This window comes from Carcharhinus amblyrhynchos, chromosome 9, assembly GCF_965287045.1.
Source record: "Carcharhinus amblyrhynchos chromosome 9, sCarAmb.v2.hapA, whole genome shotgun sequence".
NCBI lineage: Eukaryota > Metazoa > Chordata > Chondrichthyes > Carcharhiniformes > Carcharhinidae > Carcharhinus > Carcharhinus amblyrhynchos.
In genome coordinates, this window is record NC_137332.1 from 111,493,314 (window position 1) to 111,554,261 (window position 60,948).

A 60,948-nucleotide genomic window follows, 5' to 3' on the forward strand; every position below is an offset into this window, starting at 1 on the left:
TCTAGAGGCGATTTTACCACCGTGTTGCACCCATTTAGCGCAGTTGGTGCCAGTTTTCATGGCCGGTGCCATTTTACCGGATCTGAAGCATGCTCAGCCTCTCACCGGAACTGAGTGAGAGACAGCTTAATATATTTATATCTATTTAAAAGGCAATGGATAGAGAATCTGGTGAACTGGTGCGGCAACAACGATCTCGCCCTCAATGTCAACAAAACGAAGGGGATTGTCATCGACTTCAGGAAGCGTAAAGGAGAATATATCCCTGTCTACGTCAATGGGGATGAAGTAGAAATTGGGAATAATGTTGGTAAAACAACTTATGCACAGTGGATGGCGAATTTCCGATGGAGCTTTATTTTGAGACAACACGATACCAGTGTCACGGCAACACGATTCTCATAAACATCGGCAACATTGTTTTTCAGACAGCATTTTCCACAAATAGCAGGGCTGGTGAATGCCTGAGGAGGTTATTCAGACCCCCTGAGGCCTTTAGTTCACACATTTTACAGCAGAAGATTGCAGAAAAACTCTCCCTCCTCTCTGCCCCCGTAAACATTGCGTTTTCTATCACTAAAACAGGACCGTGTCGCCAGGAACAATGGGCTACAATTTACCCGAATTGGGGCTCACAGAATCCCCACGGTGCAGAAGGGAGCCATTCGGCCCATCGAGTCTGCACTGACCACAATCCCACCCAAACCCTATTTCCCCAACCTCACATATTTACCCTGCTAACCCCCTTGACACGAAGGGTCAATTTAGCGTAGCCAAAACACTTAACCCACACATCTTTGGAGTGTGGGACAAAACCAGAGCAGGCGGAGGAAACCCACACAGACACGGTGAGAATGTGCAAACCCCTCACAGACAGTGACCCAAGCCAGGAATCGAACCTGTGTCCCTGCTGCTGTGAGGCAGCAGTGCTAACCACTGTGCCGTCGCTTTATGGATGATTCAATAATGAGGCTATTTTTCCATAACACTGGTGTGGGAAGTGGGGTATGGAGACAGGGAAAGTGCTCTGGATTCACCGGTTCAATTTGTTACTACGTCCAAGCTCTAAGCCGGAAAAGTCACTGTTCACCTTTTCACAGTAGGTTTTGCAGAGTGTCCCTCACGGCTCGCCACTCCTCCAGTACGGTCTGGTGTCCGGGGTCAGCTTGCTGGGTTCTCACTGCGGCTTTGTACCGATTCTCCCTCCGTCTCACCACAGCGTTGGCCAGTTTCAGTAACTGGCTGAGTTTGCAGCGGAACTTCCCGTCCGAGACGAACTCCCGCACCCTCTGTAAAGTCTCCACGTAGCCGATGCGCTCGTTCCACACGCTCTACGTGTCGTATCCATCCGCCCGGGGATTCTGAGCTCGCTGCGCCTCCCTCTCCCAGCGTGGCAGGATTCCCCCAAGTCCCGGGATCTGATCCAACCCCGAGAAGAAGATTTGGAAGAATTCCCTCTCGTCGTTATCCCTGCTGGAGGTCACCTGGATGGTCAGCATTGGCCTCTGATTCCCGGCGAAAATGTTGATGATCAGACTGAGTAACCCTCCCATGGTGCTGTCTCACACTCCAACCCCTTCAGTAAACAGCAGAGTCTCCACGTTCCTGAGGCAGGAAGCAGCAGATGGTTTCTCTTTCCTCCAGGGACACGGTTTCAAGACACTCCCCCTTTCCAATTTGTCAGTGGCTGTCTCACCATTCCTTCTGAAGTCAGGGGATGTAGGAGGCCATTCAGCCCAGCCTGTGTGGTGCTGGTCACCTCAATGTGCAAAGGGTGCGGGGAGTGCAATTGCAATGAACATAAGAACATAAGAAATAGGAGCAGGAGTAGGCCATCTGGCCCTTCGAGCCTGCCCCGCCATTCAATAAGATCATGGCTGATCTGTCGTGGCTCAGTTCCACCTTCCCGCCCTCTCCCCATAACCCTTAATCCCCTCGCTTATCAAAAACCCATCAACCCGCGTCTTAAAAATATTTAGCGAGGCAGCATCCACCACTTCAACGGGCAGAGAATTCCAGAGATTCACCACCCTTTGAGTGAAGAAATTCTTCCTCAACTCTGTTCTAAACTGCCCCCCCTTTATCTTGAGGCTGTGCCCCCTAGTCCTACTGTCCTTTCTGAGTGGGAAGAGTCTCTCCACCTCTATCCTATCCATCCCATTCATCATTTTATACGTCTCAATGAGAACTCCCCTCATTCTTCTAAACTCTAACAAGTACAAGCCTAGTTTATTCAGCCTCTCCTCATAGCTCAACCCCTTCAACTCCAGCATCAGCCTAGTAAACCTCCTCTGCACTCCCTCCAGGGCCAAAATATCCTTGCGTAAGTACGGCGCCCAAAACTGCACACAGTACTCCAGCTGCGGCCTCACCAATGCCCTATACAGCCGCAGCAAGACCTCCCTACTTTTATATTCAATCCCCCTCGCTATGAAGGCCAGCATCCCATTCGCCTTCCTGGCCACCTGCTGCTCCTGCAGGCTGGGTTTTTGCGACTCATGCACAAGGACCCCGAGGTCCCTCTGCACCGTCGCCTGCTGCAGTTTTTCTCCACGTAAGAACATAAGAACATAAGAAATAGGAGCAGGAGTAGGCCATCTGGCCCTTCGAGCCTGCCCCGCCATTCAATAAGATCATGGCTGATCTGTCGTGGCTCAGTTCCACTTTCCCGCCCTCTCCCCATAACCCTTAATCCCCTCTCTTATCAAAAACCCATCAACCCGCTTCTTAAAAATATTTAGCGAGGCAGCCTCCACCACTTCAACGGGCAGAGAATTCCAGAGATTCACCACCCTTTGAGTGAAGAAGTTCCTCCTCAACTCCGTTCTGAACTGCCCCCCCTTTATCTTGAGGCTGTGCCCCCTAGTCCTACTGTCCTTTCTGAGCGGGAAGAGTCTTTCCACCTCTATCCTATCCATCCCATTCATCATCTTATACGTCTCAATGAGATCTCCCCTCATTCTTCTAAACTCTAACGAGTACAAGCCTAGTTTATTCAGCCTCTCCTCATAGCTCAGTAATGATAGTTTTCCGAGGATTTTGCCAGGGCTGGAGAATTGGAGCGATGAGGGAGGATTGGATGGACTGGGATTGTTCTCACTGCCACAGAGGGAGCTGAGGGTGGCACGGTGGCACAGTGGTCAGCACTGCTGCCAGGGAACCGGGTCCAATTCTGAGCTCGGGTCACTGTCTGTGCGGAGTTTGCACATTCTCCCTGTGACTGCGTGGGTTTCCTCCAGGTGCTCCGGTTTCCCCCCACACTCTGCAGATGTGCGGGTTAAGTGGATTGGGCATGCCACTTAGTGTCAAAAGGACTAGCTAGGGTAAATGAGGGTTTTGGGAATTAGGGTCTGGATGGGATTGTTTGGGTAGTCGGTACAGACTCGATGGGCTGAATGGCCTCCTTCTCTACTGCAGGGATTCTATTCTATGATTGAATTGAGATGTAGAAGATGGCAAAGGGTCTGGATAGAGAGAGGATGGGAATAATAGAATCCTATGGTGCAGAAGGAAGTAGTTTGCCACATTGAGCCTGCATTGACAGTAATCTCACCCAGACCCTACATATTTACCCAGCTAGTCCCCCGACACTAAGAGGCAATTTAGCAAAGCCAAACAACCTAACCTGCACATCTTTGGAGTGAGGGAGGAAACTGGAGCACCTGGAGGAAACCCACGCAGACACGGGGAGAATGTGCAAATTCTGCACAGACCCATGGTCAGAATTGAACTCAGCTCCCTGGCACTATGAGGCAACAGTGTTAACCCACTGTGCCACCCGCTAGATTAACTTAGCAGAGGGGGTCAGTGATGTGTGGTTGGTGGAAGGATGAGAGGGGAGATTAGGAATGAATGGAATTCCTTATGGAGTCTATGTATCACAGCATTGTGGCATTGTGGTTAGAATTACTGACTCACAGCGCCAGGGACCCGGGTTCGATTCCTGGCTTGGGTCACTCTCTGTGCGGAGTCTGCACATTCTCCCTGTGTCTGTGTAGGTTTCCTCCCACAGTCTGAAAGACATGCTGGTTAGGTGCACTGGCCATGCTAAATTCTCCCTCAGTGTACACAAACAGGCACTGAGTGTGGTGACTAGGGGAATTTTACAGTAACTTCATTGCAGTGTTAATGTAAGCCTTCCTTGTGACTAATAAATAAACTTTACTTTAGAAGGAGGCCATTCAGCCCATCGAATCTGTGCTGACAACGATCCCACCCAACCTATCCCCGTAACACCGCATATTTACCCCGCTAATCCCTCTAACCTACGCATCCCGGGGCACTAAGGGGCAATTTTAGCACATCCAATCAACCTAACCCGCACATCCTTGGAGTGTGGGAGGAGAGTGGAGGAAACCCACGCAGACGCGGGGAGAATGTGCAGGCTCCGCACAGACAGTGACCCGAGCTGGGAATCGAACGCGGGTCAGTGGCACAGTGAGGCAGCAGTGCTAACCACTGTGCCATCCCTATGAGACAAATGTTAAAAATTATCCACTGCATGTATCCATTTCTCAATCTTACCCAACATCGAGGTTACACTGAATGGTTTGTAGTTCCTGATTTATTATTACACACATTTTAGAACAACATTCTCTCATAGTTATCAGCACCTGTATCTCAACACCTCTACAGACCCCAGCCTAACACACATTAACACACTGCAAATCTAATGTAGACTTCCTTGCTTTTCCTCTTACTCTGACTCAGCCCGATACCTCACTACTTATTACTCTAGTCCAAACTGTCTCTCCAAATACTTTGTGTATTCTGAGTTTCGTTTATAACGCTGCCTCCCAGCTCCCCATTCAGAGTTCGGTCTCTTTCCCTTGTTCCTGCCTTTTGGCGTCTCGTCGCTTTGGGGAGGCAGCCGTGTCGCTTTGCTTCCAGTCTGTGGTATAAAGGGGTGTGATATGTGTTCACCATCGGGGAGTGGGAGACGCACACAACACGTTGGAATTCATCAGCAGAGGGAGCACTCCTGATTCAATCCATCCTCAATCCCATTTCCCTTCCCTCTTCTCCCACTGGGATATCTGTTGTGTCACTTCTCCCTCTGGAGATCCCCTTTCCTTGTTATCTGTCACGCATTCTCTCCACCTTTTCATTTCTTTATCCACTCTCTTCTCCCTCCCCCCTTTCTCTCCGCATATTATCTCCTCTCTTTTCCGCTGCTGGCACTGTGAGGCAGCAGTGCTAACCACTAAGACCCTTCCTAATTGTACTCGCTTGCAAAGTAACTTGTACTATGCTAACACTTGGGAGTTTGTTGCATTATTTGTACCAAAAAAGGTAAAAAATGTCAATAAAAATAAATTTTTAAAAATCAGTGGTTTTAACCCGGGAACTTAGTTAATGGTGACTTGGATAAACATGGATTAAGGAGGAACTGCGCTAGCAAACGTTATTTAACTGACTTGAGCACTTTGGAGGGTTAGTATGGTGGATGTGCTGTATATTTAAATTTATGCATATTTATTAGCATCATAAGTAAGCTTTGCATTAACACCGCAATGAAGTTACAGTGAAAATTCACCCCGTCGTCACACTCCGGCGCCTGTTCGGGTACACTGAGGAGAATTTAGCACGGTCAATGCACCCTAACCAGCACGTCTTTTGGAGAAACTGGAGCACCCGGACGAAACCCACGCAGACACGGGGAGAACGTGCAGACTCCGCACAGAGAGTCACCCAATTCAATGACCTACTGCTCCCTGGGCAAGAATTTCAGAGACTTATTACCCCACAAGAGGAAACAACATGGCCTGTTCTGCACTTTATGATCCTATGATTCTATAATCAGCCATACACCTAAACACGGTGGAAGGCGGAACTGCAAATATACAATAGTGTGAAAGGAATCAAAAGCAGCAAACAAGGAGATCATTCATGACCTCATTGAGTGGTGGAGCAGACTCGATGGGCCAAATGGCCTATTTCTGCACCTACATTTTGTGGTCAAACATGTTTAAAAGCTACGTTTCGCGTTGTTGTCAAGTGCCAGTGTTTGTAGGATGCTGGGGTTTCCTTACCTGCCACCCAGAGAGCAGGGAACATACCCCTGCCAAATCTGTCTGTACCCCCCACCCTCAGTTATTTCACATTCCGACGAGTGTAAATTGGCCGGAGTTGGGACTTCTGCCCAGACACAGTGGTAAGAAGTCTGACAACACAGATGCAGTGGCGCAGTGGTGTTGTCACTGGGCTAGTAATCCAGAGACCCAGAGCAATATCTGAGGACCTGGGTTCGAATCCCAGCACGGCAGATGGTGGAGTTTGAATTCAATAGATATCTGGCATTAAGAATCTACGGATGACCACAAAACCATTGTCAATTGTGGGGAAAAAAACCCCCCAATCTGTTCACTAATGTCCTTTAGGGAAGGAAATCTGCCATCTTTATCTGGGGGAGGGGCATGATGGCACGGTAGTTAGCACGGCTGCCTCACAGCGCCAGGGACCCAGGTTCAATCCCTGGCTTGGGCCACTGTCTGTGGGGAGTTTGCACATTCTCCCCGTGTCTGCATGGGTTTCCTCCGGGTGCTCCAGTTTCCTCCCACAGTCCAAAAGCCGTTCTGGCTAGGGGCATTGGCCACGCTAAATTCTCCCTCAGTGTACCCGAACAGGAACAGGACTGTGGCAGGTAGGGTATTTTTACAGTAACTTCATTGCAGTGTTGCTTGCGACTAATAAATAAACTCGGTCTGGCCTACATGTGTCTCCTGAACCACAGCATTGCGACTGACTCCCATCTGACCTCCGAAACAGAGGACAGTTAGGGGGGAGGCAATAAATAACGTCCCAGCCAGCGATGCTCACGTCCCATAAGCTGAATTTTAAAATAACTTAGGAGGAATTCCCTTCCGCAAGAGCTGCTGGTCATACTGTTTGGATGACAGGTAACCAGTCCCTGCAGCGCCAACAGTCTCGGTGGCCAGACCCGGGACTGCAAGCGGTTCCTCAGGTCACAGTCTTGGGAATCCAGGACTGGGTAACTGTGGGGGTGCCAGAGAGGGGAGGGTGGGTGAGGCCCAAGGAAGAGGGCGGATGAGGGAGGAAGAGAATCGGAATGGGATAAACAAGAATAATGTTGGCCAAGCAAAGGTTGTTGAGCGTCTGGGACGGCACGGTGGCAGAGTGGTTAGCACTGCTGCCTCACGGCGCCAGGGACCCGGGTTCGATTCCCAGCTTGGGTCACTGTCTGTGCGGAGTTTGCATGTTCCTCTCTGTGCACTCCGGTTTCCTCCCACACTCCAAAGATGTGCGGATTAGGTGGATTTGCTATGCTAAATTGACCCTTAGTGTCAGGGGGTTTAGTCGGATAAATGTGTGGGGTTATGGGAATAGGGTTTGGGCGCAGTTGTAGGCAGTGGAGACTCAATGGGTCACAATTCTGTACTTGTGAGGGCTCTATTCTATTCTATCTTCTCTCCACAGTCCATGAGAACCCCTGGTTAAACTTTATTCCTGACAATATAATAGCAGATCGGATTAATACAATCCTCACAACACTGGCACCAGTTTTTCAAATGTCTCATTTGCAGGATTTAAATTGCTGGTTTCAATTTTCACATTTAAATGTAGCCGTGATTGTAGTTTAAAAAAAAGCCCTCCCTCAAAATCACTTAATCCTTAACATAAAAAAAAATTGGACTGAACGGGGTCACCACAAAGCAATCGCTCTGTTTCAATACATTTGCAGTCCTTTTGTATAATTAATTGGTACTGACTCGAGTTTCCTTTTCCCATTCAGAAAATGTGGGCTGATTTAAAGTTTTATTTATTAGTGTCACAAATCGGCTTACATTAACATTGCAATGAAGTTACTGTGGAAATCCCCCAGTCGCCACACTCTGGCACCTGTTCGGGTTGCACTGAGGGAGAATTTAGCCAATGCACCCTAACCAGCACGTCTTTCGGACTGTGGGAGGAAACCCACACAGACACGGGGAGAACATGCGGACTCCGCACAGACAGTGACCCAAACCGGGAATTGAACCCGGGTTCCCTGGCGCTGTGAGGTAGTGGTGCTAACCTCAGTGCCACCCTGGGAATCGATCTAAAAGAAAACGATACTGGAACAAATGTATTTATTTTTTGCTCGTGAGGTGAGGGGATTGCTGGGTGGGTCAGCATTTAACTGAGGGCAGTTAAGAGTCGGCCATATTGCTGTGAGATCTGGTGCCTTGTGTAGGCCAGACTGGGTAAGGACGGCAGATTTCCTTCCCTAAAGGACATTAGTGAACCGGATGGATCTTTCTGACAATGGTTCCATGGTTATTGTTAAACTTTTCATTCTAGATTTTTAATGAATTCACCACCTGCCCTGGTGGTATTCAAACCCAGGTCCCCAGGCATTACCCTAGGTCTCTGGATTACTAGTCTAGTGACAATACCACCACGCCATTGCCTCCCTATTTGAAATAAACAGTGTGATTTCTTGGCTCACTGTAAATCCCATATTCCCCCGATGGCAGAAAGGCCTGAAGAAAGGCCTGAAGAAAGGCCTCATTGAATCTGCCTGCAGAGTGGCCACCTACCAGGCCCCAACCCTGGCCCAGTGAGCAACACTCTTGTCTACTGAATGCGAATGGGTTCAAAGGTCACCTCAGAGGCTGGAGCGCATCATCTGGGTTGCACATCTCTAAGTGGGAGTGTGCTGCGCTGTCAGAAGGCGACATGGTGGCACAGTGGTTAGCACCGCTGCCTTACAGCTCCAGGGTTCGATTCCCAACTTGGGTCACCACCTGTGTGGAGTCTGCACGTTCTTCCCATATCTGCGTGGGTTTCCCCCCCGATGCTCCGGTTTCCTCCCGTAAGTCCGAAAGACGTCCTGGTTAGGCACATTGGCCATGCTAAACTCTCCCTCAGTGCACCCAAACAGGCACTGGGCGACTAGGGGATTTTCACAATAACTTCACTGCAGTGTTAATGTAAGCCTACTCGTGACCCTAATAAATATACATAAAATTTTAGCTAACGTGAAGCCCTCTCAGGTGTACCTAAAAGATTTGAGAAGCTCTCCGCTAAGGGGGAAAACAAAACAATAAGATGATTGAAAGCAACATTCAGTGAGTTTGTTTGTTGTTTTTAATGACTGAAGTGCCTCAGATTGCCTCCTAACCTCTGGAGAAAAGGTGAACGTCATTTCACTTTGTTGTTATGGCAATTGGAAATTGTTTTTGTCGTGTCTGTTTCAGATATTTTACGAATAAAGCGTAGTTTTGCAAAAATTAAAATGGCTGTCCTACTCCGAACAAAATGGCCGCCCCATTCCAACGCACTGAAGCGCCCACACCTCCAAAGCGTTTAAATCGACACCGAGATGTGGGAAATCATCAGCTGAAAGTATCAGAGATGAGAGGGCAGCAGTTCCGAGGAGTGGCCATCTCCATCAGGTGGCCATTCTGCCCCTTTCAATCTGGAAATGTACGTTTCGCACTTGGGCCTCCATCCCCAGCTCTGGAGTCCCTCACCGGGAGAAAGTGAAACCACCACCCCTGCTTAAATATGTTATTCTTTCATGGGGTGTGGGCTTCACTGGCTGTCCGGGCCAGCGTTTGTTGTCCAGCGCTAACTGATTTGATTTGATTTGATGTATTAATACAGTGAAAAGTATTGTTTCTTGCACACTGTACAGACAAAGCATACCGTTCATAGAGAAGGAAAGGAGAGAGTGCAGAATGTAGAGTTACAGTCATAGCTAGGGCGTAGAGAAAGAGCAACTTAATGCAATTTAGTCCATTCAAAAGTCTGACAGCAGCAGGGGAGAAGTTGTTCTTGGATCGATTGGTTCGTAACCTCAAACTTTTGTATCTTTTTCCCGACGGAAGAAGCAGAAGAGGGAATGTCCGGGGTCCTGAATTATGCTGGCTGCTTTTCCGAAGCAGAGGCAGGTGTAGACAGAGTCAATGGATGGGAGGCTGGTTTGTGTGATGGATTGGGCTACATTCACGACCTTTCGTAGTTCTTTGCGGTCTTGGGCAGAGCAGGAGCCCATACCAAGCTGTGATACAACCAGAAAGAATGCTCTCTATGGTGCATCTGTAAAAGTTGGTGAGAGTTGTAGCTGATATGCCAAGTTTCCTTAGTCTTCTGAGAAAGTAGAGGCGTTGGTGGGCTTTCTTAACTATAGTGTTGGCATGGGGGGGGGACCAGGACAGGTTGTTGGTGATCTGGACACCTAAAAAAATGGAAGCACTCGCCACTTTCTACTTCATCCCCGTTGATGTAGACAGGGGAATTTTCTCCTTTACACTTCCTGAAGTTGATAACAATCTCCTTTGTTTTGTTGACATTGAGGGCGAGGTTATTGTTGCTGTTCCAGTTCACCAGGTTCGCTATCTCATTCCTGTACTCTGTCTCGTCATTGTTTGAGATCCGACCCACCACGGTGGTGTATTGCCCTTGAACTGAGTGGCTTGCTGGGCCGTTTCAGAGGGCAGTTGAGAGTCAACCACATTGCTTTGGCTCTGGAGTCACACCAGGTAAAGACGACAAATTTCCTTCCCTGAATGGGTTTTTCCGACAATCGACAATAGTTTCATGGTCATCGGTAGGTTCTTGAGTCCAGATTTCTTTTATTGAATTTAAACTTCACCATCTGCTGTGGTTTTTCCAGCAATTGACAATGGTTTCACGATCAGCATTAAATTTTTTTAACTACAGCTTTTCATTGAATTCAATTTTCACCATCTACCATGGTGGGATTTGAACCATGGTCCCCAGAGCATTACCTTGGGTCACTGGGTTACTACAAAGAACAGTACAGCATAGGAACATGCCCTTTGGGGCCTGGTCACATTGTCCTATCTAGACCAAGTGCTTATATCCCTCTATTCCCTGTCTGTTCGTGTGTCTATCCAGATAAGTCTAAAATGTCACTAATGTATCTGCCTTAACCATCTCACTTGGCAATGCATTCCAGGGCCCCACCACCCTCTGTGTAAAAAACTTCCCCCGCACATCTCCACTGAACCTTCCCCCCACTTTTCTTGAACTTGTGCCCCAGTGCTATTACTAATTCAGTTGGGGGCACGGTGGCAGAGTGGTTAGCACTGCTGCCTTGCAGCGCCAGGGACCCAGGTTTGGGTCACGGTCTGTGCAGAGTCTGCACATTCTTCCCGTGTCTGCGTGGGTTTCTTCCAGGGGGGCTTAGGTTTTCTCCCACAGCCCAAAAGACTGTGCTGGTTAGGGTGCATTGGCCATGTTAAATTCTCCCTCGGTGTACCCGAACAGGCACCGGAGTGTGGCGACTGGGGGATTTTCGCAGTAACTTCATTGCGGTGTTAATGTAAGTGTTGTCAGCTCATGGTACATACAACACTTAAACCCAGAGTACTCAATTTCCACAATTTAATGACTTGTGCACAAGTGAGAACATGGTACAGCATAATGCATTACACAGCGTTCTGTTGACACATACAAACAATTTAGCATGCTGGAATTAATTAGAGCAAATGAGAAATGAGCAACATTCTAATCCTTCATTTGCACACATATCCATCAATCATAGCTTAATTTATTGCCCTTTCTCATCCAATAGAAGACTGTTCCCTGCTAATCCTACATGAGCAGAATATGTCCCCGTTTCTTGCTGCATATTTTGTTATGCAGTTGTCTTATTTTACAGCCTGTGGACGCTGTGTTTATTGAACCAACACAAGGTTTAGATTAGTCGCTTGTTCTGCGTACATAAATGCCAGCTTCACTAAATCGTGCACTTTTCCAGGACTTGACAGAGCTTTTTTTTTTGACAATTAACGGAACTTTCACAATTGTAATCTAACAATAATAATCAAATAACTTAACTTCCACATAAGCTTACTTGTGACATTGGCAAATAAACTTTAAACAGTGACAATACCACCACCCTCCCCCCCCCCCACCCCCCCACCAATTATCAGAGAAGCTTAGAAACCCTGCATGTTCTCCCCATGTCTGCATGGGTTTCCTGTGACTGCCTCCCATAGTCCCAAGATGTGCAGGTTAGGTTCATTGGCGGTAAGGCTGGGGTGGGATTGTTGTCTGGCCCCCTCGATGGGCCGAATGGCCTTCTTCTACACTACAGGGATTGATATGGAAAGAAACAGTGCAGAATGAGGCCATTTGGCCCTACGAGTCTGCACCGACAACAATCCCACCTAGGCCTTATCCCCGTAACCCCACACATTTATCCCGCTGATCCCTCTAACCTACACACCCCGGGACACTAAGGGGCAATTGTAGCACGGCCAATCAACCTAAACCGCACACCTTTGGGCGCGCGGGAGGAGAGTGGAGGAAACCCATGCAGACATGGGGAGAATGTGCAGACTCCGCACAGGCAGTGACCCGAGCCGGGAATCGAACCCGGGTCCCTGGCCCTGCGAGGCAGCAGTGCTAACCACTCCGCCATTAATTTTATCGCGGCGCTCATCGGCTGAAGGGTGAGTCCGGGGCAGAGTTGGGAGGGCGGGGGGTAGGCGGGATTGGGGAGGGGGTGATCCCCGCTTCCCCCTCCGCTCTACAATAATGCTCGGAGTGCAGTTTTCACCCCTCGCCACTCCTGTAGCACCTTCAGGTGCTTGGAGTCGGCCTTGCCTTTCGCGTGCGCTGCGTTGTACTCCTTGGCCCTCCTCTGCACCACCCTCTCTGCCCACTCGCTCAGCCGCTCCCGGTCCGCCTGCTTGAACCGCTTGTTGGCGACGTACGACCGCACCCGCTGCAGGCTCTCCACGTAGCCGCAGTTGTCCCGCCACACCCGGCCCATCTGGCAGCGCCCGCCGCTCTCCACCTCTGCCCGCTGGTCCTCCCTCTCCCAGCGCCGCAGGATGCCCTGGTAGCCCGGCACGTGCTCCATCACCTGGAAGAAGAGATGGAAGAAGCACCGCTCCTCGCTGTGGTGGGCCGCGCGCAGGAGGCCGTCCTCCTCATCGACGCAGAGGGTCGGGCGGCCGGGGGCCTGGAAGGCGTGGTCGGGGAACCTGCCGCTTTGCCCCCAGCTCTGGGTCCACTGCTGGCAGAGCGGCTGCTGCTCCTGGTCCCAGACATCTGCGTCGCTGTCGTCGTTGCTCCAGCTTTCGAGGGTATTACAGTTGTTGCCGCCACGGTTGTTGGCCCGGCTGTTGCTATCGCTCCTGCTGTAAGCCTCCTCCGAGTCCCTCTCCTCACTCCAGCAGCAGCCCATGGTGCTGTCCCCAGCCCTAAGGTGTTGGGGCGGGGAGGACACAGGACAGTGGGCTCGAAGGGACTGCTAGAAAATCTTTAGTGAAAGATTTACACGATCTAAAGCGACGCCAGAATTTGGAGGCTGGCTGCCTCAGTGCCTTCTGAATAATTACTGCAGCTCTGAAGACAGGTTGGGCGAGCGAACGGGGAGCTCCTGGCGTTAAGTTTCACTTTCCCCGAGTCAGGAGCAGCCTGAACAAAAACCTCTGCACTGTGACACGCTCTGAGCTGCGAACCGAACCTCGCCCTGGTGTTTACAATCAATGAGAGGTCAGAGAGAGAAATGATACTTCTGCCCAGGAGGGCAGAGGTGAGTTGTGTCATTCTGAAACCACTGTCCCCAAATTGCGCAAACCCCACCCCTGCTATATTGTATCTTTCAAAAGTTTAAATTGATGGTTAAAGTTTCCATTTCCCCTGTGGAAGTTGCTGCAACATTCTCAAGTCTGATTTCAAAGCAAAATACTGCAGACGCTGGAAGATTTAGAGCGCGTTTCTTAGTGTCACAAGTAGGCTTACGTTAACACTGCAATGAAGTCACTATGAAAATCCCCGAGTCGCCACACTCTGGTGCCTGTTCGGGTACGCTGAGGGAGAATTTAGCACAATCTAACCGGCACGTCTTTCGGACTGTGGGAGGAAACCGGAGCGCCCGGAGGAAACCCACGCAGACACGGGGAGAATGTGCAGACTCCGCACAGACAGTGACCCAAGCCGGGGATCGAACCCAGGTCTCTGGCGCTGTGAGGCAGCAGTGCTAACCGCTGTGTTACCCTGCCACCCTAAATAGGATGCTGGGAAATCTCAGCAGGTCTGATAGCGTCTGTGGAGAGAGAATGGAGCCAGCGTGACAAAGGCTCATCCAGACTCGAAACGTTAGCTCTGTTCTCTCTCCACCGATGCTTTCAGACCCGCTGAGATTCTCCAGCATTTTCTGCTTTTGTTTCAAGTTTGGTTTGATTTATTATTGTCACATGTGTTGGGATAGAGTGAAAAGTATTGTTTTTTGCATGCTATACAGTTAAATAGTTAGGAACTCTTGGTTCTGGTATCAGAATCATAGATTGCAAAAGGAGGCCATTCGGTCCATTGAGCCTGCACTGACAACAATCATCCCATCCCAGTAACCTCGGGTCCCTGGCATTGCGAGGCTAACAACTGTACCATCACGCTGCCCGTACAGATAATACATACCATTCATAGATTACACAGGAAAGAAAGAGAGGGTGCATAATGTCAATGTAATGTTTCAGTCATAGCTAAGGTGTAGAGAAAGATCAACTTAATATACGGTAGGTCCATTCAAAAGCCTGATGGCAGCAGGGAAGAAGCTGTTCTTGAGTTGATTAGTCCGTGACCTCAGCCTTTTGAATCTTTTTCCCGACGGAAGAAGGTGGAAGAGAGAATGTCCGGGATCTGTGGGTTCCTTGATTATGCTGGCTGCTTTTCCGAGGCAGTAGGAAGTGTAGACAGAGTCAGTGGGTGGGAGGCTGGTTTGTGTGATGGACTGGGCTTCGTTCATGATCCATTTGTAGTTTCTTGCAGTCTTGGACAGAGTGGGAGTCATACCAAGCTGTGATACAACTGGAAAGGATGCTTTCTATGGCGCATCTATAAAAATTGCGTTACCTAAGAGCGTGGCGGTCAGATGTTTTCAAAGGGGAGTTAGATCAGGAAGCAATGAGAACATTTATCTGTGCAGGGCTACTGGGAAAGGGTACAGGGAGCCTAAATAGCTGGGTTTGCTTTGGCAGGGAGCTAGCACAGGCACCGTGGGCTGAATGGCCTCCTTTCCGCGCTGTAACTGAATTCTGGGACTGCACTCAATGACTCTATTGGAATCCACCTTCCAAAGTCTTCCCCTAGCCTTCTGTGGCTTCAAGACAACAGTCCCAGTTCACATGGAATCGCAGTGAATTGGTACTGGGATGACTTATTGTTCACCATCCCCACTCAGGGGCCTGGGGGAGGGGGTGGGGACTGTGTGGGTGCGGGGTGTCGTGTGGGGGGGCGGGAGGGGGGTCACTGAACATTTCTTAAAGTGGAAGTAGATAGATTCTTGCTTCCCGATGGTATCAAAGGTTGGGGGGGGCGGTGGGGATGGGGATGTGGGGGAGGAGAGTTTGGGAATGTGGACTTCGAAAACCGGACTGATTGGCTGTGCTCTTATTATAGAATCATACAGTGTAGTAGAGGCCCTTCGGCCCACCGGGGCTACGCCAACACCCGAGAAACATCTGACTTCCCACCTAATCCCACATGCCAGCACTTGGCCCATAGCTCTGAATGTAATGATGTGCTCATCCAAATACTTTTTAAAGGATACCAGGCAACCCGCCTCTACCCCCACTCCCAGGCAGTGCATTCCAGACCCTCACCAACCTCTGGGTAAAAGATTTTCCACACATCCCCCCTAAACCTCCTACCCCTCACCTCGAACCTATGCCCCCTCATGACTGACCCTTCATTCCATGGGAACTGCCGCTCCCTATCCACTCTGTCCATGCCCCTCAAAATCTTGTACACCTCGATCAGGTCCCCCCTCAGTCTTCTCTGCTCCAATGCGAGCAACCCAAGCTGACCCAACCTCTCTTCATAACTTAAATTTTCCACCCCAGGCAGCATCCTGGTGAATCTCCTCTGCACCCTCCCTCCAGCGCAATCATATCCTGTCTACAACACAGTAAAAAGTCTGACAACACCAGGTTTTAGTCCAGCCGATTTATTTGATAATAGACTCACAAGCTTTCGAGGTTTCCCTCTTTGTCAGGTGAATGGAGAGTTCTGGCCTCGGACAGAGCATATAAAGCACAGACAGTTTAGAGATTACTGATTAGAATGCGAATCCTTACACCTAACCTGCTGTTCAAGACCTGAAGTGGCTGACAATGTGAGTGGAAGGAGCACTGATCACAGGTTAAAGAGATGTGTATTGTCTCCAGACAGCACAGTGAGTGAGGTTTTGCAAACCCAGGCAAGTCACGGGGGTTACAGATAGTGCGACATGAACCCAAGATCCCTGTTGAGACCGTCCTCATGTGTGCGGAACTTGGCTATCAGTCTCTGTTGTCAGCCACTTCAGGTCTTGAACAGCAGGTTAGGTGTAAGGATTCGCATTCTAATCAGTAATCTCTAAACTGCCTGTGCTTTATATGCTCTGTCCGAGGCCAAAACTCTCCATTCACCTGACGAAGAGGCAGTCCCCTCGAAAGCTTGTGAGTCTATTATCAAATAAATCGGATGGACTAAAACTTGGTGTTGTCAGACTTTTTACTGTGTTTACGCCAGTCCAACGCCAGCATACCCACATTACAACATGGTGACCAGAACTGCACACATCAGTCTAGCTGTGACCTCACCAAAGATATCAGACTGGTGGAGCAGGCTAGAAGGGGGCCGAATGGCCTCCTCAGTCTCCTGTTGTTTTGTGCTCACACGTGTTTACTGCTCTCCTCTGTATCTGATTGTGGCTTATCAAAGCACAGGCAGACTGTGTCAAAGTACAGCCTCTGTTTGTCAGAGATAAAGTAGGTGTGTATAAATGGCCAATGAATTTCACCATAGGTAAATATGGTCAACTTTGGTGGGTGGAATAAAGGTCTGGAAGGGACAGAGAGGAGTGAAGGGGATTTAGCCTTGTGCACTCAAAGCTTACCAAAAGCAGGTGAATAAGACTGCACTGCAAAAGTTCCTGCAGAAATAGAATTGAAAAGCAGGGAAATGATGTCAAACACGTATCAATCTTTAGTTAGAATACTATGTATGTTTCTGGTCTCCATATTACAAAAGGGAAATGGAGGAAAAAGTGCCATGCAGGATTTACATGAGATTTATAGGGTGGCATAGTGGTTAGCACCGCTGCCTCACAAAGCCAGTGGACCCAGGTTCGGTTCCAGCCTTGGGTTACTGTGTGTGTGTGTGTGTGTGTGTGTGTGTCGAGTTTGCACTTTCTCCATGTGGGTTTCCTCTGGTTTCCTGCCCTGATGCAAAGATGTGCGGGTTAGATGCTAATCTTGTTGCTGGGTAAATTCCATCTCATCCTTCCTCTAGACGCCTGCTAATCTTGTTTCTTGACTATTACATTGTTTTCATCTCAAGATCAGTTCATTAACTTCTCCAAATTCTTAACAACATTCGAACTTTGACCTGTACATTCATTTTGAGTTAATTTATTAATCTCACACGTATTAATATACAGTAAAAAGTATTGTTTCTTGGGCACTATACAGACAAGCATACCGTTCATAGAGAAGGAAAGTAGAGAATGCAGAATGTAGTATTACAGTCATAGCTAGGGTGTAGAGCAGGGGTCTCCAAACTAGGCCCGTGGGCCACATCCGGGCGGCAGTGAGCTGCATCCAGATTGGAGTTTGGAGACCGCTGGTGTAGAGAAAATCAACTTAATGCAAGGTAGGTCCATCCTAAAGTCTGACAGCAGCAGGGAAGAAGCTGTCCTTGAGCTGGTTGGTATGTGACATCTCACTTTTATATCTGTTTGCCAATGGAAGATGGCGGAAGAGAGAATGTCTGGGGTGCGTGGGGTCCTTAATTATGCTGGCTGCTTTTCTGAAGCAGCGCGAAGTGTAGATGGAGTCAATGGATGGGAGGCTGGTTTGCGTGATGGACTGGGCAATGTTCATGGCCCTTTGTAATTTCTTGGACAGAGCAGGAGCCATACCAAGCTGTGATACAACCAGGAAGAATGCTTTCTATGATCCAACTGTTAAAGGTGGTGAGGGTTGTAGCTGACATGCCAAATTTCCTTAGTCTTCCAAGAAAGTAGAGGCGTTGGTGGGGGTTTTCTTATCTATAGCATCGGCATGGCGGGGGGGGGACTAGGACAGGTTGTTGGTGATCTGGACACTTAAAAACTTGAAACTTCATGCATACTAACCCTATAGTACATTAGGAGATACAAGCATGGTTGGCTTCAGAAAACACAGTTACTCACGTTCACCAACCTCTCCCTACGATTCCATTATTTATGATTATGTGATCCACCAAAGTACTTCAATGCCTTAATAATTATGAACAGTGACCTAACAACATGTTCCTAACCCTTCCATTCCGACACATTCTTTTCCAAAGCATCCATGAACATCAAACCTGAAAGCCACAAAGTACATTGAAATATATTTTTTTCCCTAAAAATATAGCAATTCAGAGGAGGATCTCTTGACTGATTCCCGTGGAAGCAAGTTATCTTTTGAGAACAGGTTCTTACTCTCAGCTGTATAGTGGTTAATAACGTCCTTGAGCTCTGCTTGATACGGTAGACGCCACACTGTCATCAACCTGGTAATGTGCCCAGGTAAGCCCTATTCGCAAGAAACAGGTCAAATCTAACCCGGCCAATTACCCCATTAGTCTACTCTCGATCATCAGTAAAGTGATGGAAGGGGTCATCCATAGCGCTAACAATAATCAGCTCACGGACTCTCAGTTTGGGTTCCACCAGGGTCACTCACCTCATGATCTCATTACAGCCTTGGTTCAAACATGAACTAAATACCAGAGGGTGAGGTGAGAATGACTGCCCTTGACATCAAGGCAACATTTGACTCAAGGGGCCCTGGCAAAACTGGAATCAATGGGAGAACTCTCTGCCGGTTGGGGTCATTCCTGGCACAAAGGACAATGGTTGTGGTGGTTGGAGGTCAATCATCTCAGTCGCAGGACATCACTGCAGGAGTTCCTCAGGGTTAGTGTCCTAAACTCAACCATCTTCAGCTGCTTCATCAATGACCTCCCCTCCATCATAAGGTCAGGAGTGGGGATGTTTGCTGGTGATTTGCACAATGTTCAGTAGTGTTCACCACTCCTCAGATACTGAAGCAGCCCATCTCCAAATGCAGCAAGACCTGGATAAAATTAACACTTGGGCTGACAAGTAATACTCGTGTCATACAAGTGCCAGGCAATGACGTCTCTAATAAGAGACAAACTAACCATCATCCCGTGACATTCAAAGGCATTACCATCGCTGAATCCCCCACTATCAACATCCTGGGGGTCACCATTGTCCAGAAGCTGAACAGGACTGGCCACATAAATACTGTGGCTACCAGAGCAGGTCAAAGGCTAGGAAGCCAGCGGCAAGTAACTCACCTCCTGGCTCTCCAAAGCCTGTCCACCATCTACAAGGCACAAGTCAGGCACTTGCCTGAGTGAGTACAGCTCCAAGAAACTCAACACCATCCAGGTGGGAGGCAATGGCCTAATGATATTATCGCTAGACTATTAATCCAGGCACTTGGCTAATGTTCTGGGAACCTGGGTTCGAATCCCGCCACGACAGGTGGTGGAATTTGAATTCAATAAAAAATATCTGGGATTAAGATTCTTCAGATGACCGTGAAACCATTGTCGGAAAAAGCCATCTGGTTCACTAATGTCCTCTGGGGAAGGAAATCTGCCTCCGTACCTGGTCCGGCCTACATGTGACTCTCAAATGCTCTCTGAAATGGCCTAGCAAGCCACTCAGTTCAAGGGTGACTAGGGATGGGCAATAAATGCCGGCCTAGCCTGCAACGCGCATGTCCCATGGGTGAATGAAAAAAAAAGTAGCCCGCCTAATTAGCACCCCATCCACAAATATTCACTCCCTCCATCACCAATGCACAGCGGCAGCCGTGTGTGCCATCTACAAGATGCGCTGCAGGAATCAATGGTCTTTAGACAGTACCATCCAAATCCCCGACCATTGGCATCTAGAAGGACAAAGGCAGCAGACACACGGAAACACCACCACATGGAGGTTCGCCTCCAAGACATTCACCACCCTGACTTGGAAAAATATCAGCCGTTCCTTCGCCATGGCCAGGTCAAAATCCTGGAACTCTCTCCCTAACAGCACTACGCTACAGGACAGGGTTCAAGAAGGTGGCTCACCACCACCTTCTTAAGGGATGGGCCATAAGCGCTGGTCTAGCCAACAACATCCATGTCCCGTAAATGAAGGGAACAACATTTTAACACAGCCTTACTGTATCACTGTGGGTCCACACCTTACCTCCTTACATCTGCCTCTCTCTCCAATTACATAGGTCAACAGAAACAAAATGTAACTTCTGTCTCCCACTGTTAGAAAACCAAGATTTTTGTGATGGAACTTTTACACATTTTAGACATTTACACCTATGACTGTGTGGCCAAATTCCCCTCCAACTTGATTTTCAAGTTTGCTGACAACACCACTGTAGTGGGCCGGATCGCTGGGCGAATGGGCCGGGAACTGGCAAATGGAATTTAATGTTGGCAAGTGCGAGGTGGTCCACTTTGGTAGGAATAATGGTAGGAAGGACTATTACTTATGTGGTGAAAAACTGCAGCAGGCGACGGTGCAGAGGGACCTCGGGGTCCTTGTGCATGAGTCTCTAAAACCCAGCCTGCAGGTGCAGCAGGTGGTCAGGAAGGCGAATGGGATGCTGGCCTTCATAGCGAGGGGGATTGAATATAAAAGTAGGGAGGTCTTGCTGCAGCTGTGTAGGGCATTGGTGAGGCCACAGCTGGAGTAGTGTGTGCAGTTTTGGTCGCCGCACTTACGCAAGGATATTTTGGCCTTGGAGGGAGTGCAGAGGAGGTTTACTAGGCTGATACCGGAGTTGAGGGGGTTGAGCTATGAGGAGAGGCTGAATAAACTAGGCTTGTACTCGCTAGAGTTTAGAAGAATGAGAGGAGATCTCATTGAGATGTATAAGATGATGAAAGGGATGGATAGGATAGAGGTGGAGAGACTCTTCCCGCCCAGAAAGGACAGTAGGACTAGGGGGCACAGCCTCAAGATAAAGGGGGGGTGGTTTAGAACGGAGTTGAGGAGGAACTTCTTCACTCAAAGGGTGGTGAATCTCTGGAATTCTCTGCCCGTTGAAGTGGTGGAGGCTGCCTCGCTAAATATTTTTAAGATGCGGGTTGATGGGTTTTTGATAAGCGAGGGGATTAAGGGTTATGGGGAGAGGGCGGGAAAGTGGAACTGAGCCACGACAGATCAGCCATGATCTTATTGAATGGCAGGGCAGGCTCGAAGGGCTAGATGGCCTACTCCTGCTCCTATTTCTTATGTTCTTATGTACGAGGCAGAGTACAGGAATGAGATCGAGAATCTAGTGAACTGGTGTGGCGACAATAATCTCTCCCTCAGTGTCAACAAAATGAGGAAACCGGAGCACCCGGAGGAAACCCGCACAGACACGGGGAGAATGTGCAGACTCCAGACAGACAGCGACCCGAGCCAGGAATCGAACCCAGGTACCTGGAGCCATGAGGCAGTAGTGCTAACCACTGTGCCACCGTGCCGCCCAATCTCTCCCTCGACAAAACAAAGGAGATTGTCATCGACTTCAGGAGGTGTAGTGGAGCACGTGCCCCTGTCTCCATCAACGGAGACAAAGTAGAAATGGTCGAAAGCTTCAAGCTTTTTCATGCAGAGAGTAATGGGTGCCTGGAACCCAGTGGAGGTGGTGGAAGTAGGCATATTAGCAAGATTTAAGAGACATCTGGATGGGTACATGACTGGAGGGGGGGGAATAGAGGGATACGGACTGAGTAAGGGCAGAAGGTTTTGTTTTTAGTTTGGTTAGGACATCATGATGAGCGCGGGTGTGGAGGGCCGAAGGGCCTGTTGCTGCGCTGTACTTTCCTTTGGTGTTCGTTAATGGTGGGTGAAGACACAGAACAAAATATGGAGGTGAGAAATGAGATGCCAACTGGTAGAAAGGCCAGAATGTTCTGAATGTTTGGCATGTCAACCTGAGGAACAGGCTGCTGTGGGTCTTATTGTAAAATGGTGCAGATGCTCGAAGACTTTAAGGAGTTAGCGCTGAAACTTGGCCAAGTTTAACGTGCTTGCGCAACTCCAGAAGCAGGGAAACATCATTAAAACCCTGCTAGTCTGGAAACACTGGCAGAGTGACCTTGTTTCCTGGACTGACGGCGAACAAGCCCGACAATGCTATCAAAGTGAAGGGGACCAGAAATGCTTGTGGCAGAGACATCTCCGTCTGAAATAAGATGCGAGCCTTGGCAGCCCTGTGATAACAACCCTCTCAGCTCTCTCTCGAATGAATGGGCGAACGCCTGGACCTTCCACAATGCCTTCACTCAGAATCTCTGTAAGTGACCCCGAGCTCCACTGGACAATGGGGAAGAAGCAGCAACACCGGCAATAGCGGGCATTGGTTTGGCACTGGCGTGTGAAAGGATGCATGAAAAGTTGCAAATGAATTGAAGGGAAGATGTGTGGAACTCTCCCACTGCAGTGAGTCAATCCACTCGATCAGAGCTCACCTCCTTGGTGTGGCAACAATAATCACAGAATCATAAAATCCTACAGTGCAGAAGGAGGCCATTCAGCCCATCAAGTCTGCACAGAGCACAACTCCACCCAGGCCCTTTCCCCGCAACCCCCTACACCTACCCTAGCTAGACCCCGTACGCTAAGGGGCATGGCCAATCCACCTAACCCACACATCTTTGGAATGTGGGAAAACCCAGGGCACCCCGGGGGAGGGGGGGGGAACCCACGTAGACACGGGGAGAACGTGCAAACTCCACACAGACAGTGACCCAAACCGGGAATCAAACCCAGGTCCCTGGCGCCATGAGGCAGCAGTGCTAACCACTGTGCTACCATGCCACCTAATCTCTCCCTCAGTGTCAACAAAAGAGATAGTCGTCAACTTCAGGAAGTGTAGTAGAGAATCAACAGGGACGAAGTAGAAATGATTGAAAGCTTCAAGTGTTTGGGTGTCCAGATCACCAACAACCTGCCCTGGTCCCTCCCATGCCGACACTACAGTTAAGAAAGCCCAACAACGCCTCTACTTTCTCAGAAGATGAAGGGAATTTGGCATGTCTGCTACGACTCTCACCAGATTTTACAGATACACCATAGAAAGCATTCTTTCTGGAATGACTCCTACTCTGTCCAAGGACACAAGAAACTCATAAGAACATAAGAACATAAGAAATAGGAGCAGGAGTAGGCCAACTAGCCCTTCGAGCCTGCCCTGCCATTCAATAAGATCATGGCTGATCTGTCGTGGTTCAGTTCCACATTCCCGCCCTCTCCCCGTAACCCTTAATCCCCTCTCTTATCAAAAACCCATCAACCCGCGTCTTAAAAATATTTAACGAGGCAGCCTCCACCACTTCAACGGGCAGAGAATTCCAGAGATTCACCACCCTTTGAGTGAAAAAGTTCCTCCTCAACTCCATTCTAAACCACCCCCCTTTTATCTTGAGGCTGTGCCCCCTAGTCCTACTGTCTTTTTTGAGCGGGAAGAGTCTCTCCACCTCTATCCTATCCATCCCATTCATCATCTTATACGTCTCAATGAGATCTCCCCTCATTCTTCTAAACTCTAACGAGTACAAGCCTAGTTTATTCAGCCTCTCCTCATAGCTCAACCCCCTCAACTCCGGCATCAGCCTAGTAAACCTCCTCTGCACTCCCTCCAAGGCCAAAATATCCTTGCGTAAGTGCGGCGACCAAAACTGCACACAGTACTCCAGCTGCGGCCTCACCAATGCCCTATACGGCCGCAGCAAGACCTCCCTACTTTTATATTCAATCTCCCTCGCGATGAAGGCCAGCATCCCATTCGCCTTCCTGACCACCTGCTGCACCTGCAGGCTGGGTTTTTGCGACTCATGCACAAGGACCAGGGTCATGAATGTAGTCCAGTCCATCATGCAAACCAGGCTCCCATCCACTGACTCGGTCTACACTTCCTGCTGCCTTGGTAAAGCGGCCAGCATAATTAAGGATCCCAGACACTGCAGATATTCTCTCTTCCACCTTCTACCATCAGGAAAATGGTACAAAAGTCTGAGGTCATGTACCAACTGACTCAAAAACAGCTTCTTCCCTACAGCCATCAGACTTTTGAATGGACCTACCTCAGACTTAGATCTTTCTCTACATTGTAACTCTGACTGCAACACTACATTGAAACGCCTGTCGATCAGGAGACAATAGAGGGCGGGACAGAACGTGGACCCGCCTGCCTCTAACCCAATCAGACACCGGTTCTGGGGACTGAAGCCCGCGGAGAGGGCAGAGCGTAGCTTTGATTGGCTGAGGAGGGTGTCAATCACTATTCCCGGTGGAGGCGGGGCCCAGTCACTTGGGTCAGACGGGGTGGCGCTCACTGACTGGTGCGCTACTGAAGGGTGTGAGCCCGCGATTGGTTAAAAGGGCTGTCGGTCAGAGGACAATAGGGGGCGGGAGAAAAGCTGATCCAATCGGAAGCCGGTTGTGGGGGAAATACGCGCTGTGATTGGATTGTTCCTGAAGGAGGTTCAGTCTCGATTGGCTGTACTGGCTGTCGGTCACTAGCAAGGCGGACAGGGCGGGATGAAAGGAGGTCCAATCAGGTGGCGGATCAGGGCGATGACGTTCGGCGATTGGCTGTGCGGCGGTGCCGATCACTCTGACCCCGCCTCCTCTTCTTTTGGCCACGAACTCCTCCTCCGCCCGCCCGCCACCTCCCCCGCCGGCCTGGTCCCCTCCCCCCAACACAGCCCTCCCCCTCTACACTTCATCCCCCCCATTCCCTTTCCCCCTCTCTCCCCCTCCTCATTAACACCCCCTCCCCCTCTTCCCCCTCCTAACACCCCTCTTCCCCCTTCCCTTCCCCTCCCCTCCCCCTCTTCCCACCCTCTTCTCCCTACCCTTCCCCTTCCCCCCTTCCCTTCCTCCCTCCCCTTACCCCTTCTCCCCTCCCCTTCCGCCTCACCCCCTCTGATGGGGTTGATGGGTTTTGATAAGAGAGGGGATTAAGGGTTATGGGGAGAGGGCAGGAATGTGGAACTGAGCCACGACAGATCAGCCATGATCTTATTGAATGGCGGGGCAGGCTCGAAGGGCCAGATGGCCTACTCCTGCTCCTATTTCTTATGTTCTCTTCCCCCTTCCCCCCTTTTCCCCTTCCCCTTCCCCTCCCCCTCCTCTGCCCTCCCCACTCTCCCCCCGCTGTCCCCGTCCCCCTCGCCCTTCCCCTTCCCCTCCCCCCTCTCCCTCCCCCCACATCCTCCCCCCTCTCCCTCCCCCCACAATCCCACCCATCCCCGTTGCCCCATGTATTTACCCTAGCTAGTCCCCCTGTCACAAAGGGGCAATTTAGCAGGGCCAATCCATCTAACCCGCATGTCTTCGGACTGTGGGAGGAAACTGGAGCACCCGGAGGAAACCCACGCAGACACGGGGAGAATGTGCAAGCTCCACACAGACAGTGACCCGAGGCTGGAATTGAAACCAGGTCCCTGTTTCTATGGAGCAGTGGTGCTAACCACTGTGCCACCATGCTGTCCTGTGGGACCTTTTCCCCATTACCTTAGTTCGCCTTATCAATTAAGAACCTATCTATCTCTATATTGAATACATTCAGTGACCTGGCCTCCATAGCCCTCTGTGGCAATAAATTCCACAGATTCACCACCCTCTGAAGAAATTCCTCCTCGTCTCAGTTTTAAAGGATTGATTGCCCCTTTACTCTGAGGCTGTGCCCTCGGATCCTCGTCTCTCCTACATATGAAGACATCTTCCCTACGTCCACTCTATCAAGGCATTTCCATATTCTATCTCCATCTCGCTTCTGCTTCAGAAGACTTCTGTACCTAATCAGCAGACTATTTTCTGCAATTATTGTAGTAACCCACCACAACGAGATTAACAATTTGCAACATACTAAATCCTGAATTCAGAATTCAGATTCTGCAGACTTGCGAATGGTCACTTTGTAAGTGTTTGTGGAGCAACAGTTTGAAGTGGAGTGAGTGGCACAGTGGTTTGTACTGCTGCCTCACAGTGCCAGGGACTGTATTCAAGTCACTGTCTGCGTGGAGTTTGCACATTCTCCCCTTGTCTCTCTATTTCTTCTGGGAGCTCTGCTTTCCTCCCACACTCTAAACATGTGTGGATTGGATGGATTAGCCATAGTAAATGTGCTGGATTATGGGGATAGGCTGGAGGAGAGGGACTTGGTGCATACTTGATGGGCTGAATGGCCTGTTTCTGCACTGTGCTGATTGTATGATTTTAAACTTAAGTCTCATGGTGGAAAGATAGAAAGATTTGTATTACATACTGACTTTCCCATTCTGAAACTTTTTACACTCAATGACATTTTATAAAAAGTGTAATATAGGAAACATTGCTCAATTTTCCCTCAGTGTGCCCGAACAGGCGCCAGAGTGTGGCAACTAGGGGATTTTCACAGTAACTTCATTGCAGCGTGAATGTAAACCTACTTGTGACACTAGCAAATAACGAACTAAGGGACAATTTAGTGCGGTCGATCCACCTACCCTGTGTGGAGCGTGCAAGGAAACTGGAGCACCCGGAGGAAACCCACGCAAACACAGGAAGAACGTGCAAACTCCACACAGAGTGTCACCCAAGGCTGGAATCCAGTGTGGGTTCCCTCTTGCTACAAAGTAGCAGTGCCACTGTGTCACCCACTGTTGATTGTTTGAATAGAAACAATGTGCAGGGATATAAGGGAAGGGCACTGGAATGGCACTGAATCACAATGCTGGTTTGGAGAGCTAGTAGAAGGCTGAATGACCTCCTACTGCACTGTGGCAGTTCTGGGAATACAGATCAACTACAAAGCCCAGTGGTTTTCAAGCACTTTGGGTCGGTCCCATCGATCCATGGCTTATTATTTTTTAAATTTTTAATTGCTTCTTTTTCGATTGCTGAAGATGCTGGGAGAGCCGGGACTCTGTTCGAGGGGAATCGCGGCTTGGGAGGAAGATTTAACGGGGCGGACTCGCAGACACCGGAAGCCGGCGGCCCGGCGCGATAAAACCGCGGGACCAACTTCCTCTCTCTCTTTAGCCGCTGAGCGCCACCGCCATCATGGTGAGTCGGCCGTGTGCAATCGGCAGCCATCCGCCGCCGGGCGACCGCCGCAGCGGCCGGGGGCGGCGGGAAGGGGGGCGGCTGAGGCCCGGGAGAGGGGAAAGGGGGGGAATTGCAGCGGGGCGGGCGGGGATTGAGCGCCCGGGTGGGGGGGCAGAGGTGCCTCCGGAGCAGGCTTCAGGGAGTGGAGTGAGCCAGGAACTGGGGGGGGTGGGGGGCATTTATATATTGGCTTTCACGAGGGAAGTAAACGGTTCACAGCCAGTCAGAGGGTTTATCTTATTTTCAATATGCAGGTGTTGATATGACGTAGGGAAACTTCTGTGCACAGCAAGATCCCACAGGCTGCATTGGGGGGAATGATCCTGCTTGGTCTGTTTTCACACCTTGGTGTTGACCAAGGTGGTTGGGAACAAATACAGATGAGGAGCAGTGGCTTCTTCGAATAAGATTTGCAGCTGATCTGATTGTAACCTCAATCCCAAATTCCTGTCTACCTCTTGATAAAGTTGCACCCCCCCCCCCCCCCCCCCCCACACGCACAAACTGGTTAATCAAGAATCCTATCTATCTCTGCTTTAAAAGTATTTAAATATTCTGCTTCAGCTTCCTTTTTGGAGGAAGTGTGTTCCCAGGAACGCGTGACCCTTTACAGATAGACAAATTCGGCACAGTGGCTCACACAGCTGCTTCACAGTGCCAGGGGCCCAGGTTCAGTTCCAGCCTTGGGTCACTGTCTGTGTGGAGCTTGTACATTCTCCCTGTGTCTGTGTGGTTTTTCCCCAGGTCCTCTGGTTTCCTCCCATAGTCCAAAGATGTGCAGGTTAGGTTGATTGGCCATCCTAAATTGACTCCAGTGTCAAGGGGATTATCAGGGTAAATCTGTGGGGTTATGGGAATAGCGGCTGAGTGGGATTGTGATCTGTGCAGACTCGATGGGCTGAATGGCCTCCTTCTGAACTGTAGTGATTTTACAAAATTTCCTTTGTCTTTGTCATTGTCAGGGATGACCTGTTGCGCTGTTGGTCATAACCACACAGTGATAGGAACAGCATTGTGAGAAGGATTTGATTTATTATTGTCACAGCCCAAAAGTGTGGATTGGTCATGCAAAATTGTCCCTTTTATATTGGGGGGATTTGCAGGGAAAATGTGAGCAATTGTAGGCTTGGGCCTGGATGGACCGAATGGCCTCCTGCAGTGCAGGAATTCTATGTATTGTGATACCATGAAAAATATTGTTTCTTCTGTGCTATACAGACAAAACATTCATAAAGTTCGCAGGGGGAAAGGAGAGAGTGCAGAATGTACTGTTACAGTCAGTGTAGAGAAAGATCAACTTAGTGAGAGGAAGGTCTATTCAAAAGTCTGATGGCAGCAGGGAAGATGATGTCCTTGAGTTGGTTGATGCATGGTCTGAGTTTTGTATCTTTCCTTCTGATGGAAGAAGGTGGAAGAGAGAATGTTTGGGGTGCATGGGGACCTTAATTATGTTGGCTGCTTTGAGGCAGTGGGAAACTTTACAGGTGGAAGGCTGGTTTGTGTGATGGACTGAGCTCCCTCAAGAATCCTATCTAGCTCTGCCTTAAAAATATTTAAAGATTCTGCCTCTACTTCCTTTTAGGGGAAGAGAATTCCAGAGATTCGAGAGAAAAGAATTCTCGTCTCCATCTTAAATGGGCAACTCTTTATTTTTAAACAGTGACTCCTATTTCTAGATTCTCCAACAAGAGGAAGCATCCACATCAGACAGGTGTAACCTGGTGTGGATTGCAAAAACTGGGAAGTTTTGGTCAACTATGTAAAATAAATACTGTTTCAGCACTGAGTTCAGCCATGGCTCAGTGGCTGGCAGCTCTGACCTGCTGGTCAGCAGGTTGTAACGTTTGAAGGTCCATTTCAGAGACTGGAACACAAAAGACCCGTAGCTCCAGTGGAATTTGGTGGGAGTGCTGTAGTATCGGAGGTACGCAGTCTTTCAGAGCAAGTGTTGCATCATGGCCCTGTGGGATGTAACCGATCGTCACTGTCTGAAGCAGAGCGGGATGGTCCCCGGTGTCAGGTGAAAGTCGATCTCTCCGTAAACGTCGCTGAAAGAAAAGATATGGCTTTGCTGTTGGTGAAATCTTGCTGTGCACCAATTGGCTGAATTGTTTCCTGGATTATAACAGTGCCTATGCTTCACAAGCTGTGGATCAACTGGAACACACTTTGGACTGGTCTGAGGACATGAATGGTGCTGAACTGTTTCCTTTTCGTCCTCCTTCCTCCTTTCTCCTCCTCCTGCTCCTTCCTTTCCACCACCTGGGGGAAGAATGGTTTTGAGGAGTAATTATGGTTGCTTAGGTTAACTGGAGAAGCCGGGCTTATTCTCCTTGAAGCAGAGATGGTTGAGGAAAGATGTGATTTGAAGCGTTTTAAAATGAAAATTTTAGATAGAGTAGATAAAGAATTTTGTGACTTGTCTGCAAGGTCTCAAGTTTATTTATTAGTGTCACAAGTCGGCTTGTATCGACACTGCAATGAGGTTACAACGAAAACCCCCTAGTCGCCACGTTCCGGCGCCAGTTCGGGTACACTGAGGGAGAATTTAGCATGGCCAATGCATCCTAACCAGCATGCCTTTTGGACTGTGGAAGGAAACCGGAGCACCTGGAGGAAACCCATGCAGACACGGGGAGAACATGCAAACTCCACACACAGTGACCTAAGCTGGGAGTCGAACCTGGGTCACTGGCGCTGAGAGGCAGCAGTGCTAACCACTCTGCTGCCTAGTAACAATGGGGTGATTTTCCTTGTAGTTAGGATATGTGTTGGTCATGTTGGGATTACAGATTCAGTAAAAGCTTTCAAAAAGGAATGGGATCAATACTTGTGGGTTACAGTAGAGATCAAAGGCATAAATTCTGCTTTTTATATACTGGCTCTAAATGTCTAAGCATAAGGAGTAAACCTTTTAGAATAAAGTGAGAAATTTCTTCACAACAAGAGTGGTGAACCTGTGGAATATGCTACCACAAAGTAGAGGAGGCTAAAATGTTTGTCTTCAGGAAGGTTCCTGCTGCCATTCTCCACGTTTGTTTCACTGGTCCCGCTTCCTCCTGTCCTCGCAATTTATTCCTCTTGGGATAATTGCCCAATCTGCTCTGGAAAGGTGTGATTTGAATCTGCCTCCATCACAATTTCAGACTTTGCATTCCAGATCCGGACCACAGCATTTTCCTCGTGTCGCATCAGCTGGAGAGAAAATTGGCAGCGATACAGGGAATGAGTGAAGGCTAACTGGAATTCTCTTGAGTGTTGAATGACCACCTTGTGTGCTGTATCATTTTGTAATGTTGCATCGTGGCATAGTTTTAAAGTATGACCTGATCTTCTTCCATGTTGGGTGAAAGCCCCTACTTTCTCAGAAGGCAAAAAATTCGGCATGTCTGCTATGACTCTCTCCAACTTCTCCAGATGCACCATAGAAAGCATTCTTTCCAGATGTATCACAGCTTGGTATGGTTCCTGCTCTGCCTAAGACGGCAAGGAAGTACAAAAGGTCGTGAATGTAGCCCAATCCATCACTCAAACCAGCCTCCCGTCCATTGACTCTGTCTACACTTCCCACTGCCTCGGAAAAGCAACCAGCATAATCAAGGACCCAATGCATCCCAGACATTCTCTCTTCCTCCTTTTTCTGTCGGGAAAAAATACAAAAGTCTGAGGTCATGTACCAACCGACTCAAGAACAGCTTCTTCCCTGCTGCCGTCAGACTTTTGAATGGGCTACCTCGCATTAAGTTGATCTTTCTCTACACCCTAGTGATGATTGTAACACTGCGTTCAGCACTTTCTTTCCTTCTCTATGAACGGTACGCTTTATTGGTATAGCATGCAAGAAACAATACCTTTCACTATATAGTAATATGACAATGATGAATCAAATCAGGAATGAGCTTTGCTGTCATGTTGGAACACTTGTATTATTGTAACGTATTGGCTGTTGTGCAGGGAGTACATTGAAAAGGCGGCACAGTGGTTAGCACTGCTGCCCCCCAGTGCCAGGGACCGGGCTCAATTCTTGGTTTGGGTCACTGTCTGCAGAGCCTACACCTTCTGTGTCTGCGTGGGTTTCCTCTGCGTGCTCAGGTTTCCTCCCACATTCTGAAAGATATGCTGGGCCATGCTAAATTGCCCTTTAGTGTCCTAAGATAAGTAGGTTTGGGGGATTAGTGCATTAAATGAGTGAGGTTACAAGGATTGGAGGGGTGCTCTGAGATGGTGCAGAGTTGATGGGCCAAATAACCTCCCTTTGCACTGTAGGGTTTCATTTTTTTAAAAAAGTCTGATTGTTGCACAGGAAGGTTAATACTGTTGCTTTAATTTTTTTTTCTAACTTTTTTTATTAGTCGTTGGTTATTCCCGAAAAGTTTCAGCACATTCTTCGAGTCCTCAACACCAACATTGATGGGCGAAGGAAGATAGCGTTTGCTATCACCGCCATCAAGGTAAGAATTGATGGTCCCTTGTAACTATCGTGCTCAGTGTGGTATCTGAACGTTGGGACCATGTTGGAAACGGGTTCAATTTTCCCTGAAGTGTTGGCTGCAGCTCAGTTGGAAGCTTTTTGAGTCACGGGGTTCCAGGCTGTAGTCCTCTTCTGGGTACTTGAATGCAGTGATTGGGGCTGATGCTCCAGTGTGGTGCTGAGGGAGTGCTGCATTGTCGAAGATCGTGGCTTTCAGATGAGACTTCAAACTGAGGCCCCACTCGCACTCTGGGGTAGATGTGAAAGCTCCCAAGGCTCTGCTTTAAAAGAGAAACACGAGCATTATCCCTGGTGTCCTAACCAATACATTTCCCTCACTCCACAACACTAAAATCAAATTACTGCAGTTTGGGGGAGCTTGCTGTGGGTAAATTGGCTGCTGCCTTTACTGTGTAGCAGCAGTGACCAGACTTCAAACGCACTTTGGGGCAAATGGTGGGTGTACAAGGTGCTATATAAAGGATGACACAGTGGTTAGCGCTGCTGCCTCACAGCACCAGGCTCCCGAGTTCGATTCCTGGCCTTGGGTCGCTGTCAGTGGAGTCTGTGCATTTCTCCGTGTCTGTGTGGGTCTGCTCCGGTTTCCTCCCACAGTCTGAAGATGTGCGGGTTAGATTGATTGACTGTGCTAAATTGCCCCTTAATGTCCCAGGATGTGTAGGTTACAGGGATTAGTGGGATAAATATGTGGGATTACGGGGATAGGGACTGGGTGGGATTGTGGTCAGTGCTGAGTTGGTGGGCCAAATGGTCTCCTGCACAGTGGGGATTCTGTGACAGGCAGGTTAACAGGCTCATTCTGAATGGTTAAAGATAATTTGGTCTGTTCACCGTTGGTGCTCAGTGCTTCATTCCGTAACTTCTCTGTGAAACTGGATGGTGGTTGTCTCAAAAGAATTGAATGTGGTTATGCTGCGTCAGAGGGAATAAGTACTAAATATTACAAGTCACAAGCCAGTTTTCCTTTTTAATGCAAGTGTAAAGGTGCATTGGGTTAGGGAGGTGGGCACATGCCAGTGCAGGGGAAGGGGTGGGGAGGGATTGTAACTGGCCTTGTTCGTGCTGGTGAATTCGGAGAGTTATCTAGCAGGTTTTAAGTGTGTTTGGAATTTTTTGCTGTGGTGCTGTATACAGTTGCCCCTTGTGGAAACATCCCAGATTTTTGTGTGTGAATGTGGGGAATTAGAAAACCCTGACCTGGGTGATGTAGTTTATAATCTATTTCAGTTAAGGTGGTCCAGGACACACTTGGGAGTATGGTAACTGTGCCTGCTCGAGGTGTGATAATGGCCGGGTGGGTGAAAGCTGGCCTTCCTTTCTCTCTCACTTCTCACTCTCGCTCACTGCTGCCCTGGTCAGAAATGGCCAGCTCTCCTTGTCCTGAGATTAATCCTTGGCATTATCTTTAATCATTTACAGGATGTTGGTCTCCCTGGCTAGGGCAGTATTTCTAATCTACCCCAGAAACAGAAAATGCTGGAAAATCTCAGCAGACCTGACAGCATCCGTGGCAAGAGAATAGAGTCTCTTTGTCAGAGCTTGTTTGCTGTCCATCCCCAGTCTCGGGGCAGCACAGCTTTACAGCACCAGGGACCTGGATTCAATTCCTGATCCTGGGTTACTGTCTGTGTGGAGTTTACATGTTCTCCCTGTGTCTGTGTGGGTTTCCTCCGGGTGCTCCAGTTTCCTCCCACAGTCCAAAGATGTGCAGATTAGGTGGATTGGCCGTGATAAATTGCCCCTTAATGCTGAGGGAACCAGCTAGGGTAAATACATGGAGTTGAGGATAGGGCCTAGGTGGGATTGTGGTCAGTGCAGATGTGAAGGGCCAAATGGCCTCCTTCAGCACTGTAGGGATCCTATGAATCTCTGCTCTTCAGGTACTGGGCTGAAGCATCCAGTTATTGCATGTGTTATTTTTACTATATTCTGGGCAGTCCTAACTCCTGTGTCCTTTCCGTATTGGTGCAGGGATTCCCAGTGTGAAATCGTTCCCCCACCCACACTGTAGAGCTGTTCCCATTTAGCAACATGTGCAAACTGTAGTGTGCTGCCATTCAGTCACTCTGTCCTGGTCCCATCTGTGGTTAACCTGCTCTGAGATCCACCCCACGCTGTGCCTGGTGTGAGCTGCTGGAACAGGTTCAGCCCCCTGTGTACATTCTGCCATTCGATGTGTCCACTGGGGTACAGTGGAATAGACTCAGGTAAACCCCACTGTGTGATCCTGAAGAGTACTGGGCACAAGTAAATGCCCTCTCTCAAAAGCTGCAGGCACTTCCCACACTGGGTCTGGCACTGCCTTGTGCCTACATGCACGGAATGTGTTATTTTAAGGGGTGTTTCCCCCCCCATCTCCCCTCAGCCTCCCTGTTGATACAGTATTTCAAATGAGTGCATTCCTACACTGCAACAGCAATGACACTTTGAACCAGCATGTTGGGTGGGCTCAATAGCCTCCGTTCATGTTTTGACCATGTTGATATTCTGTAAAAGATGTCCTATGCTTGTGGAAAGTGCAAGGTGAACATGGGCCTTTCATTCCTCCACTGTGCCCAAGCCGCCTCCCATTGCGATTCATCAGGAGAGAGTAACGTGTCATGCAGGCGGGCACCTGTATTTTATCTCTTCCCTGCCTCCCACTCCGCACCATCGCCAAGGTGCTGCCCACCACACTAAGCTAAACGGCTGGGGGAGCGTTGGATTTAGAGAAACGAGCATCATAAAATCCCTACAGTGCAGGAGGAGGCCATTGAGTATGCACTGACGCTCTGATAGGGAATGGGAGCTTATCAGCCATGATTGAATGGCAGAGCAGACTCGAGGGGCTGAATGTCCCAATTCTGCTCCTAAAATGTTATGTCTTGCAGACAAGGCCCACTTTCCCACTCTCTTCCTGTAACACCACACATTTCCCATGGCCAATCCATCTACCTTACACATCTTTTACTTGAGGGACAATTTTTAGCATGGCTCATCTGCACATGTTTCAGACAATGGAGGGAACCAGAGCACACAGAGGAAACCCACATAGACACAAGGAGAATGTGCAAACTCGGAATCCCCCCCCCCATTCCCCTAACCTGCACGTCTTTGGACTATGGGAGGAAACCCATGCAGACACGGGGGAGAATATGCAAACTCCACTCAGTCGGTCACTGGAGGCTAGAATCAAACCTTGGTCCCTGACGCTGTGAGGTAACATTGCTAACCACCATGCCACCAGGCATGGATCAGCAATGTGTGTAAATCCTACAGGGTGGATGGGGTCTCAATCCACCAGAATGACCAGACTGCAAGAGTGCTAACAAACCAGACCATTTCAACAATGAAATGGTGTGGGTGAGATTTATTCTCTCCTCCCTAACTCCTGTCATGTCACTTCTGTCATCTTTGAGTGTGGGTGGTGGTGGGCAGATTGATCAGTTTGAATGTTTATCCGTGTCGATGGACTGTTGTCGACTGCTGTTGATTCTGATGATCTTCTCCTGTTGTCAGGGTGTCGGGAGGCGCTACGCTCACGTGGTGCTGAGGAAGGCCGATATTGACCTGAGCAAGAGAGCTGGTGAGCTCTCTGAGGATGAGGTAAGATTGCATGGTGTCATCAGATCAAAGGAGACTGAACATTGTGGTTGCTCCATCAATGACAACTATCGATGCTGGGTGAACACGGAGTGATAGTGGTATCAGAGTCCTATAGGTTGCTCTGAGGTGTGTGTGTGTGTGTGTGTGTCAGTCAGAGGAAAGGTGGCCTGAATTGTTGGGAAAGATGTGGAGGAAGTGTCATTGGAATGGTATGAACAGTGCCAATTGCACAGTTAATTGACAGATTAAACTTTAATAGGGCATCAGGGCACAAACTTGCACAACATAGAAGATCAGAGTGGAAGTAGGTGATTCAGTTCCTTGGGCCTTGCCCTGCCAGTCCAGAAGATCACCTCCCCCCCACCACCCCCTGAGACTGTGTTCGAGATCGTACAGCCTTCTTGAAAAAAAATTCTCCTCCCTCGCCTCTGTCTGAGAAGGACAACCCTCCATTTTCAAACAGTGTGCCCCTAGCGCTGGACTCGCCCACAAGAGGAAACATCCTTTCCCTGTACATCTTGTCAGCTGCCTCCTGCACTGAACGGCTTCCTTCCGTGCCGTCAGATTCAATGGGGTGGAGGGATTGTGAACAGTTTCAATGGAGTGGATGTAAAAGTTTTGTTTGTTTTTTGTGGGCAAGTTAGGGGCCATAAATATGAGAGCGCCACTAATAAATTCAACAGGGGAATTCTTTGTTTACAGAGTGGTGAGACAAGCATAGTGCCTTTAAGGATAAATAATTTGAGGGGGGGGGGGGGGTAGGTGGTGGTTGGAGGGATATATTGATGGAAAGAAGGTTTTTTGTATGAAGCCTAAATGTAAATGTTTCTGTGCTGTAAAATCTATAATTAAATTGTTACCCAGCTTACTCAGAATCCTCTTTTGGAACTGTTTTACATGTTTAGCTGTATTTTTATGAATACACCTTTTAACTAGACTTTCACATTCAATTACTGTGCCCACTTTAATCCTGCTAAGGCAGAGCCTTTTCATACGCTGAAGAATTTCTTTATTTTTAGCTCATCTACCCACAAAAGTAACACGATCTTCAGACATGTCCTAATTCATCACCTTTTGATATACTTTGGTGTATTGATACCCTGGTTTTAAAACTAGCCTTGGTGGCAGAGTGGTTAGCAAGAGTGGTTAGCACTGCTGCTTCACAGTGCCAGGGTCCCAGGTTTGATTCATGCCTTGGGTTACTCTCTGTATGGGGTCTGCATATTTTCCCTGTGTCTGCATGGGTTTCCTCCAGTTGCTCCGGTTTCCTGCCATAGTCTGAAAGACGTGCTAGTTAGGTGCATTGACCACGTTAAATTCTCCCTTAGTATATCTGAACAGGCATCTGGAGTGTGGCAACCAGGGGATTCTCACAGTAACTTTGTTGCAGTGTTAACGTAAGCTGTCTTGTGACACAAAAAAAAACACCCTCTCTATCTTTATAACCTCCTCCCGTGTAGCAGCCCTCAGACGCTGCTTCACTTGCACGCTTGTTTGTTTGTGGCACCGTGGTTAGCACAGCTGCCTCACAGCACCGGAGACCCAGGCAGATTCCGGCCTCAGGTCACTGTCTGTGCGGAGTCTGCACGTTCTCCCCGTGTCTGCATGGGTTTCCTCCCACACTCCAAGATGTGCGGGTTGGGTGGATTGGCCGTGCTAAATTATCCCTCGATGTTGGGGGCTAGCAAGGTCAATATGTGGTTTCAGGGATGGGGATTGGGTGGGGATTGTGGTCAGTGCTGACTCGATGGGCCATGTGGCCTCCTCCTGCCCTATTGGGATTGTATAACTAATAGCTGCATTGTTGGTGGCCGTACCTTCAGTTGATCCTAAGCTCTAAACCTCTGCCCCTCTCTTATGAGCTACTCTGTTGAGAATTAACTCTGACCACATTTCTAGCTGTTGTCCTAGTATGTCTGTACAGGGGTCTGTGGTTTGGTGTTGAGTGAATCGGACTAGAGGTGGTCAGTTGTGGGGGGGGGGGGGTGTGTTTGAGTGCTGACAGCTGGGATCGGATCGAGTGCTGAGACTGTGACTGCTCTCTCCCTTTCCTACCACAGGTTGAGCGCATTATAACAATCATGCAGAACCCTCGTCAGTACAAGATTCCCGACTGGTTCCTCAACAGGCAGAAGGATGTTAAAGATGGAAAATACAGCCAGGTACTGAAGGGATGGTTATTTGAGATTCAGTTACTCGAGGGTCGGTTACTGAGCTGTTCCTGTAAAATGCCAGCCACTCACCGATGTTCTGTCTTGACCTAATGTGAGGTTGGGTAGTAGTATGGGAGTGTGGGGTGGGGGGGGGTGGTGGTGGGTGTTGTGCAGCTCAAGTCTGGGTGATGAGAGGTTTGGGGAGGTGTTCCTCCAGTCTCACAGTATAATTGTACAGTAAAGGGCAGAACCCTTAAGAGTTTTGATAGGCAAAGGGATCTGGGTGTACAGGTCACTGAAAGTGGCAGCGCAGGTGGAGAAGGTAGTCAGAAGGCATACGCCGTGCTTGCCTTCATTGGCCGAGACATTGAGTTTAAGAATTGACAAGTCATATTGCAGCTTTATAGAACCTTAATTAAGTTGTACACTATAGTGTTAATTCTGGTTGCCACACTACCAGAAGTATGTGGAGGCTTTGGAGAGAGTACAGAAAAGTTTTTTTACCAGGATGTTGCCTGATATGGAGAACATTAGCTATGAGGAGAGATTGCAGAAACTTGGTTTGTTCTCACTGCAGTGACGGGGGTTGAGGGGTGACCTGATAAAAGTCTGCAAGATTGAGAGGCATGGACAGATTGAATAGTTGGAAGCTTTTTCCCAGGGTGGAAGAGTCAATTACTAGGGGGCACAGGTTTAAGGTGCGAGGGGCAAGGTTTAAAGGAGGTGTACGAGGCAGATTTTTATGCAGAGTAGTGGGTGCCTGGAACTCGTTGCTGGGGGAAGTAGTGGAAGCGGATACGGTAGTGACTTTTAAGGGGCATCTTGACAAATACGTGAATAGGATGGGAATAGAGGGATATGGTCCTCGGAAGGGTAGGGGGTTTTAGTTAAATCGGGCAGCATGGTCGGTGCAGTGGAGAACCTAAGGGCCTGTTCCTGTGCTGTAATTTTCTTTGTTCTTTATTTGTATGATGTTTATGTCCAATTTCAGTACAAAACGGGGCTGCCAACGTATTCTCATTGGAACTTTCTCAGCCAAACCTGAGAGTTTTGAGAAAGAAAGATCTGCACAGGCCGAGTTTCTTACTGTGATGGTCCATGTGCCTCCTGCAGATCTGACCGAGGGAGGGGTCAGCCCCCTTCGTCCTCTGTGTGTCTGCTTATATTGTGTAAATCTATTCAACAACCAGTATGTCATCAGGAAACAAATCCCACCCCAGTCCTGTGTTGATCAGCCTCTGTGTCCACCAGGGACACCTGAGGGAACGGGTTATTCTTCTCTCTGGCCTGGCAGATAGATTTGTGGTCTGACTGAGTCGCAGGACAAAGGGATGTGGGGTGTGTTTGGGTGGGCGGAGGCTGATGTAGAGCATGAACAGTGGTGTGTGGGTGGAACGGTCCTGAGTGCACTGTACTGTGTCCACAGCACACAAACAGGCCATTCAACCAACTTCAGTACGTGTCATTCTATGCTGTGCTATGTATGTTGTGGCGTTTTGTACCAGTGTGGTTTAAAATCCTCAATCTTGTTTTCAAATACCTCACCCTCGCCCCACCTCCTTCTCTCTCTCTGTCTCTGCGGCCCTGTGATTCTGTCTCTGTCTCTGTGGCCCTCTAATTCCAGCCCCCCTGTGCACTCCCCATTGTTGCTGCACCACCATTGGTGGCCTTGCCTCCCCAGTTCTGAAATTCCCTCCACACCTCTCTCCTCTTCCTCCTTTAGAGAAACTCAGATGTTTTTGGTTACCAGCCTGACCATCCTGAATGTTTTGGTGTGATATTTTAGCAGTGTTTTGCTGTGTTAAAGGGTGTTGTATTGATACAGGTGGCTGTGTGCCTGTGTCCAGCTCCCATCATACACGGGAACTGATTTATTGTTCTGTGATCTCAGGTCTTGGCCAACGGCCTGGATAACAAACTGCGTGAGGATCTGGAGCGATTGAAGAAGATTCGTGCGCACAGGGGTCTGCGACACTTCTGGGGGTAAGAGCCACACCGCAGCTCCAAGTGTTACTCTTCCTGAGGGGTTTTTCTTTTTTTTTGTTTCTTTCATGGGGCGTGAGTGTTGCTGGCTGGGCCAGCATTGTTATCGCCCACTCCTGATTCGGTCGTGCTGTCTTCTGGGTTTGCAGAGCGGGAATTGTAGAATCCCTACAGTGCAAAAGGAGGCCTTTTGTCCCATCGAGTCTGCACTGGCCACAGTGCCATCCAGGCCCTATCCCCGTAACCCCATGCATTCACCCTAGCTAGTACCGGATGCTCCGGTTTCCTCCCACGGTCCAAAGATGAACGGGTTAGGTGCATTGGCTGAGCTAAATTGCTCCTTTAGTGTCAGAGGGATTAGGAGAGTAAGAAAATGTATGAGGATAGGACCTGCATGGGATTGTTAGTGTAGGCTCAGTGGGCCAAATGGCCTCCTTCTGCACCGTAGACTCTGTAAAAGATGCTATATAAATGCAAAATTGTTCTACTCTCTTTGGGGCAGCGCAGTGGTTAGCAGTAATGCCTCACAGTGCCGGGGACTGGGGTTCAATTCCTGTCTCAGGTCACTGTCTGTGTGGAGTCTGCACATATTCCCCTGCGTGGGTTTCCTCCCACACTTCAAAAATGTGCACATTAGGTTGATTGACTATGCTAAATTGACCTTAGTGTCAATAGGATTAATAGTGTAAATATGTTGGGGGAGTAGGGCTTGGGTAGGTTGGAGTGTGGGAAGAAACTGGAGCACCCAGAGGAAACCCATGCAGACTCTACACAGCAATCCAAGCTGGGAATTGAACACGGGTCCCTGGCTCTGTGAGGCAGCAGTGCTAACCACTCTGTTTGCCATCAAGCTCTTGGGATTTTATCAGACACATTTTCCATGCAGTATAGAACCACAAACCTCTCGCCCACTTATTTCTGTTCATTGGTGGTAAATTTGTTTAAAGTTGGCCTGAGTTTCCATATTCTGGTAAACTATGTTTGAGTGCTGATGGGTGTTGGATGGGAACAGGCTTTGGCTTGTTCACACTATCCAAACCATGCGCTTGACGAGTCGACAGGTACATGTGCTGCCACACCATTGCCATCGTTGCCTGTTGTCTGTGAGTTGGGGAGGGAGGGGGAGTGCAGCTATAAGGAGAGATTAGATAAACCGGTCCTGAATCCATTGGAGTTTACAGGTAACCTTATGCCTCAATAATGAGGAGGAGGAGGCTGGCAGGCTCTTCAAACTTGTCCTGCTATGCAATATGATTGTTGTGGGGTCAATCGAGATGACCAGTACTGTCTTAACTTTACAATACTCATGAGGCAGGTATCTTTCTACAAAGACGTAACATTTATTCAAAGAAAAACAAGCAGTTGCTCAGAGATCACCAAAAGGGTTAAGTAGCTCTGAGAGCGACTATTAACATGTACAATCAAAATCACATCAATTATAGTTTTTCTTATCAATCATTCCCACTTTGCATTAGCTTAAAATCAATTACATTTTTAGTGTATGCACATCAATAATGATCCCTAACATTCACCTCAACCAGTTGTATTCTACCGTCCAGCGTAATGATATCTCATTCATCCATTAAATCAGGACGTGAAGTCCCATTTTGGCTAAAGTCACTTCCCTGTTGCTTGGTAACCTCCAAGATGCTCACTGCAGGAGTCACAGTAGATGTTACCACGTAATCATTACCAAACTGGATAGATACGTGATCCCACATCCGGGCACGTTTCCATCCTAAGTCTCCACAATGAATACACCTATTCATAATGTTGCAATATGTGTTCCCACGTAAGAAACTTTGAGATGAATTTTGCTAACTACGGGGTTCCCAGGCCTTTAGTTCTGAACTATTTGCCTGCGGTAACCTGCTTTCAACTAAAGTGAACAATTCTGCTCAAAAATAATAATAATGTTTAGAGTTTATTCATTAGTGTCACAAGTCAGCTTCCATTAACACTGCAGTGAAGTCGCTATGAAAACCCAGTGGTCTCCACAATCCGGTGCCTGTTTGGTTACACTGAGGGAGAATTTAGTATGACCAACGCGCCTAACTAGCATGTCTGTCAGGCTGTGGGAAGAAACTGGAGCAGTTGGAGGAGAGACAGGGAGAATATGCAAACTCCGCACAGACAGTGACCCACACCAGGATTCCTGGTGTTGTGAATGGGTGTGGAGTTGTCTTTCAGAACAGTCACAATCTTATTAAGCAGTGGGATAGACTCGAGGGCCCTTGTGGTCATTTTGCATTTCATAAATTTAAAGGCCCTTGGTTATGTCATGTTACTGCTCTTAGAGTAATGAGTTCAGCAGTGAGTGAACAGTTCTTTCAGCCTTGGATAGGTTTTAGTAACTGTTTCTGAAAGAGAAAATGCTGGAAAATCTCTGCAGGTCTGGCAGCATCTGAGGAGAGAAGAGCTGATGTTTCAAGTCAAACCACTTTGACAAAGGGTCATCCGGACTGGAAACATCAGCTCTTTTCTCTCCGTGCAGATGCTGCCAGACCTGCAGAGATTTTCCAGTATTTTCTCTTCTGGTTTCAGATTCTGGTGATCCGCAGTAATTTGCTTTTGTTATTATATTTCCAAAGATTCCCTCTAACTTTTGTCTTCTCTTTCCCCCTCTTTGCAGTCTCCGTGTGCGTGGCCAGCACACAAAGACCACAGGCAGGAGAGGGCGCACAGTCGGTGTCTCCAAGAAGAAATAGATATTTTAGCTGCCAAATGTGTCAATAAATGTTCATTTAAACAGGCTGTGTGTTGGTTAATTTGAAAACTGGTTGCGAGTTGATCCAGTCCTCAAAAAGGCATTTATTTCACTGGTGGATGTCTCTTCCTCGACACTGGGGACCACTTGGGAAGCAGTGCAACTTGTAATCATAGTTTAACTCTATTCCGGTCCTGACCATTGACCCCAGGGTGCAGGTTTCCCTTTTGAAGGTTGTGGGTTGGGGAACTCGCAACTTCTCATTGCTTGTTCCCTGCAATGTGCTGAAGGCAGGAACATATAGTCCCGGGCAAGGCCGTTAAGAGAGTGGATGGGTAGAATTGTGACTGCTGGAGGGAAGCTTCCTGTCCATTGCAGTCCAAATTTGGAAAAACTCGAGAGGAGGAAGATGCCATTCATCACCTTGAGAAGAGCAGTATGTTCATGTTTGAGTGTACAGGGACATTAAGCTTTATTCTCAGTTGAGTTTATGGATATCTCTGTAGTTGTGAGCTCCAGAAGCTTGAATTAACTTGGGAATTAGTCATTTTATCTCTCCGCAGTGTATAATTTTTCCTGTTTTTAATCTAATCCACGTGGAGCACCATTACCAGTGGCTGCTGAGTTTCATTGACTGTCCAATGGGCAGCATATTGATGAGCCAGATATCTGAATTCTATTCCTTGGCTTTTATAAATACCCTCCAATGTGACAAACAGGAATTGACTCTTAATTTTCATAACAATCATCCTTTATTTAACACTCAGTCGCAGTACTTTAACTCTCAACTGAATGTTAACTCTAATTGAATTTTTAACTCTTTGCTTTTAAAAAGGTAATGTTCAGTTAAAACAAACACCACCCAATGAGAACAAAGTGGCCAGGTTTGTCCCCATGTAGAATCTGCCCTCGTGATCTCTGAGAATGCATTTCTTACAATGGTTGATCTCTGGAGTTATTGCTAGAGACAAAAGACAAACATGTCTCATCCACAAATCATTTGACGTGCTTCCAGAAACAGCAAATGCAATTACTTGTGAAAAGGTAATGTTTGGTTCTGATAGTGCAGCTCACGTAAAACCTATAAAATTTGATGCAATTGTGTGTAACTGAAGTAAACAACTCCCCATGTTTGGTCAACAGGAAGTTTCGGATCACAGCTCCCATTCCAGGTCAGGGCTCTTGGCAACTTTGTGACCTACATCTGCTTTTCATTGCAATTTGACTGGAAAATGCTTAACTCTGTTACACCATTATTTTTAAAGCCATCAAAAATTATTGTCCTTTCCCTGCCTATGACCCCCACTTCACCTTACAATGTAAATCAGCTTATTTCTTGAGTCCCTCTTCTGTTAACTTCAAGGACTGTCCAGATGAAGTGACTTTGGGTTTATGGTATCCTTGTGTCCAATTTTATGTAGATTAAGTTTATTTATTAGTCACAAGTAGGTTTTACATTAACACTGCAATGAAGTTACTGTGAAAATCCCTTCAGTTGCCACAGTCAGGTGCCTGTTTGGCTATGCTAAGTTCTCCATCAGTGTACCCAATGCACCCTAACCAGCAGGCCTTTTGGACTGGGAGGAAACCCATGCAGACACAAGGGGAATTGGGTCCCTGGCACTGAGACTAGTGCTAGCTACTGTATCACCCCTGTGATGGATAGAAAATGCATCCTTTGTGTATTATGTAGCCACCTGAATGGTTAAGGCAAGGGTGGTACTATTACCTCACAGTGCCAGGAACCTGGGTTCCATTCCAGAGTGGAACTTGCACGTTCTCCCTGTGTCTGCATTGGTTTCCTTGCACAGGCCAAAGATGTGCAGGTTAGATGGACTGGCCACGCTTAATTGCCCCCTTAGTGACCAAAAATGTGTAGGTTGGGGGAATTAGGTGAATGCATGGGGTTATGGAGATAATCCCTTGGTGGGATGCCCTGCTGGAATTCAGTGCAGACTCAGTGGGACAAATGGTCTCCTGCATTGTTGGTATTCTTCAAATGTGGAAACTATTTCTATTTGCTGGGAGCAGTTCTTGGGGAAAGAGAGCAAGTGTGATTGTCAGTCATAAAGGAATCGTGGGTTCAAGTCCACATCAGGTACCAGAGTCTATGATCTAGATTGCCCTGTACTGAAGGAGTGCTGCACTGTCAACGAGATGTTAAATTGAGGCCCCCTCTGCCCACTTGAGTCCAAGCATAGAAACTTTTTGTGACACTATTTATTTCTAAAAGCTGGCTTCCTGATCACCATTTAACCCTCAACCTGTTGGTCAGCTTGCAGAACTCTCCATTCACCTGCCGAAGGGACAAACCCGAAGGCTAGTGAGTTTGCTATCAAATAAATTGGTTGGACTTAAACTTGGTGTTGTCAGACTTTTTACCCAGCTTGCTGTGTCCATGTTGACTGCTGTTCTTATTGATTCCTGGGAGATGAGCATTGCTGACTGGCCAGTGTTTAGTGCTGATACCATTGACCAGAAACTGGACTGGACATAGAAATACTGTGGCTACAAGAGTAGGCCAGGGGTTAGGAATCCTGCTGTGAGGAACACCTTCCCCAAAGTCAAAAAGTCAGGATTGTGATGGAATATTCTCCACTTGCCTGGGTGAGTTCAGCTCCAAACCCCCATAGCACAATGCAGCACCTTGCTCAGCATCCCTTCCACCACCTATATGATGCACTGTAGGAACTGACTAAGGCTCCTTAGGCAGCACCTTCCAAACCTATAGGACAAGGGCAGCAGGTACATGGGAACAGCATCAGCTGGACGTTCCCCTCCGAGTCACCATCCAGACCTGGAAATATATGGCTGCAGTTCCTTCACTGTCACTGGGTCAAAATCCTGGAGCTGTCTTCCCAAGAGCACTGTGCGATGTACCTACACTACATTGACTGCAATGGTTCAAGAAGGCAGCCTACCACCACCTTTTGAGGGGCAATTATGGATGAGAAACTAGCATTGTCTTGTCAGTGGCACACCCATCCCACAAACAAATAAATAAAAAACTCTGCTCATCTTTTCGTAGAATCATAGAATTCTACAGTGCAGAAGGAGGCCATGCAGCCCATCAAGGCTGCACAGACCACAATCCCACCCAGGCCCTATAGCCATAAACCCATGCATTTACCCAAGCTTGTCCCCTGACACTGAGGAACAATTTAGCACACCCAATCCACCTAACCCGCACATCTTTGGACTGTGGGAGGAAACTGGAGTACAAGATACAGGGAGAATGTGCAAACTCCGCACCGACAGTGACCTAAGCCAGGAATCAAACTCGGATCCCTGATGCTGTGAGGCAGCAGCGTTAACTAGTGCTAATTAGGGATGAGAAACCAGCATTGGCTTGTCAGTGGCACACCCATCCTACAAACAAATTAAAAAAAACCTGTGTCATCCTTTCCCATGGTTATTTTTCCTCACCTTATTTCATTTATTAAACCCTTCCGTCCAGGCTGTGTAGTACATGCTGTTCAATGGGTCCACCTTAAAGACTTTATTTCCATTTGCTAAAGTTCCACATGAAGGTTATACCACAAGAATACTCTCTGAGGCTCTTCTGTCTTGTGGTTAAACCTGCTATAGAACAGAACCAAACTCAAGCATCCTCTGTCACTGGACTTGGTCACCTGATTCCAGTTCTGTGGTATAAATGAGCAGCCCAAAATTGGTCACAGGTGATACTGAGAAAAATTAAAATAGCTTTCAGCACATAGTCATTATTGTGAATATGAGAAAGAATTAATCATGTTTGATAGCTTGCATAGTTAGAAGTCGCACCCAGCTAACGATTTTTTCATAAGCCCCCCAGAACCTCCTAAAATGCCTGTTACCATCTTTATAGAGAGCAATACCACGATGACACAGTGGTTAGCACTGCTGCCTGACAGTGCCAGAGACCTGGCTTCGATTCCCGGCTCGGGTCACTGTCTTGTGTGGAGTCTGCACGTTCTCGCCGTGTCTGCGTGGGTTTCCTCCGGGCGCCCTGATTTCCTCCCACAGTCCAAAAGATGTGCTGGTTAGGGTGCATTGCCGTGCTAAGTTCTCCCTCCTTGCACCCGAACAGGCACCGGAGTGTGGTGACAAGGGGATTTTCACAGTAATTTTATTGCACTAATAAATAAACTTAAAAATTACAGGCATGAATTTGCGAAGCAACAACATGGAGAGTTTAGAGAATCCCTACAGTGCAGAAAGAGGCCATTCAGGCATCGAGCCTGCACTGATAACAATCCCACCCAGGCCCTATCCCTGTAACCCCACATATTTGCCTTGCTAATTCCCCTGACACTAACGGACAATTTAGCATGGCCAATCCGCCTAACCTGCTCATCTTTGGAGCGTGGGAGGAAACCGGAGCACCCGGAGGAAACCCACACAGGGGAGAATGTGCAAACTCCACACCAGACAGTGAGCCAAGCTGGGAATTGAACCCTGGTCCCTGGCGCTAACCATTGTGCCACTGTGGTGCCCGTGGTGTGAGGAAGGAGACCAGTGGATGGGACACTGTTTCCAATGTCAGCTAGAATGGGGAACAGGAGGGGCAGTCAATGTGAGATCATATTGCCTTGTATTAGTGTAAATGTTAGGTGATTTATATATAAAAAAATTTGCAGGGTGTCACTGGCTAGGCCAGAATTTGCTGCCTATCCCTTTTTGCCCCTTGAGAAGCTGCTGGTGAGCCACCTTCCTCAGCCCTTGCAGTTCCTCGCCATAAGTTCGTAAGATATGGAAGCAGAATTTGGTCATTTGGCCCATCGAGTCCAGTCTGCCGTTCGATCATAGCTGATGTGCCTCTCATCCCCATTTTCCTGCCTTCTCCCCGTAACCCTTCAACCCATTACCAATTAAAAATCTAACTCCTTCTTAAATCTAACTCAGTCCCAGCATCCACCGTACATTGGGGTAGCGGATGCTGGGCCAGTGAGTAAATTTAAGGAGGTGTTAGATGGATTTTTAATGGGTTGAAGGGTTACAGGGAAAATCGGGGCGAGAAGCATATGATCGAATGGTGGAGTGGACTCGAGCTATGTCCAAGAAAGGAACGTGTCCACTAACAAGATTGAAGAGGACATACCTCTAGCTTCTGATTCTGTTCCACGGAATACGTAATGTGCAAAATATTCAAACTTCTGCGAAATGACAAATATACGAGCTGTGTCTCGGCCTTGGAGCTACAGGCTGGTAAATGATGAGAGGCTTGGGGAGAATTGTTATACCGGAAAGTAACAGCAGATAATAATCAGACAAGCCTCGAATTATCCAACCACACGTTTCACAAAGGTAAGGGGGGCTCACAGAGAAGGCGCCACTGCTACAAAGCTGAAAATAACAGCAGCAATACCTTTGAGAACTTGTGAAATCGAGCATCCGTTCCCGCGTTAACTGCTGAAATGTCAAGTGGCAATGTGTTGAGTTTGAGAGGTGGCCTTACTTGAAGCTGATCAACAACCTGGGCAATTTTGGCCAGAAAACCCCGGCTGATGTCAACAGCCCTTTGCATCGTCCATGTCCCGCCCGCTACCAATCCAGTGGTGGGCGGGAAGTGAAAATTCTGCCCCGTGTTTTTTTTTATATTCATTCATGGGACACGGGTGTCGCTGGCTGGGTCAGCATTTATTGCCCGTCCCCTGTTGCCCGAGGGCAGTTGTAAAGTCAACTACATTGCTGTGGCTCTGGAATCACGTGTAGGCCAGGCCGAATCAGGATGGCAGATTTCCCTCCCTAAAGGATGTTCGTGAACCCAGATGGGTTTTTCCGACAACGGTTCCGTCAGTAGATTCTTAATTCAAGATAATTTTTTAAAATTGAATTCAGATTCCACCACCTGCCATGGTGGGATTCGAACCCTAAACCGCCAGGACATTAGCTGGATTAATAGCCTAGCGATACTACCACTAGGGCATCATCAACTGCAGAATGAGCTTTTCAATTTACCAGACATTTCTCAAAGCTTAAGAATGGTTCACCATTATATGGGCCCTGTATATAAGCCCTTTCCTTGCCCATATACTTCACGCAGCATGAATTCATTTATAGGATGTGGGTGTCGCTAGCTGGACCAGCATTTATTGCCCATCCATGGTTGTCCTTGGAGGGCAGTTGAGTGTCAACTGCTTTGGCTCTGGAGTCACATGTAGGCCAGACCAGGTAAGGATGGCAGGTTTCCTTTCCTAAAGGAACATTAATGAGTATTACTGACACTCCACTCACAAGCCTGTAATAGGTGTCTGCCAGAATTTTACAAGTGTCCCAGGGGATGTGATAATATTCTTAGCCTTTAATCTGAGACTATGAGCCCCTGGTTCGAGACATCCCCAGTTAGACAGATCTCCCATCCTGTTGTGTCCTCTGCGAATGTTGTTCATTTCAGAGAGAGCACCCCTCATTCTTCTCGACACCAGATTTTGGAGTCAGCTCTCCCCCCAGCTCAATCTGCCCTCATTAGGCAGAAGAGGAATTAATCCAACTAATCTTTCTTGAATCCCTTCTAAGGTACCTTCTCTGAGTGGGGTCAAAACTGTACGACTGTTTGCAAAGCCTCCTAAGTTCTCATAGAACCCCTACACTGCAGAAGGAGGCCATTTGGCGCATGGAGCCTGCACCGATAACAATCCCCCCCAGGCCCTATCCCTGTAACCCCACGTATTTATCCTTGCTAATCTCCCTAAAACAAGGGACAATTTAGCATGGCCAATCCATCTAACCTGCATAATTATGGACACGAAGGGGCAATTTAGTATGACCAATCCACCTAACACACACGTCTTTTGGGCTGTGGGAGGAAACCAGAGCACCTGGAGGAAAGTTTAAGTTTAAAGTTTATTTCTTAGTGTCACCCCTTATATTAACACTGCAATGAAGTTACTGTGAAAATCCCCAAAGTCGCCACGCTCTGGCGCCTGTTCGGGCACACTGAGGGAGAATTTAGCACAGCCAATTCGCCTAACCAGCATGTCTTTCAGACTGTGGGAGGAAACTGGAACACTTGGAAGAAATCCACGCAGACATGGGGACACAGTGACCCAAGCCAGGAATCGAACCCACTTACCAGTGCCTCCATGCAATAAACCTGACATGCCAATTACCTTCTTAACAGTTTTTGATTTGATTTATTATTGTCACATGTATTAACATAAAGTGAAAAGTATTGTTTCTTGCGTACTATACAGACAAAACATACCTTTCATAGAGAAGGAGAGAGTGCAGAATGTACTGTTACAGTCATAGCCAGGGTGTAGAGAAAGATCAAATTAATGCAAAGTAGGTCCATTCAAAAGTCTGATGGCAGCAGGGAAAAAGCTGTTCTTGAGTCGACTGGTATGTGTCCTCAGTCTTTTGTATCTTCTTCCCAATGGAAGGAGAGAATATCCGGGGTGCATGGGATCTTTGATTATGCTGGCTGCTTTTCCGAGGCAGTGGGAAGTGTAGACAGAGTCAATGGATGGAAGGCTGGTTTGTGTGATAGGATTGGGCTACATTCATGATCTTCTGTAGTTTCTTGCAGTCTTGGGCAGGGCAGGCGCCAAACCAAGCTGTGATACAACCAGAAAGAATGCTTTCTATGATGCATCTGTAAGCGTTAGTGAGAGTCGTAGTGGACATGCCAAATTTCCTTCATCTCCTGAGGAAGTAGAGGCATTGGTGGGCTTTAGTTCATTTGCAGACATAGCAAATGGGGTCTGATGTGGAGGTTGAATGTTGACCCTTGCAGGCCGAAGGTTAAAGCGCTACCTATTAAACCAAGAATTTGAAAGCCATTCGCATAATAGCATGAATGCCATAGAAATGTTACAATGCAGGAAGAATCCATTCAGCCCATCTGTGTCTGTGCCAGCCAAAGAGAAGCTGAACAAAAACAGAACTAGCTGTATACTCCCAGTACTAGACACCCTAGCCTTGCCAGTCGCACTACTTCAGATCCATAAACTGAGGAATAGTACAGCACAGAAGGAGGCCATTCAGCCCCTCATGTCCATTCTGCTAACCCCACTCTTGTGTCCCTCCTCCACTGGCAACAAACCTTTCTCTTTGGAGAGTTATCCGTCCCCTCCACCCCCACTTTTGAAAGTTAGGTTTGATTCTGCTGCTACCCCAGTTTCAGGTTGTGCTTCCCAGAAGCTGGCCACTTCGATCGTTTTCATTCAACACAATAGGATAATCCTCACGTTTATTCCTGTCGCAGCACAGATCCCAGTTTACAAAACCAAATATGGACAGTGCGGAAGAAGGCCATTCGGCCCATCGAGTCTGCATGGGCTCTCCAACAGAGCACCTTACGCAGGCCCACCCCACCCACCCTATCCCCATACATTTATTCCACTAATCCACCTAACCTGCACATCTTGGGACACTAAGGAACAATTTAGCATGGCCGATCCACCTAACCTGCACATTTTGGGACACTAAGTGGCAATTTAGCATGGCCAACCCACCTAATCTGCACATCTATAGGGATTATCGGGGTTCCGGGGTGGGGGGAGGGAGGAGGGGAGGAAGATTCGGTGAGACTGGGTGGGATGTTCTTTTAGAGAGTTGGAGCAGAAATTCGATGTATAGAATGGTCTCCTTCTGCACTGCATGGATTCCATGGTTCCATGGACTGATAAGTATGGAGCAAAGATATATTTCAGTGCACAGTTTTCTGGGATGATCTTAAGTGCACACAGCGGTTGTTATTTCAGAAACGTGTCAACAAACACTGCAACAAAGCCGAGAAATACCAGGAAAGAGGCCAAAGCAATCCTGATGATGTTTACAGTTCTGGTGGAATTGACTGTTCCAGTCTTTGAATTGTTTTCCTGGATTTCATCTGTTTCTTCCTCAGTTACTGCAACATGAATAAAAGCAAGTAATGTTTCTCTGTCTCATTCTGTTTACACGGGGACAAATATCTCTTATATAACAATATTCATGAGCTCAGGACATTGACAAATGATTTACAGTCAATAAAATGTTTTATTGATGCACAGTCCTTATGTAGGAAGTGTAGTGTAAGGGTTTTCACATGGCAAGGGTTAATGTGGGATTGGAAAACAGTACCACCCCATAGTATGCTGTAAAGAGTCACATGGCGGTGGATACAGAGAGATACACAAGGGTTAATGTGGGACTGAAGAACAGTACCACCCCACAGTATGCTGTAGAGAGTCACATGGCAGTGGATATAGAGAGACAAACAAGGATTAATGTGGGACTGGAAAACAGTACCACCCTACAGTACGATGTAGCGAGTCACATGGCAGTGGATATATAGAGACAGGCTAGGGTTAATGTGGGACTGGAGAACAGAATCACCCCACAGTATGCCGTAGAGAGTCAAATGGCAGTGGATATAGAGAGGCAGGCAAGGGTTAATGTGGACTGGAAAATAGTACAACCCCCATAGTATGCTGTAGAGAGTCACATGGCAGTCAACACAGAGAGACAGACAAAGGTTAATGTTGGACTGGAATACAGTACCACCCCACAGTATGCTGTAGAGAGTCACATGGCAGTAGGCATAGAGAGGCAGACAGAGGTTAATATGGGATTGGAGAACAATACCACCCCACAGTGTAGAGAGTCACATGACAATGGACATGATTTAGAGACTTGTGTAGAAGTCAGCATGAGGTTACCGCAAATCTAAGTTATACTCCTTACATAATGACAAAGAGTTACCACTCAACCTTCCAAGCTTTTGAATCTCTTTGTGAGATGGATTGAACAGAGACCTTACAGCAGGAAAGGTGGCAGCCAATTTGTGCACAGCAAGATCTCACAAACAGTGACACTTATTCCATATTGTTCAAGAGCAGTTTGAAACAGTCTCCATGTTAGGACTTTAGATCCACATGGGGAAACGCAAAGATAATAAACAATACCTGTCTCAGGAAGCACCTTCAATCTGACCAGACCAAAGGCTGACCCCAAATCCCCTTTGACCTTCACACGGTAGGTGCCAGTGTCATTTAGCCGGAGATCGTGGAGAAGCAGGGAAGCGTTCTCAGGGAAAAAGGTGACGCGGCGTTTGTAGGACCTCCAGATGAAAAACTGCCTGCTGCAATTACCAGAAACATTCTGCGAGCTCCATACCAGGAAAGGGGTCTCGAAGGCTTGGAAACTCCAGGAGACCTTGATGTACCTTTGGCACCTCTGAGTGTCGTAGGAGACGGGCAGAAGAACAGAGCCAGTTTCCATTCCGGTCACTTGTTTCCGAGGCATGAACCGTTCAAATGAGCTCACATAACCTGTGCTCAACTGAGAGAAAAGGCGTTATAGTCCACAGATTCTACAATTCATAGAAGCATAGAAGATTGGAGCAGGAGAAGGCCATTCAGCCCTTCGAGCCTGCTCCACCATTCATCACAATCATTGCTGAACTCAATAACCTCATCCTTCTTTCTCCGCATAACCTTTGATCCCATTCGCCCCAAGTGCTATATCCAGTTGCCTCTTGAATCCATTCAATGTTTTGGCATCCTGTGGTAATGAACTCCACAGGCTCACCACTCGCTTTGGGTGAAGAAATGTCTCCTCACCTCCATCTTAAATGCTCTACCCCAAATCGTCAGACTGTGATCCCCTGGTTCTGGACTCCCCCACCATGGGAAACATCCTCCCTGCACCTACACTATTCGAATTTTATAAGTCTCAATGAGATCCTCCCTCATTTGTCTGAACTCCAGCGAAAACAATTCTAACCTAGTCAGTCAATCTCTCCTCATACATCAGTTCCGCCAACCCTGGCCATCATCGACACAGTAAAAGAACAACGATTAAAGAGCAAAGCGACGTGAGATGCTGTGTAATGTTAGCAGGGTTTTTATAAATCAATCCACGGGCATCACTGGCTGGCCAGCATATGTTGCCCTAGTTGCCCAAGGGCAGTTGAGAGTCAACCACATTGCTGTGGGATCTGGAGTCACATGTAGGCCAGACCAGATAAGAATGGCAGATTTCCTTCCCTAAAGGACATTAGTGAACCAGATGGGTTTTTCTGAAAATCGACAATGGTTTCATGGTTGTCAGTAGATTTTGGATTTGATTTATTATTGTCACATGTAGGAGTATACAGTGAAAAGTATTTTTTCTTGTGTGCTGCACAGACAAAGCACACCATTCATAGAGAAGGAAATGAGAGGGTGCAGAATGTTGTTTTACAGTCAGAGCTAGGGTATTGAGAAAGATCAGTTTAGTGTGAGGCAGGTCCATTCAAAAGTCTGATGGCAGCAGGGAAGAAGCTGCTCTTGAGTTGGTTAGTTTGTGAATTCAGACTTTTTTATATCTTTCCTGATGGAAGAAGGCGGAAGAGTGTAAGTATTAGTATACAGTGAGAAGTATTGTTTCTTGCACGCTATACAGACAATGCATACCGTTCATAGAGAAGGAAAGGAGAGAGTGCAGTATGTAGTGTTACAGTCATAGCTAGGGTGTAGAGAAAGATCAACTTAGTGCGAGGTAGGTCCATTCAAAAGTCTGATGGCAACAGGAAAGAAACAGTTCTTGAGTCAGTTGGTATGTGACTTCAGACTTTTATACCTTTTTAATTCCATTTCTTCTTATTGAATTCAAATTCCACCATCTGCCGCGGTGGGATTTGAACCTAGGTCCCCAGAACGTTAGTTAAGTTTCTAGATTATTGGTTCCAGTGATAATACCACTAGGCCGTTGCTTCCCCAGTTATCGAAATAAGATCCTTATCCGCAACACCTACCACCTAGAGGGATAAGGGCAGCAGACACATGGGAACACATGGGCGACACATTGGTTAGCACTGCTGCCAAAGTGCTAGGGACCCGGGTTCAATTCCCGGCTTGGGTCACTGTCTGTGTGGAGTCTCTCCCCGTGTCTGCATGGGTTTCCTCCGGCTGCTCTGGTTTCCTCCCACAGTCCGAAAGATGTGCCAATTAGGTGGTTTGACTGTGCTAAATTGTCCCTTGGTGTTAGGGGACTAGCCAGGGTAAATGCATGGGGTTACAGAGATAGGGCCTGGTAGGATTGTGTTCAGTGCAGACTTGATGGGCCGAATAACCTTCTGCATTGTAGGATTCTATGATAATTATTTTGTTTTAAAGTGATCAGGGACATACAAACACAAAGGGTTCACATATTAATTAATTAACCATTTAATTATATCGATTCTCTACTCCAGAATGTTAGCGGAAAAGGAGTGAAACACAGTCCAATGAATAAATACGTTTGTTTTGTGGCTATGGATTTGGTCTATACACCACTATGTGTCACTCATAGCTTGATTACTCTGGAGGGAAAGACTTGATAAAAATGCTGAATCAACTGTAACATTTACTGCCTGCATTTTTTAATTCATTGAATGTGGGCTTGCTATCCAGTTCAGTGCAGACAGAGGCCATTTGGCCCATCAGGTCTGTGCCGAATCTCTGTAATCCCATGCATTTACCATGGCCAATCCACCCAACCTACACATCTTGGGTCACTAAGGAGCAATTTACCATGGCCAATCCACCTAACCTACACATCTTTATAGACTATGGAGCTATTTAGCATGACCAATCCCCCTAACCTACACATGTTTTGACACTCGGGAGCAATTTAGCACGGCCAATCCACTTAACCTGTACATCTTTCAACACTAAGGGGCAATTTAGCATGGCCAATCCACCTAACCTACACATTTTTGGAGACTGAGATAAAATGTAGCATGGCCAATCCATCTAACCTGCACATCTTTGGAGACTAAGATACAATGTAGCATGGCCAATCCATCTAACCTGCACATCTTTGGAGACTAAGGTACAATGTAGCATGGCCAATCAACTTAACCTACCCATGTTTTGACACTGAGAGGTAATTTAGCACGGCCAATCCACCTAACCAACACATCTTTGGACTCAAAGGGACAATTTAGCATGGCCAATCTATGACTGTGGGAGGAAACCCATGCAGACATGAGGAGAATGTGCAAACTCCACACAGACAGTAACCCAAGCCAGGAATCGAACCCGGGTCCGTGGTGCTGTGAAGCAGCAGTGCTAACCACTGTGCCGCGCTTGGACATTGCTGTTAATTTGAAGTCACATGCAGGTCAGCGAAGGACATTTGTGAAGCAAATGGTGTTGTTACGACAATCGTTCCAGGGTCAATGTTGGACTTTTTTTTAGTGAATTCAAATTTCTCCAGCAGCCATTGCTGGGACTCGAACCTGGATTGCCAGAGCATGGTCCTGGGTCTCTGGATTACTAGTCCAGTGACAAGACCACTGTGCCACTCCCTCTCCATTTAACATCCACATGTCCAATATAAAAGAGGGAATTGTAAGTAAGTACTCTCAGTAAAGGATGTTCTCCCTCACTGAGGTTTTTTTCCCGATAATGCACTCGATTAAATCTAAATTAGTAATCTTGCATTAACAACATGAACTCTACAGTGCTGGGGGGGGGGGGGGGGGGGGGGGTGTGGTGGGGGGATTGTCCTCCCTCCCTCTACACCACCTCTGACACACTGCTGCCAATAGCCAAACGCATTCACAGTCAAGTATGTCCACTAGTTTATTTATTAGTGTCACAGTAGCACTTATATTAACGCTGCAATGAAATTACTGTGAAAATCCCCTAGTTGCCACACTCTGGTGCCTGTTCAGGTACACTGAGGGAGAATTTAGCACGGCCAATGCACCCTAACCAGCACGTCTTTTGGGAGGAAACCGGAGCACCCGGAGGAAACTCACGCAGGCACAGGGAGAATGTGCAAACTCCACACAGGCAGTGACCTAAGCTGGGAATTGAACCCGGGTCCCTGGTGCTGTGAGGCAGCAGCGCTAACCACTGGGCCGCCCCCACATTTCTATGCAGTCCATCAGTTTGATTCTTAAACTCACCCACTGTGCCGCGAGGAAGCAAATGGTCGAGGAAACAGCCCCTGGGAACATTCCTGTGCACCCCCGGCTCCCACTGGCCTGTCCAGTCTGCGCCGCGCTGTGCAGGGAAGGGGCCAGTTGTGAAAGTGGCGGCTGTGAAGTTTCGATTGAACTCCAGTTGGAGACCAGTCAGATATCTGTGACACAAAGAGAGGACGTGGAACCCACACAAACCACTGTCTTGTTAAATGACCTCGAATATATAAAGTGGGTGGTGGCACAGTGACACAGTGGGTTAGCACTGCTGCCTCACAGCGCTAGGGTTCGATTCCTGACTTGGGTCACTGTCTGTGTGGAGTCTGTATATTCTCCCCATGCCTGTTTAAATGTTTAGTCGCGTTTATTTATTATTGTCACAAGTAACCTTACGTTAACACTGCAATGAAGTTACTGTGAAAATTCTCTAGTCGCCACACTCTGGTGCCTGTTCGGGTACACTGCGCCTAACCTGCACGTCTTTGGACTATGGGAGGAGACCAGAGCTCCCGGACGCAGACACAGGGAGAATGTGCAGACTCCGAGCAGACAGTGACCCAAGCCAGGAATCGAACTCGCGTCCCTGATGCTGTGAGGCAGCAGTGCTGACCTCTGTGCCACCGTGCCGCCCACCTGCGTGAATTTCCTCCCGGTGCTCCGGTTTCTTCCCACAGTCCGAATGACGTACGGGTTTGGTGCATTGGCCGTGCTAAACTCTCCCTCAGTGTACCTGAACAGGCGCCGGAGTGAGGCGGCTGGGGGATTTTCACAGTAACTTCATTGCTGTGTTAACGTGAGCCTACTTGTGACACCACTAAATTAAACTCAAAACCTAAAAAAGGGAAATGTTTGAAGAAGCTGATTTAAAATTATAAAATGGATACAACAACAACTTATATTGATATAGCACCTGAAACGTAATAAAACATCTTAAGGCACTTCACGTTGTTGGAAATAAATGCATCAAGCCACATAAGGATAAAAACAAAATACTGCAAATCCTGGAATCTGAAACAAAAATGGAAAATGCTGGAAAATGTCAGCAGGTCTGGCAGCATCTGTGGAGAGAGAACGGAGCCAACGTTTCGAGTCTGGATGATCATTCATCAGAGCTCATTGCTTCTACTCATCAGCTGTGCTGAAGGGTCATCCATCTCTATCATGCTCCTCCCGCCAACCACCCCCCCACCCCTCAATCTCACCTGCTCCAAGGAAAAGTCTATCCAATCCTTCTTCATAACCAGAACGCTCCAGCCCAGGCAATGTCCTGGTAAATCTCCTCTGCATCCTTCCAGTGCTATCATATTCTTCTTATAGTCTGGATTCCATAGCTACACACTTTCTCTAGCTGTGGCCTAACCAAGGTTTTGTACAATTAAATCCTACCCTCAGGCTTGTGTGGGAGAGGGGAAACTAAGCTCAGCAGGGAGTCAGGAAAATTAGTGGCAACCTCACTGTAGATTGGCTGCCTCTGCATATACATGAAATAGTCGGCGCAGACAAAGGGGATGTTTCACTATATCTATCAACAGAACACAGTTGAATGTCCTTGCTAACAGCACCGAAACTGTAATGATGACATGATTAAGCAACCATTGTCTGAATGGACATTCCATCCATCTACCAATAAAGATTATGACATTACCGATGGGACGCGATAAAACAGCTATTGTCTTGGGCCTACCTCTTTGTATCATATGTAAGTAATTTACCAGTATGCGTGATTAGAAATAATTATCTTTACCAGAAGTTGTGCCCTATAAAAAAGCGGACTGTACGCAATTGAGCAGGGCAGACTGAAGAAGATGTAGTAATCCTTCAGTTCACCTCTCCCTATCGATAAGAAGGCAATAAAGGACTGATCAGTCGCAAACGCTGTGTCCCAATATCTTTTTAGCTCTGAGACTTACACAGTAGTCATTAGATCTGTGCATGGTAATGGGCGATAATAAATGGATAAATGAGGCCTAAATAAATATATAGCAGGAGCAGAGATGCTCAAGTCAGTTTGGTCATTACTAATATACTGGCTGGTGGCTTACTGTCCAGCTTGCCACGGGAATCGAAGTGGGTGGGGGAGCGGACTATGGAAAGGTTCATTGACCTTAGGTGGGATTTTATGGTCTTGTGTTGAACAAGGTCATAAAATCCTGCCCTCTATCTCAGCTACACCCATATATAGAACATAGAACACTACAGCACAAACAGGCCCTTCGGCCCACTAGTTGCGCAGATCACTTCGATACCTACTAAGCCATAGACCTATCTATAACCCCAATCCCATTAGATCCCATATACTCATCCAGAAGTCTTTTAAAAGACCCCAGCGAGTTCGCCTCCACCACCACCGATGGCAGCCGATTCCATTCACTCACCGCCCTCTGAGTGAAAAACTTACCCCTAACATCTCCTCTGTACTTGCTTCCCTGCACCTTAAATCTGTGTCCTCTCATAGCGACCATTTCAGCCCTGGGAAATAGCCTCTGAGAATCCACCCTATCTATTCCTCTCAACATTTTATAAACCTCTATCAGGTCGCCTCTCAACCATCGTCTCTCCAGGGAGAAGAGTCCCAGCTCCCTCAACCTATCTTCATAAGGCATGCCTCCCAGAATATCTCTGAATTCTCAGACTATTGAGGCCTCTCTTGGACATACACCGCAGCTAAGCATTCACTCCTGCCTCTGATTTGATTTGATTTATTATTGTCACATGTATACAGTGAAAAGTATTGTTCCTTGTGCGCTGTACAAAGCATACTATTCATAGAGTGCATAGGGGAGAGGGAAAGGAGTGAGTGCAGAATGTCGTGTTACAGTCATAGATAGGGTGTAGAGAAAGGCCAACTTAGTGTGAGGTAGGTTCATTCAAAAGCCTGATGGCAGCAGGGTACGTGACCTCAGACTGTTGTATCCTTTTCCTGATGGAAGAAGGTGGAATGGGGAACGTGGGGTCCTTTATTATACTCTGGGATAGAGAGTTTGAGAGAAGCACAATGTTCTCAGTGAAGACATCTCTGCTCATCTCAATGCGAATGAGCTGACCCTTTATTCTTTATGACCCTTTATGGACAGCATGGTGACGCAGTGGTTAGTACTGCGCTAGGGACCTGGGTTCAATTCCTGGCTTGGGTCACTGTCTGTGCGGAATCTGCACGTTCTCCCCATGTCTGAATGGGTTTCCTCCGGGTGCTCCAGTTTCCTCCCACAGTCCGAAAGACATGCTGATTAGATGCATTGACCGTGCTAAATTCCCCCTCAGTGTACCCGAACAGGCACCAGAGTGTGGCAATTAGGAGGTTTTCACAGTAACTTCATTGCAGCGTTAGTGTAAGCCTACTTGTGACACTAATAAATAAACTTGCTTGGGTACCTTGAAGGAGAATTTAGCACAGCCAATGCACCTAACCAGCATATCTTTAAGACTGTGGGAGGAAACCAGAGCATTCAGAGGAAACCCATGCAGACATGGGGAGAATGTGCAGAGTTCGCACAGACAGCGACCCAAGCCAGGAATCGAACCTGGGTCCCTGGGGCTGTGAGGCAACAGTGTTAACCACTGTGCCACCAACCTACCTACTTACCTGCACCTCCATGCAATAAAACCTGACATGTTAAATTCCCCCCTCTCCTTTTCCTCCCCCCTCCCCTCTCTACCCCTTCTCCTCCATCCCTTCCCCCTCCCCATATCCCCCTCTCCATATCCCCCCTCTCCCACCCCCTCCCTTCCCTCCCCCTCATCCCCTCCCCTTCCTTCCCTCCCCCTTCTCCCCTCTGTCTCATAAGAACATAAGAACATAAGAAAAATCTCCCCACCTTCCACCCTCCCCTCCCCCTCCTCTACCTCCTCACCCCTCCACTGCCCCTCCATTCCCCAGCCTATAAGAACATAAGAACATAAGAAATAGGAGCAGGAGTAGGCCATCTAGCCCTTCGAGCCTGCCCCGCCATTCAATAAGATCATGGCTGATCTGAAGTGGCTCAGTTCCACTTTCCCGCCTTCTCCCCATAACCCTTAATCCCCTTGCCTATCAAAAGCCTATCTACCCGTGTCTTAAAAATATTATGGAGGTAGCTTCCACCACTTCAACAGGCAGAGAATTCCAGAGATTCACCACCCTTTGAGTGAAGAAGTTCCTCCTCAACTCCGTTCTAAACCGCCCCCCCTTTATCTTGAGGCTGTGCCCCTAGTCCTACTGTCCTGTCTGAGCGGGAAGAGCCTCTCCACCTCTATCCTATCCATCCCATTCATCATCTTGTACATCTCAATGAGAACTCCCCTCATCCTTCTAAACTCTAACGAGTACAAGCCTAGTTTATTCAGCCTCTCCTCATAGCTCAACCCCCTCAATTCTGGTATCAGCCTAGTGAGCCTCCTCTGCACTCTCTCCAAGGCCAAAATATCCTTGCGTAAGTGCGGTGACCAAAACTGCACACAGTACTCCAACTGCGGCCTCACCAATGCCCTGTACAGTTGCAGCAAGACCTCCCTACTTTTATATTCAATCCCCCTCGCTATGAAGGCCAGCATCCCATTCGCCTTCCTGACCACCTGCTGCACCTGCAGGCTGGGTTTTTGCGACTCATGCACAAGGACCCCGAGGTCCCTCTGCACCGTCGCCTGCTGCAGCTTTTCGCCATGTAAGTAATAGTCCTTCCGACCATTATTCCTACCAAAGTGGATAACCTCACACTTGCCAACATTAAATTCCATTTGCCAGTTCCTCGCCCATTCGCCCAGCCTATCTAGATCCTTCTGCAGACTCTCCACACCCTCCGCACAATTTGCCATTCCACCAATCTTGGTGTCATCAGCAAATTTCGACACCTTACACTCGGTTCCCGCCTCCAGATCATCTATATAAATGGTAAATAGCTGAGGCCCCAGCACCGACCCCTGGGGCACTCCACTAGTCACCAACTGCCAATCTGAATAGCACCCATTGACACCCACTCTCTGCCTCTTATTTGACAGCCAATCCCCTATCCACACTAACACCCTACCCCCAACTCCATGCCCCCTAACCTTCTGTAACAACCTTTTGTGCAGCAC

The 60,948-nt window shown here is 48.0% G+C and overlaps 1 protein-coding gene across 1 annotated transcript; it reads left to right on the top strand.

Moving 5' to 3' along the window:
• Positions 1 to 26,966: 26,966 nt before the first annotated feature.
• Positions 26,967 to 42,083, top strand: rps18 (ribosomal protein S18). The gene is made up of 6 exons (XM_080196412.1): positions 26,967 to 27,076; positions 31,471 to 31,569; positions 35,109 to 35,195; positions 37,256 to 37,357; positions 39,240 to 39,331; positions 41,964 to 42,083. The coding sequence occupies exons 1-6, from the start codon at positions 27,074 to 27,076 to the stop codon at positions 42,037 to 42,039; spliced, it is 459 nt and encodes a 152-aa protein (XP_080052538.1). The 5' UTR covers positions 26,967 to 27,073; the 3' UTR covers positions 42,040 to 42,083.
• The last annotated feature ends 18,865 nt before the right edge of the window (positions 42,084 to 60,948 follow it).

What these genes read in the sequence shown, in the direction of transcription:
- rps18 (XM_080196412.1), top strand. An exon ending in TTGCTATCACCGCCATCAAG is followed by an intron (nt 31,570 to 35,108) that starts GTAAGAATTGAT and finishes TCCTGTTGTCAG; the next exon opens with GGTGTCGGGAGGCGCTACGC. An exon ending in AAGATGGAAAATACAGCCAG is followed by an intron (nt 37,358 to 39,239) that starts GTACTGAAGGGA and finishes CTGTGATCTCAG; the next exon opens with GTCTTGGCCAACGGCCTGGA.